The sequence below is a fragment of the Crocuta crocuta genome, unplaced genomic scaffold (genome assembly GCF_008692635.1).
Source record: "Crocuta crocuta isolate KB4526 unplaced genomic scaffold, BGI_CrCroc_1.0 scaffold288, whole genome shotgun sequence".
NCBI lineage: Eukaryota > Metazoa > Chordata > Mammalia > Carnivora > Hyaenidae > Crocuta > Crocuta crocuta.
In genome coordinates this window covers 2,363,084-2,428,949 of record NW_027532607.1, presented here as the reverse complement: position 1 = coordinate 2,428,949, position 65,866 = coordinate 2,363,084, and the positions used below count along the sequence as shown (strand labels likewise).

Sequence of the window (65,866 nt, the reverse complement as noted above, 5' to 3'; positions counted from 1 at the left end):
GTCTGTTTCAGATTCTGTATCTCCCTCTCTCTCACCCTCCCCTGCTCACACTGTCTCTCTTTCTCTCAGAAATTTAAAAAAAAATTTTTTTTAATTAAAAAAAAAAAAAAAAATGGGGCTACTACTGCTTACCCAAATGGACTCTGGAAGATCTTGCAAGAAAAAAGGGGACATCAATTTGCATAAAAAACCTCAAGCACTCTGACAGATTTTACTTTTTTTTCCTCTTAAACATATATTCTTAAATAATAGGGGTCTCAATTTTACTAACACAGTTTCCACATCAGGACCCTGAATTCCATTCCATTCAGCTATTCACTATGGAGCATAAGGAAGAGCCAGACATTACAGAAAATAAAACTATGTTTTGCTCAGGACTCTCTGGTTTCTGTGGACTGGGTAGCCTTGACTATGAGTGTGTAGTCCCTGGGATTTATGTGGAAGCTGTGCCTGTTTATGTCTGAGCAATGAGAGTCCATCGCATCCATCGATTTCTCAAAGGGGGTTCCAGAAAAGCTGAGCCCTATACTCCAGAGAAATGCTCCTGGAAAACTTACAATGTACAAATGTTTTTTAATGTGTAGAAAAGAACTCTTTTCCTACAACGAACTTTGGGTCAGAAATAAGAAGATTAACCTGTGCAACACCCAACTGCTAGTCAGTGGACCAGACGGAACCAAACTCCATTGAGATTTTTCCCTTGAACCATGCCTATCGCTGTCCACACAATTTCATTCTTCTTAAGTCATTCTTCATAAGTCTTCTTATGTGTATACTCTTAAGCAAGAGTATACACATAACGCTTTAAACACCACTAGCCACTGCTTTCAGTTGCTCTGATCACTATCACAGTGTTTAATACAATCAGTGGAAGAGATTAAGGGATAAAGGAAAGAAAATTCTGCCCACTGATGTATTCAACAACTTTCAAAAGTAAATTTATGCTGCAATGTCAGCTTGAAAAGCCTCCACCTACTGCCTGTGCTTCTATGAAAGCACATCGACAAACTGTCGACGTTCCGAAAGACTTACTACTACTCAAGGTTACACTTCTGTAGCAGCATGAAAGAAACCGAGAAAGATAAGGAAAGTGTCATCCTTCTCCCGTCGGAAAACAGTGACAGAATCATGGGCCAAAGTTTCCAAAAAGAGATCACTTTGAAGAGGACACATATGAGGCAGCAATAGCAGTGACACACTATGGCAGAAGTGACGGGCCGGGTGGTCCAGGAATGGTACCTGGGGGTGGAAGTAGGAGGCTGGGAAGCCTGCACAGTAAACAGCCCTAACAAATCTAATGTAGCCAAGAGTGTAAGGCCGCCAACTGAAGCGCCAGCAGTTTTCTTCCCAGCCACCTCTTCTCTCTCTTCCCTTGTCCGCCCCTCAAATGAAGCAATGCGGCGGGAAAGGAGAGAATTGGAGTGATAAATGGCGTGGCTTTTCGGTGTAAAGTCGAGTTTGAGTGCCGTTTCCCCCCCCCCCCAAATCAGCTGTCTGACTCGAGCAAGTCACAACACAGTGCCTCAGTTTCCCCATGAGTAAAATGGGGTAATTACGCTCCTAACTACACAGGAATGCTGCCAGGATTAAATGAGACAACGAGCGTGAAACCTTTTGCAAAGGACCAGACACAGAGGAACCGCTCCGGGACGCTAAGGGAAGTCCGCAGGAGGGTCCTGGGGTCGGGGGCTCCGGCCCGGAAAGGGTGCTCCCGGGGCCCGCTCCCCGCCAGCTGGGTTCCGAGCCCCTGCCCGGCCCACCTTGTTGTTGTACTCCTCCACGAAGCTGCCCAGCGCCAGTCGAAAACGCTTGTCGGGCCGCACACTCCAGTTCATGGCGTAGACGGTCCAAGGCGCTTCATACTTGTAGATCTCCTTCCGTTTGCCGTGCAGGGACATGGTGGCGGCGGCAGGGCCGCAGTGCGGGCCGGGACGACAGCGAGCTGCTGCGGGCCGGGAGCAAGTCAGACGGGGAGCCGGGCGGGAGACTGANACCCCCAGTTTCAAACCCGCTTGGGCTAAGACCACAGCCACCTTCCGTTTGAAGCCCCGCCCCGCCCTCTCGGAACGGAAGCCACGCGACGCCTGTAGCGGCGCCGGCCGTTGGCTGCCTGACACGTCCTTTCCAGTGGTTCCTCCTCTTTATTGGCTAGGCCACCCATAGCTTCTGAAACTCTTCACTATTGGTGAAGATGTTTGTCATTCCAAAGAATTGCCCCGCCCAATTTCAGGGGGGGCAGGCGCTTTCTCAGCTCTAAAGGTGATTGGTTGACAACAATGTCAGTCAGAGAGATAACGGCGCAGTGCGGGTGAATGGGGACTTGGGTGGCGTACAGGCCAGCAGCTTAGTTGCAGGCCTCCAAGTTGGAGGCCAAGTCTCTGAGAGTGAAACCTCCTTTGTGACCTGCTCTGACTTCCTCTCTGAAGCTGCTATTGCCGGCGGCTTCACGCTGTCCAGTAGAAAATGTAAATTCTGCCTTACCTGAGGGCCTGCGGCCTTAATTTCCTCCTAGTGCCCATAGCCTTGAACACTGGAGGGTTGTTCTCCATGTCCCCCAAGGGCCGGCCTTCCCGCGTTTTCCTGGCCATTCTAGAAATGCTCGGGATTTCAGAGTTGGTTTTCAGTAATCAGCCACCCGACTTGCTGGGCCCTAAGTTTTTGTTGGTTCTCATTCATTCCATCCTTTCCCGGCAGCGGCAGCGAGGCCCAAGGCAAAAACTAACCAAGCCCTAGACATATCTGTGTCCTTAGTTTGAAATGGAGAAGCGCCTGAATATAGGTCACATCTCTTTGTAATTTAGCTTTGCTTTCAACACAATGAAAGAAGAATTAATAGAATTGTTAGATGACATTAAATATTTTAAATATCGTGGATTGTTGGACAACTCAGATCAAAAGAATTGAGTGACTGCTTTATATAACAAACCCTTTAGTGTTCAATCTACTTCTTGGAACAAATTTTCTCTGCTTAAGTTTATGAAAAGGAAAGAAAAATAGGCATAAAAATGTTGCTGAACCAGGGCACTTGGGTAGCTCAGTCGGTTAAGCAACTGACTCTCCACTTGGGCTCAGGTCATGATCTCTCCTTTGGTTGAATGGAACCCTACCACCAGCTCTGGGCTGGGAGCGAGGAGCGTGCTTGGGATTCTCTCTCTTTTTCTGTCTTCCACCACAAAATTTATAAACATTAAAAAAGTGTTACTGAACCTTGTCTTATTCTAATAAAAAGTGATAGTCATCCACGCTCATGAGCTAATGAGAAGAAAATACCCTTTTATAGATGCATTCCCATTAAAATTTTGGTTTCTATAAAAATTTGAATTATAATTAGGTCGTTTTGAACAACTCTGTATTAAGCGTAATGCTTAAAGTTTTGGTAAGTTTACAAAAGGTAATTTTAAAATTTCGAGACTTTTGCATTTGTTGCAAACAGTTATGATCAGGTTATCAATAATAGGCCTTAAATCTGGAAATAAATTACATGTAGATAAACTGTGGGAATAGAATGGAATTATGAGAAGAGAAAAAGGAATAGTTAAGAGCTTATTCTTGTGTTTTTTTTTTTAATGTTTCTTTTATTTTGAAGGAGAGTGTGATTGGGGGAGGGGCAGAGGGAGAAGGGGACAGAGGATCCAAAGGGAACTCTGTGCTGACATCAGTGAGCCAAATGTGGGGCTCTAATTCACAAACTGTGAGCCCTATGTAGGAGCTTGAACTCACGAACCATGAGATCACGACCTGAGAGCTGAAGTCAAACACTCAATCAACTGAGCCACCCAGGCACTTGGTTCTTGTGTGTGTGTGTGTGTTTAATGTTTATTTATTTTTGAGAAAGAGAGACAATGACAGAGAGACAGAGAGACAGAGTGTGAGCAGGGGAGGGGCAGAGAGAGGGAGACACAGAATCTGAAGCAGGCTCCAGGCTCTGAGCTGTCAGTAGAGAACCTGATGCAGGGCTCGAACTCATGAACCGCGAGATCATGACCTGAGCCAAAGTCAGACACTCAACCAACCACACCACCCAGGCACCCCATTCATCATCAGTGAATGATGTTGGCTCTCAAATCATTATGCTATTTGTATCTAAATGGATTGGTATAAATGAAGCAATTTACACAGTATCAATAGTCACGATATACTGGAAATAACATGCTTGCAACTACTTAAACTTATCAATGAAATACTTCAAATGTTAACTTCAAATGTGGTGGTAGGGATTCATTTTCAAAATTCTTTCAAGGAGTACCAAAAAAGGACTGAAGACCAGTGACCGGGTACTTTTTGGACAACAGCCCATCTCAGTTGGCCCATCTTAACCCAGATGGTCTCAACCCAAATTGCTTCATTTGTTAGGCTAGATTCTTTTTTTTTTTTAAATAAAAGTATAATTTACACATAGAAGTGCACATATTTTCACAATCTGATATACACATAGGTAACCAGCTCCTGGATCAGGAAGCCGAACAGTACTGGCACCCCAGAAGTCCCCCTCATGCTTGGATAAACTTCTTAGCCTCTCTCTGCTTCTGATTCCTTATCTCTGAAATGGAGCTAATAATACCACCCTCATAGGGTTGTTAGAAGGCATCGATTCACTGACATCTGCAGAGTAGTCAGCAGGGACCTGGCACAGGGTGAGCATTATGGAAATGGTGTCATGATTCTTGATGATGACCGAGTCAGAGACTCTTTCCCTTTACTCCATCCTGGCAAAAAGCCCTATGTTCCTGGGGCTACTGAGCCCAGCAGAGAACTTTCCAGTCTCTAACACACAAATCTTTGTGAGAGGGATTTGGAGAAGACCACAGCTGTTGGAGTCACAGCACAGTCAAAGACCTGATGACCCCCAGGTAAGTAACACACCCAGCCTAACATGAAATGTGCAGACTTTATTAGCTGTGAGACATTCCACTGCCCGCTAGGGTTCCAAAGGTCATCATGGAACCACGAGGGGCAGAGTGGCTGGGAGGTGGAGCTCTGTGCTCTGATGTGTCCACTGCAGAGGACACTTTCATCTCTAGCCGGTTCACAGGAGGTCTCACTAACCGTGGGGCCTGGTCCGTGAAGCAGTGGATAGTTCTGAGCCATAAGGAGTGAGGTTCTCACACAGATCAGAAACTTCTCCTTTTTTCACTAACCTCTCTGTACTGTAAGGTACCTCCACCCCCAAGCCTCATTCTCCCGCCACCAGGCCTACTGTCTATATTTTTTATGTCTTTATTTTATTTTGAGAGACAGAGACAGAGTGAGCGGGGGAGGGGCAGAGAGAGAGGGAGACACAGAATCTGAAGCAGGCTCCAGGCTCTGAGTTGTCAGCACAGAGCCCGAAGTGGGGCTCAAACCCACAGACTGTGAGATCACGACCTGAGCTGAAGTCGGACGCTCAACCGACTGAGCCACCCAGGCTTCCCGGGCCTACTGTCTAAACAGATCCCTGGAGGAGTCTGGGAAAGTCCTGACCATCTTCACCCATGCCATCGTGGGTCACCTAGGTTGGCAGTTTGTAGCTATACTAGAAGAATAAATGCTTTCCAGAGGTCAGTTTGGCAGCTGTCTGCCTCCCCCAAACCCTTAACTCTCACCCACCTTCAGTTCTTGCATAGTGGCTCTAACTTGGGGTTCAGTGGCTCTAACTCCCCGCCAACCCAGGATCTGAGCCATGTCTCTGGAACTCCAGCTGCTTGGGGACGGGGCTGAGACGTTCAGGAAGGGAGGGAAAGCGGGGACCACAGATGAGTCCCTGTACCTCCAGGGGATGCAGAGGTGAGGCCAGGGGTGATAGAAGCCCCTCAGGCTGTTCCTGTTCCGGGGACAGTGTGAGAATTTTGTCTGTTGCCATGACCAAGGGAGTCACCCTGGAGGAGGAGTTCTTTCTCTTCAGTCTACACTTGTTCAAGTCACCACAGCCTGGGACCTGGAAGGGGCAGGAGAGGGGAAGGCCACCAACTTCAGGGATGGGAACTGGCAGAGGCTGTGTCCCGTTACCCTTGTCCCAGCTGTGGGGTCTATAATCACAATTTGGGCTTTGCCACCACCTGTCCAGGCTCCTTGTCCATGATTCAAAACAGAAAAGAGGACAGCAGAACCCGTGGCTCCTCTAAGACCACAGAGGCCGTGAGCCTGATGCCACAGTGGGACCAAGTTCAGGGTGGAAGAAGACATGCAGCTGCCCCCAGGAAAGGCCCTGGGGATCCCTTCATCCGCTCACCTGTGCAGGGGGCAGACCACCCTGGGGCAGCCTAGTTCCTGGGCTCTGAGTGGCTGAGGCCGCAGGAAACAAGGTCAGGTCATTGGAGGTAGGAGCTCCTAGAATGTAGCCAGTGTGGCCCTGGGGCAGGGGCTGCTGAAGGAGCTGTAGGATGCGGCTGAGATCTGAGGACATGCGGGACTCCAACCTGCCAGACAGAACCTCACAGTCAAGGTCAGGGTCAGGGTCAGGATCAAGACAAGGGAGAGCTGTTCAGGTCCTGAGGGCAGCTCTGGATTTTGTAACCTGCATGCCATTCCTGCTGGATGGAATGGCAGCCTGGGACCTACCTGAAGCTATTTCCCTGGTACACTCCACAGGCCCTGCTAAAATTTCCCTTCGTACGTCCCTGACTTCAATAATGACAGTGACCAGGCACTGTGCACACATCATTTTGTCCTCATAAGGAAGCTTTGATATGGGTATTCATTCTGATTATCCCCATTTCACAAAAAGGCAAACGGAGGCTCAGGGTGCTTAAGTAACTTGTCACAGTCTTGCTGGTGGAGTTTGGAGAACTCTTGCAGAGCCAGGTTTGGAGCCCAGGACTCTACTGTCCAAGCCCTCACTCTACCACCACAGCCCTGCCATCCTCAAGCCACATTCCCTTTCCAAGGGGTTATGGCATTTGTTTCTGCATCAGGTTATTCCCCTATTCCAAGAAGGCTTCCTTGACCTATTCTGCGGTTTGCCAGGACAAGCCATCCAAGGAACCGGGCTTAGTGACTAAGGGTTGGGGAAGCCTCCAGCTAAATAGGGTTGGCCATTCTAAAACCCACAGGGCACTCAGTGTGATGTCCCTGATCCACCAAGAGGGGGCACTCGTGCCTAGCCCACTGCTGGCTGTGCTCTCTGCAACCACCCCCATCCTGGTCTCAAAGGGCACTCACCTGCTCATCTGGGCCTGGAGCTGCTCTAGCCTGGAGCCTAGCTCCCGAGGCCAGCAGCCTGGATCCTCCTGAGGGTTTGGGGTGCTGTCCCTTGGCCTTGGGGGCACTTGATGCAGCAACTCAGGCCAGAGGCCAGATGCATCTGAGATGCTCAGAGAAGGGGCTGCAGCTGCAGGAGGGAAAAGGAAGCCTGAGCTTAGGCAGACCTGACCAGGAGCAGAGCCTATCCCCTTCCCCTACCTGCTCTGGAAACACAGGTTGGGAGAAGTGAATGTCTTTACCTGGGTGTCCCGCAGTACAAGGTCCTGTCCCCACAGAGGTCAGACTTCCAGGTCCCAGAAGGCTGTAGCCCCGGGAAGGGGGTGGGGGCCCCAGCTTGGGGAACAGGGGGTGCTGGCTAGGTGGGAACATTCCAGCCCTGGCCTCCCTGTCCAAGGAGCTGCAGTCCAGCGGGTCTCCTGGTGGGCTTTGATGTGAAACCCCATGGGGCTGGCCTGTATCCACCGCTGGGGAGAGCCCCCATTCAGGCTCTGAGGACCCAGGGGGAGGAAGGAGACAAAGGCCTCTCTTACTGAGCCTAGAGAGGAAGCCCCTCTCCTCTCATCAAGGGACTCGGGAGGCCTCTCCCAAGGTGAGGCAAATTGGGAAAGACATGAAAAGGGGAAAGGCTAGGCAGGGGCTTCAGGCTGGGGCAGGGTAGACACTGGTGGCAGCTGGCTTTGCTCACCTGACTGGTTGTCACTGAGGAAGAAGCCTTGGTGGTCCTGGCTGCCTGGAGCTGGTCGGGGTGGTGACTGGAGACCCCCGCCTGCCTTGTGGGGAACAAGAGCATCAAGTAACAGGTACCAAAGCTGGGACAAGTTCTCTTTTTTCTCCCCAGCACCCCCTCCTAGGGTCCTTGGGACAACTAGGTGAGAAAGTGGTGACAGGTGGCCAGGTTCCCCCTGATGTTCCAGGCAGCTTCCTACAGGCTCTCTCCTGCGTGGGTGGGCAGGAGATTAGCAGGGGCTTGGAGATGTGCAGGCTTCCCCTACAGAGTTCGGAAGAGGCTGCCTTGAGCAGCAAGATTTGGGGGGAGAGGGAGCTGTTCTTTCAGTCCTCCCTTTCCTGAACACTCTGGTGCTCCTCTCCTCAGCTTGGGCTACTGGGGAGTTTCCTCCGAGGAGACTGGGTCTGGAATCCCTAATCCATCCAGGAAGTACCCTCAGCAGCCCTCTTGGCAGACCATCTCCTGGCACCATGAGACTTAGGGGTGGGATACCCAGGGACTACCCAGGGACTACAGATGCCCCAGGCCACTGAGATCGCATCCCTCTTGCCCCGGTGTCCAGCCACTGGGCACTCGGACCACCTGATGGCTCCTAGTGACTAGGGCCCCAGGGCAGCATGCTTATAAGATGTCTCCTAGACAGATCAGGTTTCAAAAAGAGAGACTGAGGGAGGGGAGAATAGCAGAAGGGACAGGGTGGGGAGGGCTGCCCATGGCAAGAAACCCTGCCTGAGCCAGCAGAGCCCCTCCTCCTGAGGCTGAAGTAGGGGGCTCAGCTCCAGGGGCCCTCAGGCACTGTTGCATCTGCCAGGCACACATGCCCCCTCCTTCCCACCAGCTGACTCCAGACCCCTCCTTCATACAGTCACTTCCGGGCACTTGCAGTCTGTACTGGCTGTCCCACTCCTTTGGTAACCCTGAACTCCACAGAAGTTCGGTCTCCTCACACACCCTCGTGACTTCCTTGTTTATTTAATTATGAGGCTCTTTATTTTCCATGAGTTATTATAATTTCCTCCACTGAGTGATAAGCTTGGGAGGAGAGGCTGCTCTACTACTTGTTTACACCCCTGGGACCTAGAGAATGGCAGACACCCCCTCTTCCAGCTTGGTGTCATGGGGTGCCTGGGTTGTGGAGTCACACAAACTTGAGTCCACACTTTGGCTCTGCTATTGACTATGTGGCGGTATGGCTTTGGTTGGTTTATCATCCTCTCTGATCGTTAGTTTTCTCATCTGGAAAGTGGGGAAATAACACTATGTGCAAGGAGAAGACTAAATGAGATCATGTCCAAGAAGCCCAGTGAGTGCTTAGCATGGGGTTGGTGCTCGACAATTGGTAGCTCTCATCATACTTAGCATTATGTTGGCCATGGTAGGCACAGAAGAAATTATGGTGAAGGATGCAGGATGGGCTTGAACGGAAAGGAGGTGGTCAGATGGGTCCCCTCTGGCCAGGCAGGCCAAGTGCCCAGCAACCTCCACTACCCATTACCAGCTGGCCGAGGACAGCTACCCGCCCTGGCCCACCCAGCCCAGACTCACGTCCCGCAGGTTGAAGGTGACTTCCAGCTTACTCCAGAAGCTGTCTGCAAACGCAGGGTACATGTCCAGTACCTCCAGCAGGTCTGCCCGCTGGATCTTGTGCAGGTCACAGTAGGTCAGGGCCCGCACATCTGCACTGGACTTGCCCGGCCGGGCATGAAGGCTAATGGGCTCCCCAAAGATGTCGTTCTTTCCTGCCAGCCAGAGGGGCAGGGGTCTCTCCAGGGTCTGGCTCCAAGCTGTCTTCTGAAGAGCCTCCCCGAGGGCCCCTTGACCATGAACTCCCCCCACACCTCCCTCAACCTCAGGGTTCCTGCCAGGCTGAGCTTGGTGCTCAGGGATCAAGCTCTAGGGACAAGGTTGGATGTGTTGGCTGAGGGTCGGGATGCTCATTTGTTCTCTGAGCTCTGCAGAGGCCACACAACCTTCCAGCATGTGAGTCCCTTGCCCCAGTCTTCTGGCCTCTCAGGACCACCCTCTGTCAGAGTCCCCCTCCTATTTTCCATGTTTTTTGGGACTACCCCATCCAATCCCCTCCCCCAACTCCAGGAGACAGTGGACAAGAAGAGACACTAAAGGTCCCTGCTCAAACTTTTCCTCTCTCTTCAGCCTGATGGTGCTGCAAGAGGGCAGGGAACCCAACCAGGGGCACCCAGCTCCCCCAGGGCAAGGCCTGAGACTTCTGTCTCTTTGTGTTCCCACTCCCTACTGTGGGGCCAGGTAACCAGCATGGCCCTGGCAGAGCAAGCCCGAGGAAGCCCCTTCCCCTTTCTGGGCCCCAGTGTTCTTATCTCTAAAATGGGTATAACCATATCTGCTTTGCTTGCCCCACTGGACTGTGCAGAGGAACAGATGTGATGCTTGAGAAACTGCCTCAAATAGCAAGAGGCACCAGGCAGTTTGATGCAAGGCATTGGGACAGATGAATGTCCCAGGGTGGACATAAGCTGATGATACTTGGGGCATGTGGCAAAGGTATTGGGCCCTCCTGGTGTCAGGGCCACTGTGCTGGTCACAGTGAATGGCCATGAATGGATGCTGTCCCACCCACAAGGAGCCCTCAAATCCCTGCAAGGCAGGCACATAAGCAACCAATTAGTTTAGAGATGATCTATAGAACCTTAGGACAAGGGAGAACCAAGAACTAAGGGGCTGAGGGGGGGGGAGGGGCTACCAGGAGTGGTAGGGCAAGGAGGAGGGGCTTACAGAGGAAGCGAAGTGGGGGCTGAGTTGTGACAATGAGGTGGGCTGGGCCCCTAGCAGGAAGGCCATCAGAGCAGCAGAAACAGCTGTATGGTCAGTGCTGGTCGGCAGAGAGCCTAGGACCTGGGTACCAGGGACCATGATTGCTTTGACGTCCACACCTCTCCCTCCCCCCAAGGAAAGTCCAGCCCCTCAGCCTGGCAATACCAACCAGGAGCACTAATGGTTTCCATGGACAATGATGGATGGAAGCCAAGGCCTGTTGCCCATGAGAACAGGATCAAAGGTCATTCACAGAGGAGGGGGACTGAGGCCCAGAGAAGGAAGGGACTTACCAGAGTCACATATGAAATGCATAAGCTCAAAGTCTGGGCAACATTATAAAATGATGGTTATCCAGTAGATGAAGGATTATGATCTAATGTCCATTTCCACTCAGGCCAAAATGAGAGGATTTCAGGTCTCTAACTGAAACTTAAAATGGACTGGCTTCTTAATTATTAAATATAATGATTGTCTTTCCCATGTGGATGAAATTTCTAAGGTAGCCTGGGAGTGAGGGGAGGTCTCACAGAGGAGCCCATGTCTTGAGCCCAGCCTTGAAGGATGACTGGGGTCTGCCAGGCAGGTGTCCAGGCAGAGTGGCAGCACATGCAAAGGCAGAGAGGTGTGTCAGGGACAGCAGGTTAGAGAACTAGAAGCGGTTTGTATGGCTGGGGCAGGAGGTACCAGGGGGAGGCTTGGCAGGATTTGGGGTGGCCAGACTGGGAAGGACTGTGCATGCTATCATCAGGGATTTACATGTATCCTGGGGGTCCTGGGGAGCCATGGGAAGATTTTGAGCAGAAGAGGGGTATGCACGAATGTGAATTTCAGGTCACTGGCAGAAGATGGAAGGTGAGGTATGGGGGTAGACCAGATGTGGGGACACAGGAAAAGGAAGGACATGATGAGGGACATGGGACAAGGTCAAGGACAAGGAGACAGGTGTGGTGTGGGAGACTGGTGTGGGACAGAGAGGTATTAATGAGGGGAACAAACAGGATTCTGTGCCTTCCTGGATTGGGGGGGCAGGAAAGGAGAAGGGTACTCCCTTGGCTGACTCCCAGGTCTCTTGGCCCCAGCAATGGACAGTTCACAGTGATGGGGATTCTGAAGGAGCAGCTTCTGGGGAATGATGATGATTTCAGACATGTTGTTTGGTCTGCCTATGGAATTTAGGGTGGCTATGCCCAGGAAGGAATGGAATATTCTAGTCTCAGGAGAGATTGGGGCCAGAACAGAGCTCTGGGGGTCCTGTGGCACAGATGAGGCTGAGAGCATGGGAACAAGGAGGTAGCTCAGGCGAGGGTAGAGGGTGAGGAAAAGAAAGCAGAGCCCACACTTGGTGAACGGTAGTTGAAGGCAGGACAAAGGGAGAGGACTGAACAGAGGAACTGGAGAGGGGGGTGCTGTCCAGTGGAGTAGGAGGAGACCCCAGCCACGGAGACCAAAGGAGAGAGAGGCTGGCATCCTGATCAGGGTCTTGGGGTGGGCTAAGCTCAGCGAGAAGGCAAGGAAGATGAGAATCGTCTCAGAGAGGTAAAGTGACCTGCCCAAGGTCACATGGTTGGTAAGTGGCAGAGGCTATGTATGCCCCACATCTGCCCCCTGTCCAGTGCTCGTCTCATTCCTCCTAAGTGTCCAGCTGTCCATGTAGCTGCAGTGAATGAGACTGGGGTCCTCCTTCGGCTCAGAACAAACCTTTGCCTTCTCACACTGAGCTCCCCAAAAGTGGAAGAAGATAGGAACCTTCCTGGACTCTGGAGTCAGACACACAGCCCTAGAATCCCTGTTTGGCCACTTGCCAACATGACCTCTCTGAGCCTCTCCTCCCCTATCAGGAAAAATGGAAGCTATGGTAGAGGTTCGTTTTAAGGATTCGGTGATCTGGATGTAAAGCTCTCCACTGCGCATGCTTACGTGGCAGGGCAGTAAAAGGTGCCACCATCATCATTAGGAATGGAATAGTCCAGGCAGGACATCACTAGTTCACCACATCCACCCGTACTAGTCTGGCCCTCCTTGCCTGACCCACCTAGGATGGCCACGACCACGTCGTCCCGCAAGATCTCGATGGAGCCTCGGGAGATGAAGTAGAGCGTGGAGAGCACGTCGCCGAGGTGCACCAGTGTGTCCCCAGGAGGTGCGTGCGTAGTCTTGAACTTGACCGCCAGTGCGCGCAGGCAGCCCTTGCTGGCGCCACGGAAGGCTGGGCAGTGCTGCAGCAGCGCGCGATGCAGGTGCAGGCAGATGTCGGCCTGCAGGCACTCGGGGAAGCCCTTCAGCACCTGCGAGGGGGGCGGCCGCGTCCAGGGTAGTGCGGCTGGGCTTGGGGCTGGGGGAACAGGGTGGGGAGGGGTCTGGGGGGCGCCCTGTGCCCGCGGGACCTTGACCTCCCCTGGGACACTTAGCCAGAGCTGCTGGATCGCCTGCCCCACCCGAGGCAGGGCGGCGGGGGCTCACCGCGTTCATGTCAATGCCGTTGGTGTAGGACCAGGCATGCTGGAAGTACTCTTCCAGGCGCTGCCGCAGCGGGTTGGGGATCTGGTGGAAGCGGATGAACTCCTTGACACGCAGCATCTGCGTGTGGTAGCGCGCAGTGCCGGAGTACAGACGCTGGATGATGGCAGACACGTTGCCAAAGATGCTGGCGTACATGAGGGCTGGAGTGAGGCAGCAGGGGTGCAGGGAGTGAACTCCTCCACATCCCCACCCGGCCATCGCACCCCAGGGCCTGCTCCACACCTCCTTCTCCCTAGGAGCCCTCTGATCGGGGGTCCCTCTGTCTAAGGCCAAGTCAGAAGTGCCCAAAACAGCGCCAGGGCACACGAGGGACAAAGGCCCCCGGGCTTCCTGCCCTCTTCCCTCTGTGTCTCTTGGCATCTTGCTGGGCCCAGAGGCCAAACTCCTGAGAACTAGGGCAATGATTTTTTTTAGTACAGATTTGTTTTCTCCTTCAAGTTGTAGAAAAGCATGATAAAGAGAAAACTCTTGGTCTCTGTTTTCACCCATTTTTTTTTTCTCTCGTTGTTTTTGTTTCTCTGGGCTTTCACATCTCTAAATACTCTGAACATGACAACTTAATCTACGTGTAAACTTCCACACTGCCTCTTGTGTTCCTAGACCCGGTGTGTTAGGAAGCAGTGCAGGGCCTGGGAACATACACAGTCAGAGGAGCTGGCCCCCTGGGATGGAACTGGGTCTCTGTATAACCCCTGGCAAGTTAGGACTTTAGTCTCTGGGTCTGTAAATTGGGCTTGTGATATAGCTCCCCGTAGGATAGTGATGAAAACGAAATGTGCACCTTTGATAGGTACTTAGAAAAGTGCCTGGCAGGGGCCGCCGGCTTCACGGGTGTGTGACCTGCGCTAAGGACCCCTGCTTGGTTCCATGCTCTGCTGTCACCATTCTTGAAATCTTTAAGACTTTTAAAATAAATGGTCCCACATTTTCATTTTGTGCTGGGCCCTGCAAATCATGTAAGCTGGTCCTGGTCCCTGGCACACAGCAAGGGCTGTAAGGGTGTTAAGTTTCGTGTATAGTAGGCGTACATATGCAAAATTTCATTGTGCTGAGTGCTTCGTATTTGCCCATCGCACTCAATGTTACTGTGTTATGACTCATTACAAAACTAAAAACTGAATGCCATGGGTAAGGCCCAGGCATGAGGGGCCACTCACAGCCGATGAGCATGACGCAGATAGAGAAGACCTTCTCAGAGTTGGTGTTGGGGGAGACATTGCCGAAGCCCACGCTGGTAAGGCTGCTGAAGGTGAAGTAGAGGGCTGTGACATACTTGTCCTGCACTGAGGGGCCAGAGGCTGGGTCGCTGCCGTTGTAGCGCTTGCCAAGCTGCGCGCCCAGGCTGTCCAGCCAGCCAATCTTGGGCTCCAGGTAGGGCCGCTCCACGTTGCCGATAGCATACCAAATGCAGGCCAGCCAGTGTGCAATGAGCGCGAAGGTGCACATGAGCAGGAAAAGCACGGCTGCCCCGTACTCAGAGTAGCGGTCCAGCTTCCGCGCCACACGCACCAGCCGCAGCAGCCTCGCCGTTTTCAGCAGCCCAATCAGGGTTGTGGTCTGGGGGGTGGGGGGGCAGGAAGGGGGACATGGGGCCAAGGGTCAGCCGTTGAAAGGCTGCACTTAGGACCACATTTGTTTACTTGTGCATATGGTCACACAGTCATTCAGCAGACACTTATGGAGAACCTGCTCTGGGCTCTTGGTCAGTGAATCACAGTGCAGGACCTTAAGGAGCTCTCAGCCTAAAGCTCAAAGCAGGGTTATAGTTGCTAGGACAGAAGTCCAGGGTACTGCAGGGTAAAGGGAGGTCAATTCTGTACGTGCAGGGGAGGGGAGGCTTCATAGAGGAGGTGATAGCTGAGCTAAATCTTGAGTGATGAGGCTGAGTCTGCAGGCAGACAGGAGGGAGAGGGAAAGGCATTCTAGGCCTAGGGAACAGAATGAGCCAAGCAAGGCATGGAGGTGTGCAATGGTACAGCCCACGTGGAAAACCAAGTGCAGTGCTGCCGCCTGGAGTGCAGAGTGGGAGGTGGTGGAATGTTGAGGAATGAGCCCGAAAGGTTGGCAGGGGCAGCTCCCATGGGCCTCGAGGTCCAAAATGAACTTGGTTTTAGTCCAAGCCATTGGGGAGCCACTGAAGTTTCTAGAGACAGTGTCAGATGAGTGATCTGAAACTGGTCGTGGCTTCTACGTGGAGGGGTGAGGCTGGCAGGTGCAGGGCTAGGGCAGAAGTGGGTAAGAAGGTCACTCAGTGTTCAGGCAGGGGGAGTGGGAGTGGAGAGGAGGGGACTAGATCGGCTGGGAGAGGGAGCAGGGAGCAGAGAGTCGTGATGGACCCCCTACCCCGGAGGGACAGGCTGTTGGAGGGGGTGACTGGAAGGAGAGGGTAGAACTGATTGGAATGGAAAGCTTATCCTAAGGAGGTGGGGCAAAAGGTGTAAGCTGTGAGAAGAGCCTGCATATGTCTTCATGTCAGCTATGGGAAGCCAGTGGGCATAGTGGAGGGTCAGGGGGTGCAAGGGGGAGTCAGGCTGCCTTGTGGGAACAGCCCAGAGATTCCCTTTACAACTCCAGGGTAGGTAGAAGCCAGCACGAGGGGCTGGGAGGTGGCTGACCATCCCAGAAGGGGCAGAATTTTGGAACATAGGGAGGGCATCCAGGCCTAGGGCACAGCCTTGGCTGGTCATTCTCCAGGGCGGGGAGATGACACATGTCCTAGGGCCCTGTCCCACCTCCACCTGCTTTGGCAAAGGTACGTCATGCCAGGGCTGTGGGGCTGGGGCACAGGAGACGGCCATAGCCGCTGGCCTGAATGGGGTTTGCTCACCTCATCAGAGCCGGTGTGGAAGATAAGAAGATCAAATGGGATGGCAGCCACCATGTCAATGAGGAACCAGCCCTTGAAGTAGTGGATGGCAATGCGGCGAGGGTGGCTGACCACCTCGTCATTGGTGTTGACATAGGTGGTGCGGAAGTTGATGACAATGTCCACAACGAACATGATGTCTACAATGAGGTCCACCACGGTGAGTGGACTGCAGGTGTAGCCGCAGTCCATGCGTTGAGATTCATCCTGGTCACTGAGCAGGAAAGCGGCCGAGTAGGGTGTGAAGATGGCCGTGTAGATGACCAGCAGCAGGATGAGCCAGTCCCACACGGCCTTGAAGGGGCTATAGTGCAGGAGGGTCCCACGGTGGATGCGTGGTGCCTGCAGCTTGTACTCTGGCAGCACGTCCGCACCCAGGGACAGAACCTGGGGGTGGGGGTCATAGGGTGGTCAGCAGAGCATCCACTGCTAGTGAGAAAGGTCTGGGAGGGATGAAGACTTAGGGGTGAGGCCTGGGAAGGGAGCTGTGGGAGAGAGTAGGTGATGAGGGCTGCGGAGGGCAGAGGGGATGAAGCAAAGATGGGGCAGAGCACGTATGAGGCAAATTCATAAAGGGACAGGTGTATTGGGAGGAAGTGCAAAGAGGAGATGGGCTATAAGAGGAGGGGTGCGGCTCTGTTGCATAGTGACCTCAGGCTCGAAGCTCACCAATTCCCTTATAAACAGGCCGTCCTCGAGTGTAGACAAGGCTGGAGGAGGGGTGAAGGGAGGGCAGGGGAGATTCAGGCAGGGGAGAGTCATTTGTGGGCATATTCCAGAGAAGAACCCTGGGGGTCCAATCCTTTTTGGTGGGTGTTGGAGGTTCCCAGTGGTCAAGACTCCTGATGGGAATAAGTCACTCCCAGAATGGCCTCTTCATTCCTGAAGACCCTGTGGAGCCTAGACCAGCGAGGGCTCTCCTTAGGGCTCGCTTGCAAAGCCTTCCATGGAAAGAGTCAAATTTGGGGGCATGTAGCTAGTCTGAGCCTTTGACAGGTCCTGGGCACCAGGAAGACCTGACTATTTTGCTCATGTCCAAGGAGGGTTTGTACATGTGAGAGAGAGAGACAGAGAGAGAGAGAGAATCCGAAGCGGACTCCATGCCCAAAGCTGGGCTTGACCCCACAACCCCGGTATCAAAACCTGAGCAGAAATCAAGAGTTGGACACTCAAGTGACAGAGCCCCCCCAGGCTCCCCCAAGAGGTTTTGATGATTACTTTCAGCTGAGCCCCCTCTGCTGTGCCCCTCCCACCCCTGCCTCAGAGACTACAGCCAATATAGGTCACCAGGCCCAGCCCAACAGGCCCAGGCTCTACCCAGCCTACCCATCACAAGAAGCATCTGGGCCATCAGGACGGGCATATGTTTTGAAGCCAGACCTCCCAGGTTGATCTCAGGTCTGACACTGCTCTAAGTCTCGGGGCAAATTTTATGACCTCTATGAGGCTTAGTTCCCTCATTAGCAGAATGGATAACAAAGGACAGCCAACTTCATAGCACTGTGATTAAGTGAGATGAAACATCTCCACGGCACATGCTGATCTATGAGGGTTCCTCTTCCCTGCTCATCCTATGTCAGGCACTGCCCCAACAAGGACGGAACCTGAAGGGTGTCCCACTGACCTCCCCCCCCCACCCCCACCACTGGATAGGCACTGGCAGATGGCTCTGAAGTTTAAGGTTGGACCTTGCAAATCAGACAAAGTAACAGATGATGTCACAATAAGGAAGATCTGTCAGAGGGCTGGTTAAACCCTGTGGGTCCCGGATTGGCCATCTAAATCCCTAGAAGGGGTCACAGGGTCCCCACCCTACAGTGACCCCCTGCTCGGCCTTCAGGCCTGAGCTCCTATTCTGCCTCTCAGGAAGCCTCCTCTCACCCTCTTTCTTGATTTTTCCCATTGTCCCCGGTAAACACCCCTGAACACACAGCTATTCTCCCCTGAACAATAGGCCATCTTATGTGCCCAGCACGTAGTCCACATGGAAGCTCAACTAAAGGGAGTGACCTCAGCCAACTGAGCTGAATGAGCACTGAGAGCTTGGGTCGTTGTAGCCACTCCTCTCCTTCCCTGGCTGCTCAAGAGCACTCCAAGATGGAACAGCAAAGCATAGGGCTTGTCCCAAGGCAGCAGGGATTCAGAGGGTTGGGGTGGGTGATAAGAGGATACCCACTTCCTGAGTGAGGTCCCCAGGCAGTGGCATCATCCCCCACCACACAGACTCCATACTTTCTTGCTGCTGAAGCCAGCATGAGGACACTTCCCAGTGTCGCCCAGAGCTGCGGGCTCCTCGGGATGTAAGAACTCAGATGTGAGGTCCCAGCCCTCTGAGCCCTGGTTGAGGCCAGAGTGACTCTCCTGCTCTGGGCCCCTGCCAGCTCCCTCCCCTGAGCTCTGTCAGGCACCTCTCCCACCTTAGGGCCCATATGAGGGGCGGGCATGAGTAAAGCCAAGGCTAGCTGGGGGAGGGGCAGGAAAGGAGCGGCAGGTTGGGTGAGGCAGGGACCACAGGCCCCAGCCAGGTCTGTCAGTCTTCATGGGCGACTCTCCAGTCTAACAGCCCCCACCACCCCTGTGCCAACCTGAGGGCCCTGAGGTGAGTGGCCAGGTGGAGTTCCCATCGTTGGGCCAGTGGGCCACCTGCCTGACCCCTGCGGGCCCAGCCCTGCAGCCTGCGATACTCCCTTGCCTAGGATTCTGGAATGTGGGGAAAGGATGGGTCACAGAAAGTTTCCATCCTACCTGCTCCATCACAGGCTGTGCTTCAGACAAAAGGGGGCAGAGAGGAAAAAAGAATTTCTTCCATCCCTCATGAAGGCAAAGCCTCACAGAAAGTTGGGTGTAGGCCCTCCCTGCCCCCTTGACCTATACTTCCTTGCTCAGCCCTGGCCTAGCCCCCCTTGATGCCTCCTGGGAACTGCACTACTCAATGTCTAAAGAATGTTAAATGGTCTCTGAGGAGAGACCATGTAGTCCAATTCTCTGCACATAAGAGCTCCGGGGCCCAGAAAAGGCATAAGGTCCCTTGTCCAAGGTCACACAGCAAGTCAGTGGCAGGACTCTGGTCATCTGAACCTCAGGCAGGGCTCTTGCATTTCCTTCTAGAATGGTTAGGTGGGGATTGGGGCCTCAGGCCCCTTGTGAAGGGACGTGGGGGTCAGCTGAAACAGAGAACCCAGAGAGGTTTGCCTTGGGCTGGCCAAGAAAGGGCTGAAGGGGAGGGAGGCATTCAGGGCCTGATCTCTAGGAATCTGCTCAAAGAGAGCTAGGGGCGCCTGGGTGGCTTAGTTGGTTAAGCGTCCAACTTTCGCTTAGGTCATGATCTCGCGGTTCGTGGGTTCAAGCCCCGCGTCGGGCTCTGTGCTGACTGCCAGCTCAGAGCCTGGAGCCTGTTTCAGAGTCTGTGTCTCCCTCTCTCTCTGACTCTCCCCTGCTCACGCTGTCTCTCTCTCTCCTAGAAATAAATAAAAATATTTTTTTAAAAAAAGAGAGCTAAAGATGCCAGGGCCAGCTCCCCTCTGCCTGGATTGTACGCAGCTCCTGTTGTGTGTTGGGAGGTGGGGAACAGGGGCAGGAATAGGGCTGGGCCTCCCTCCATCCTTCCTCCTCTTCCCCTCTCAGAAGCCCTAACACTTCTTCTCTCTGCTTCTCCTTCTTTGTGACAGGCAGAGCCTTCCCCCAACCCAGGCTCCCCCAGACCTACGATGCATGCGGCACTATTCACAGCCCCTGCTGACTCTGACCTACCCCTGCTCCACCAGCAGGGTGGTGGCCTCAGGACAGGCCTTTAGGTCTGAGGAATCAGGTCCCGGCAGGACAGGAGGCCTGGGGGTCAGGCCAGACCCCTGGGGGCTGGCCAAGCTGACTGCCTCTGACACCCCCAGCCCCAGAGGAGCCCAGACCTCAAGCCTGAGAAGGGACCTTCAAGGCCAGCACAGGTCCGCCCACCCTGCCCCGTGGCCCGCACCTGGGTGACCTTCTCAGTGACGTTCTGGGTCCGTTCCACCACCTTGTGTGGTGCGATGATCTCAATCTCTGTGGTGGAGCCTGAGCGGTGCTTCTCCAGGTTGAACTCCACGAAGTTGAGCGTGAACTGTGGGATCTGGCTGATGGTCCTGTACTTGACCCTGCCCGTGCCAGGACCCTGTGCACCTGTCCTGCCATGAGAGCCCTCTGAAACCAGGCCCAGGGTCAGAGCAGCCTGAGCCAGAGGACCAGCTGCCCCACCGGGCACCCCCATTCACCCCTTCCGCCACCACCTGCACCCCACCTTACCAGAGCCCAGGAAGCTTTGGGACAGCAGGCACTGGGACAGGCTGCGGCGCTCACTCTTGGCCAGGAGCTGGGCCAGGTCCTCGAAGTTAAGGATGAACATGATAACGGCTCCATCTTCGTTCTTCACGGGTACCACGTCCACCAGGCAGCGGAAGCTGGAGGCTGCAAACACCATTGGGAGGGGTCACAGAAAGGATCCTCTCCAACAGTGACCCAGCCAGGGGATGCCAGGGAGGGGGCTGGGTTGAGGTCAAGTTAAGGGCAGCCATGAGGTGAGGAGGCCTGGACTATTGGGCAGAGGGTTGGTGATGCTGCCTAGCAGGTGTCCTACCCACAGGCCAGAGGTGGGGAGAGCAGCTTAGCTGCTCATTAGGAGATAATGTAGCATCAGGCCCAAGTCCACACTCAGCCCTCAGCTCAGGGCTTAACCCTGAGGTTTGCTTCTGCTGTAATTAAAGCTGAGCAGATGGGGTGGATTAAGTGGGGAGGTGAGGTCGGGCATTCTACCCCCATGTAGCTCTGGCTGACCCTGGGTTCAGCTCCTGTATTCCCATCCCACAAAGATGCCCCCCACCCCCGATGCTGGAAGGAACTCGTCGAGAACACACTAAGTGCGTGTCCTGAGCTCGTTGGCACTTTAGGCCTCAAAATCCATGGTGGTGCCTAGTGGATTCTCGGGGGGGGCAGATATAGACCCCCATTCTGCAGAGTCTGGGGTTCTGAGAAACTGACTGGCTAGTGCTGGGAGGGGACATGGAGTGGGGCTCCAAGCACACAACAGCTTGGGCAAGGGAAGGGACTGGTCCAGGATGAGGACACTGGAGTGAAGGCCAGGCTGCTGCTCCAGGACTCAAAGGCACTCAGGGTCCCAAGGCAGAGGCTCTGGGACTGGAGAGCAGGCAGAGCAGTGGCCTGGGGTCTAGAGAGGGAGAGAGATGGCAGGGTGGGTGCAGGCCAGGCCCTACTCTCCACCCTCTTGGGCAGCTTAGACCTAGCCGTTGATCCACCCTTAGCTTCAGGGTCTCCCATCCACACAGGTGGGTAGAACAAATCAAAGCTAAGACAGCCACATACCCCCAGAGCCCAGCCTATGGGCTGAGTGGGAGGGTGGGTGCCCCATAAGACCCCTCCGAGGTCCCAATAGCTCAAACTATTGGTGGGTATCAGGCCCAAAGGGCAGGATGCTAAGGGGCAGGGGCCTCAAGTAAATACGCAAATCAGAAAGCAGAGCTGCCCTCCCTTGAGGGCAGGTTTGCATCCGTCTCATTTGTGAGGGGCCAGCACCTGTCCCAGGTGTCGTTTGTTAATTGAGTGAATAAAAGAATATGTAAATGTGAGTGGGCGGGAGGCCAGTTGGCAGGAGCATTGCTACTTTGGGGTCCCTTAGAATCGCTCTTTCCCCAAAGTGCCTCCTCACACTATTAGAGCTGTGTGCAGCTGAGCCTCCCTCATCCTCCCTCCCACCTTCCTCTCTGGGAGCAGGAATCTCCTGGATCAGATTCCCGGACTCCGAGGCACCAGGCAGCCATCTGCCAGCTGCTGCACTGGGCCCCGGGGGAGACATCCATACCGAGGAGAGGCCACCCACCTGGCTCTGTGACCACTCCTGGGCTCACAGTGCTCTAGGCTCTGCCGCCCAGACCAGAACCTGGCACTCCTGTCTGCCCGGGACATGGAGAGGCTTGGATACAGGGACCTAGCCAGGATTCTCTTTGGCTGGTGGTTTGAGACACTCCCCCCAAGGCCAGATTGTCTCTTCACTCTCTGGCACTACAGAGATTCTGCCTAGCAGAGGGCAGGGAGAAGGTAGCACTGGGCAAAGGAATAGGGCCTCCAGGCTTTCTCTGTGCTGCTGGGGACTGTCAAGGCCGGGTCTTCAAGTGGCTGGACCCACCCACTGATGCTATCTTTGGAAAACTGAGGCTGGGAACAGACCAAAGACCCATCAGAGCAGTGAGCGCTAGAGGGGAGCTGTGCATGGCACCCCATGCCCGACCTTTAATCTTGCTGCCTGAAGGGAGGGCAGAGACAGGAGGCTGTGAGGATTTGGCGAGCTCAGAACATTCTTTCCCCCATCCCTGGGCTGTCCTTGCTCACAAGTAACTGAGTTTGGGCAACCAGCAGTGGGTGAGTATGTCACACTAGTTGTGCCCAGGAGTGGCAGTGTCCCTGTGCTCTGGCCCCATTGCTGGAGGCTAAGCCACATCTCTGCCTTGTTCTCCCTTCCAAGGGCTCCTCCCAGAGCCCACCTCTTCTCTGACCAAGGGCAGCAGATTTGTCTGGCACCTGCTTCACAGTCCTTCTCTCTGCTCTTCTCTGCTTCTTGGATTGCTCTTCCTTCAGTTTCTCGTTGTTCCAACCCCCTCCCCCTCCCAGCTCTTGTCCCTGCTCTGCATAGCCTCCTTGTTGTCTATCACTCCTATCTCTTTATGCCCACCCCATGCAGGGTTGCAGTGAGCCTTTACAGGAGGAGATGGTGCTACAGAATGCTGGCCACTAAGAGGGTGGCCGAGGAGGACGGCCTCCTGCTTGGTGCCTCTGGCATTCATGGGTAAGTATGTGGAAAACACTTGGGGCCTCTGACCTTAGCCCTTGCCCTCTCTTCCTCATCCAGAGCTGAGGATTGAAGGACCCCAGGCATCCTCTAGTGTGGCTTGGAGATTAAGAAATTCTTTGGTTTGGGGTCATCAGAGAAGAGGGCCCGACAAGGCAGGCAGGGCTGGGCTCCTCTGGCAGGTGCGCAGGGGGGTCAGAGGTAGAGGTGGGAGAGATGTGAGTGCTCTATCCCTCCCTCCAGACTCTCATTAGTTCCAGTCTCGTGACCATCCCCATTCCTCCTTATCTGTTAGGCTCTAACTTTTCCTAGTAAAGGCAGATGGAGGAAGATCCAGGTTCTCAGGGGGTCTCTGAGCCCTATCTCATGCGGTAATTTTTGCCAGGTGCCCTGGCTTTTTTGAGTCCAATTTCGTGCAGCTGTATAATGTGGAGACAAATGGACACAGACCTTTCATTTTGACTTGGAGAACTGTCAGTGGATTACCCTTTTAGAGGAAAAGAGGATTATAAATAAACCAGCTAGAGTTCTGTTCAGGACCCTTTTCCACCTCCCTGGAGTCAGGGGGAGAGAGTGAGAAGAGATAGTGACTTGAGGAGGGAAGAAATCACCATTAGGATGCCAGTCAGCAGGACTAAAAGATGTATGTGAATATGATAAAAAAGAATCATGTGGTCAGAGTGAACCGTAAGGTGAACATAAGTTATCTGGGTACCACATCCTTTCCTTAGGGTAATGCAGGCCAAGAAGCTCTCTTTTCTGGGTTTCAGGCCAATCTCAGGCAAGTCCAGGTAGTCAAAGGCTTGGGGACAGAGAAGAGCTTAGGGTTGGGTGGGATAGACTGGGATTTGGGGGCATCAGGTATGTGGTAATTTTCCATTTTCACTGAGGGCTAGCTTCTAAGACTAGGTCCTGAGGTCTCTTCTGATAGTGGGAGGACCTCAGCAGTGTTCTGAAGATCTGAGTCCTGATCTCAGAGGGCTGATGCCTGGTCTTGATCTTTGCCCCCTGCCCAGAAACATTCAGGGTGCTGAAGAGACCCTAAGAGACCTGATCTGACGTCCCTAGGAATCTGAGAACAGCCTGTACCACTCTGGGACCCAGTTAGAGCTCTGGGATCAAAGACAAGGACCTACTGTCCTGCCGCCCCCACCCCCCACCCCATTTCCTGCTGTCCCATCCTGTTCCCTGGGGACCCTTCTCACTCCCCTGACTGTCACCTCCTCCCTGAAATGATGTGAGGAGGTGAGGTCACAGCTTTTAAAAATATTCTGACTTCATTAACCCTGTGAGTGCTGCCAAACTAAGCCAGATTCTTCCTAGTCACCCTTGCATCTGTTTGGTTGGTAGCAACAATAGACAGCCAGGGGGACAGTCAGAACCTGCCCATGAAGCACCCAGGAAACCCTTAAACATAAACATGCACGCACACACACACACACACACGCACGCACACACACACACCCACTCATGTTCACACTTACATTCATGCTCCATACACACCCCAGGCCCTTGGAACCCAGGTTCTCAGTACCCTTCAGTCCCAATCCAAAGGAACCTGCCCTTTATCTGTACTCAGATGGCTCTCATGCCTGCCTTCTCCAGATGTCCTACAGTTGGGGTAGAGGCAGTTGGGGTTCTCTCTCCCCTCTTGGTATTAGTTAGAACAGATATCTCGAATAAAAAAGTGCAGAGACTTGGGTTCTGGCCCCAGGTTGGGCCCTAGCAGTAGGATCTTGGGCAATTCCCTCCTTTTTCTTGGGCCTTGGTTTCTTCATCCATGAAATGAAGGGATTTATCTAAGCCAGTGGTTCCTAAATTTGGCAGAAGATCAGAACTGCCAGGGAGATTTTCCCGAATGCACCTGCGTTGGCCTCAACTCACACCTCTGAGTCAGCCTCTCTCTAGGGAAGGTGTGTTTTGGAAAACACACCCCAGGTAATTCTGATTCAGAGTCAGGTGGAGGGGGCCATTAATACAAGTGATTTTCAAGGGAATTTCAGGATCCTAGTTCCCACTCATCTCTCCCTTCCTTCCTACCTGCTGTCTCTGAGGTCCTAGGGGGAAGGTCTTAAAGGCCTGCAGAGCTTTGTCCTCAGCCCCTGCCCCATGGTTCTGTTCTGTATGCAATACACATGGGCTGGAAGTAACATCCCAAACTGGATGAGCCTCCGGGTCAGGGCAAGCTGCAGGACCTAACTCTCTAGGGATCTGGGGCTGAGTGAGCCAGGTCCACTCCTGTTTCCCAGCCAGCAGCTCCCAAGCCTTGACTGCCCACAGAGGCCTTGAGGGGGTGACTCCTCCCCTAATCCCCAGAACAGACGGAGATGAGGAAAGGTTAATTTTTGTTCCAGCTGCCTGACAGCTGGGGCTGACAGTGACAGAGTGGGCGGCCAGGAGACTGGGGACATGGGGGAGGGATGGTGGAACGGGAGGCCCTGCCTGGGGTGAGGACCAGTCAGTGAGTCAGCCTGGTCTCCAGCTTCCGAAAAGGACCTCAGAAAGCGTTGAAATCAATGCCCATCACTTCCCCCCTGCAGATGAGGAAACTGAGGAACAGAGAGGAGACAGGATTCGTCTGGACCCTTTGGTCCCTGGGTCAGCGCCCTCCCAGTTGGCCACTCTGGCTGGACAAGAGAAGGATAGAGTCTGCCTTGCAGACCCTGTGGCCCAAGGGAGCCTCACCATCCTTGCGGTAGTAGAGGATGTCCACCTTGCACTCCTCGGTCCCCAGCAGGGCCTGCGCTAGACGGGACATGGCACTGCGCGGGGTATTGGGGCCTGTGAGGAAGTCGCAGGTGCACGGTCGCTGCATCACCTCCACTCGGGAGTAGCCGAAGAGTTCACAGAAGCCGTCATTGCAGTAAATGATGGCACAGTTCTCCATCTGAGCATTGGCGATCAGGAACTTCCGACCTGGGGTGGGGTGTGGGAAGCCCATGGCAAACAAGATTGGGCAGCAGGGAGGGAAAGAGCATAAGGATTCTCAGCAGCAGTGAGAGGGTGTCTAGATGGGGGAGCAGAGGAATGATCAGAACGAGGGAGAGGAGAAGTGAGGTCTGGTGGGGGTGGGAAGATCTAGGTGGCCAGAGTCATGGGGGGGAAGGTCATGGGACTCCTGAAAGTAATGAGGGGGGTGGTTAGGATAGGGGATCAGAACAGTGACCAGAAGAGTTGGGAGGAGGAGTCAGGCCTGGGGATGATGGGGAAGACCAGGGCAGTAATGGGGTCAGTGAAGGTGGAAAGAGGCCCAAGGCTTCCGGGAGTCAGCACAGGGAGTCAGGAAGGAGCAGCAGGGATGTGACCAGATGGGGCCAGGTCTGAGGAGAGCTCTTAGAAAGACTAGGGTGACTACTGCCAGGAGGCAAAAAGGAGGTAGTCAAAGAAACTTCTGGAGGAAGTGTGCGGGGGGTGTTCAGAGGAGGAAGCGGAGGGGATAGAAGGGAAAGCCAGCACTTGGGGTACCAAGAAATCAACTCAGGGCAGGAGAGTGGGACTGCAGTCTGCCCCTCCTGCTTCGAGAGAGAGAGTGGCATTGAAGCAAGTGGAGATCGCTGGAACGGAAAGTCTGGGGACATTAAAGCATTCAGCATCAGTACCACCTCTCCCCCCTCACTCCATTCAAAGTAAGCAAAGGGGTCCCGCCACTCCTGCCACCGAGCCAAGACTTCGGATCGTTCCCCCCACCTCAACGCACAGACTCACTCTGGCCCTCGAACTTGCGGATGATCGTGTCCAGGTACGTGTTTTGGGGCGCGACGTGGCCCCTGCGGACAGGCATCTTTCGGCCGCGGCCTCTCCTCGGCTCCCTGCGCCGCTGTCTGTCCTCGGGCTCAGCGGCGTCCGGCTCCGGGTGGGCGCCTCCTCCGGGGAGGGCCGCGGGGCTCCGTGCCCCGCCTGCCCGCCTGCGTCTACGCTCCGCTTCCCTGCACCGCCCTCCCAGGCCAGCCGCGGCCGCACCTCGCTCCCTCTGCTCCCGCCCCGGAGCTGTCCGCACCGCGGTGCTGAAAGAAGCCGCGCGCGGCGGCGGGGCGGGGTTCGCGGGGCGGGGGCAACCTCTCCCGGACCCAACGGGGCAGGGGCGGGGCCCTGACTCCTAGTGGGTGGAGCTGGGCAGAAGTGCCGCGCCAGGAATGGGGTCAGAGCTCCTCTCAGGAACTTCTTTCTGGTCTTGTCCCACTGGCCAATGGCCTCAACCCCCCTCGGACCCTCTCCCAATACCAATACCGAAGGGTAGTCAGGACGTTGCTGGGCCAAGTCTTTCAAGTGGGAGGTGGGGAGAGGGGGAGCAGAAGGAGTTGTCATAGCCCTCTTAACACGACCTTGCCAAATGCCCAATCCCAGTGTCCATGCGGAACTCCTAAGTGGCAAGCTTAACACGGCCCTGGCCCTGGGAGAATGAGGTAAGAGTGCATATGAAGGTGTACAAAAAATACACAATAAGCTAACTTCTTCAGAGGTCTGAGAGCTCTTAGCATACAGGCACTGCTTGGGAGGAGAATAGATTTAAAACCACCTATTAGCAAGTGACCACTGTTAAAAGTGTCTGAGTACTGATTGAAAATGAATACACTAGAAGAGCAGATAGGGATGGGGTGAGGTTTATTGAAAGAGGTTTCTTGGAGAGGAGAGAGAGAAAGGGATCACTGTCCACTGAGCATCTCGGTGGTCTTGGAACTTTGCAGAGGGTCCAATTACCAGCATTGGAAGGCAAGCATTCAAATGGGGCATACACCTTAGGCAAAGGCCAATGGCGGAATCAGTGTAAAGGGACTGAGCTGGGGCATAGGAGAGATGAAGTTTGGACAAAAAGGGAATTGATAAAGACCCTCTGATGCCATTTTGAACATCTAGATTTAACTGATGAACAACCAAGTTCTTGAGCAGTTAGACATGAAGGAAATATTCCAGTGAAAGAAATTTTACAATGGCGGGTGGGGAAGAGAGGATGGGCAAGGAAGCTCAGTGAGGTTTTTGCTGGAGTCCAGATGAGAGGCTTGGAGTCCTGGGCTGGGTGTGCCTTTGCCACGCAGAGCCACAGTGCCTGATGGGGGCCTGGTTGGCCACTGTGGCTGGGGAGTTGGGAGGGCTGCAAGCGTAGCCTCCTAGTGGGGCAGAGTTGTCCTGGCTGCCCCTTGTGTGTGTGTGTGGGGCGCAGGCTGGCTGTGGAGGAAAGGTGAGGCTGTTTCTCATGAGCTCAGAGCAGGATGCTGAGCTCTGAGGAAGGACTGAGGCAGTAGGATACTCATTCATTCACTTTCTCATTTAAACAGTTTCCAAGTCTCCACTATGTTCCATAGCCTGTGCCATCTAAACATGTTATGCAGGGGCCCACTCCTGATGGGTGTCTTGTCCTTACAGAGCTAACAGCTAATAATGGGACCAAATAAGGACATCACAGCACAGCAAAGTAAGAGCAGTGACAGAGGCATCAAACAAGAGTGCTGTGGAGCCTGGATCTATAGCAGTTCTGGGCTCAGCCAGAACTCAAGAAGACTTCTTGAAACCTGGGCAAAGATTGGGTCCGTGGAAATCTCAGCCCAGCCTCTCTTTCCTCCCGAACCTTGACTTCTGGGCTCAGATCCTTAATCTAGGGAGAGCCAGTCTTGTCTCTTGGCCACCCTCTCACCAACTTAACTGTAGCCCTAGGGTCTCCTCTCTGTGGTTACTGGCTATGATGCTACCTTCCTCAAGGCTCCCCTAATCGCTGACAGGCACTGATGTTTAGCCTTTCCACGAACCCCTTGGGGCTCAGTTCAAATGCAGTTGTACTGTGTTATATTGGATGTAGCATATATTGGATGTGGCATCCCTGTGGTGGGTAGACTGAGGGTGGAAAGAAGGACTAGAAGAGAAAGGAGCAGTGGCCTCTGTCTCTCTTCTCAAGCTTGTCCCAAACTTGTCCCTAGAGTATGCATTTCCCAAATGTCTTCCTATAGCCCTCTCCATCCCATTTTCCCCTCCCCCACTGAGCCTGGAAAGGTGCTATTTGCCCTGTGCTCCGTCCCCCGGGCAACAGGCCAGGCAGCAGGTGTGTGTGTTGAACAAGGCCATCTCCGGAGCGGAGTGGCTGGAGATGAGCTTTGTTTAAATATTAAAGAAGTCAATCATTAATCAACCCTGGCTTGGTGCCCAGCTACCCACTGTCTCCATTTGGGAGGGCCTGGACTGGGGCAGGGAGGGCCGTGGGGCAGTTTGCATCTCAGGCAGCTGACAAGCAGCTTTTGGGGCTGGATTATGCAGCCCAACACAGGGTAGGCCAGAGGATCAGCAGAAAGATATGCTGGATATAGTGTACAGAGCACAGTGCTCATGGACCAGGCACCAGTGATTTGTACAGAATGTCCAGTTTTACTTGAATACATTTTATAAGGGGACGGAAGCAGTGTCCTGTTTCTAGCCAGAGAGGACATTCCTTGGGCACTGCAGTCCTGGCCCAGCCCCACAGTTGGGCTCCTGAAGAAAATAAGGCTGTGCAAAGAACACAGTTTGGGGTGGTAGCTGAATTGGAGGGACACAGTCACTGGGTCACGAAAACCATGGTTCCTGAGCCCCTAGGGGAAGGAGGCTGGTTTGGAACCCAGGGCATACATGGAATCACACAGAGTCACTAGCCTGTACACATGGCTTCACATACATGGGTTCCATACACACAATTACAAACCTCCATGTACCCAGGTCTGCCACAGTTGCACCCAATTGCAGTTGGACACTATGCATGCAAGCTGTCCCCTCCCTAGTCCCCCAGTGCTCTCTGCCTTGGCCACCCTCCTCTTGCCCTCCAGCCTCACCAGTCATACTGGTGTCTAGTCCCAGCTCCACCATTCAGCTCTCATCCACGGAGGCTTCTTGTTGTGCTGTGTGAAAATTTGAATTATCAGGCTGACTGAGCACAGCATCAGGAAGAGGCAGAGGCCCAGCAGGATCCACTGTCTTTTGGCAACTAGGCGGGGCTCCATGGCTATGCCCAGGAAGTAGGACTTGGGCTGTGCACTGGAGTCTGGCAAACTGGTGTTCTGTGCCTTGGTGTTCTGGGACAGTGACCTTTTTTCCAGGGGGTACAGCCTGCAGGCCAGAAGTAGGGCCACCAGGAACATGACAAAGCTGAGGGCCAGCAGCACCCACTGCCCAAATTTGGCCTGGTCAGCATCCAGCTCCAGACTCAGAAATGTCACCTTGTCTGTGTCTTTTTCTGTGGAAGACATGGGAATCTCGTAGAGCAGGTAGAATGGGGGAGGGAGCCCTGGGGTGCCCTATGGAAATCAGAGCATCTGACTGCCACTGGCCTCCTTCCTCAGCCTCAGGCATCTACCTTCCAAGCCATAGGTAAGGGCATTGCCCTAGAAGGAGGGTAAGAAGGAGTAGTAGAAGGGAGAGAAGGAGAAGATGGGTACAGATAGGGCTATGTCCCCATGGTGCCCAGTGGTGGCTCTGTGCAAGGGTTGGGAGGAAAGAAGTCCACCCTGTGCTCAGATGCCTACCTGGCAGTCTAGCTGAACAGTGTGCAGAGAAGCAACTGAACCAGTGACTGGGGCATGGGGCTGTGGTCTTTGTCAAAGCTGCATCAGGTGCAGACAGGATCATGCAGCAACAATGCTGTACTTGTTCAAGCCAGGTCATAGATAGGCTAGGGGTTAAGCCTAGATTGGGGTAGGGACCGGCCCAGGGCAGGCTAGGGTAGTGCTGGGGATGGACCAGAGGTGGCACCAGGGTCAGATTATCAAACCTTCAAAGGTACAGCTGAAGTCTGGCCAGCCCAGGATCTCCCCCTGCCGCACATTCTTGGTGACCAGCCAGTTCAAGAGGGGCTTGAAGTAGGTCATGAGGGCCTTTGCAGACACTTCGGTCTGCCCGGTTATCTTCTGCAGGACTTCTGGCCAGGGCTTGCTTGAGCCCAGCCTTAGGGCATCCCTGGGAGAGTAGATACAGCTGTGAGGCTGTGTAGGGGCATCAGTTGGTGCTGCTGGGACCCCTCAGTGTGCCCAACTCTGGCCATAGGGCTTTGCTAGCCAGACTTCCCATAGAGCTCAGCTCAGTGGATAAAATCACAAGCTCTGAAATAAGAACAACCTGGGTTTGAATCCTGTGGGACTTTGGACAAGTAACATAACCTTTCTGAGTCTCAGTTTCCATATTCATAAAATGGAGATAATAACAATATATACCTCCTAGGGTTGGTATGATGATTAAATAAACACAATGCTGGAAGCATAGTAGACAAGCAATACATGGTAGCTGCTTATTATTATTATTATTATTATTATAGTTAATTATTACTACCACTACTGTGATAATTTTTATTCTCCTGGACTCAAATAGGCATAAAGTCTTGAGGCACTGTTTCCCATGAGGTGCTCAGTGTCAGTAGGGAGAGGCAGCTCTTCAGCCCTTTCTGATTTCACAAGGAGTGTTTGGGAGGATTAGGGAGATCAAGAGTGTGGGATGTGCTCTGTGTCCTGCCTGCAGCACTGCACAAATGTCATCTGTGTCTCAAAGCACACACAGTGCTTGGTGTCAGGGGGAGCAGCCTTCGGTTTGGCCTTCATACTCATGGAGGGGGGGTGTGGTACAGGGTGTGTGAAGTCAGAGCTCTGGACTTCTCCACCCCAGGGCCCCTGTGGAGGCAGTGGTAGTTATATATTGAACCTTTTTAACCTGTGTCCCCAGCTGGCCATGAGAAAAGTGAGGTCTAGAAGCCCGTAAGTCAGGCTGTGGAGTCTAGACTAACAAGGATCAGGTTCAAGACTCAGCAGTGCTACTTATAGGCTGCATGACCTTAGGCAATTAACTCAACCACTCTTAGCCTCTGTTTCTTCATCAGTAAAATATCTGCCCTTCACTGTGGTAAGGATTAAGTCACATAAAGGCAGCGGAAGAGAGCTTTGTAGCATGCAAAGACTTATACACATCACTTCATAAACAACTGAGAAAGAATGCAGGGAAACTAAAGTTTAGTAGATCCTTGACAGAAACCTGTGTGTGTGTGGCTTTTTTTGGGGGGGGGGGGTGTATTTTAAAATCCTAGAGAAATGCAGGAGGAAAGTCATCAAGATTAAAAGAAAAACAAAACAAAACAAAACAAAATCCCACAACTAACTTTAGGTAAGAAGATTTTTATCAGATGCTGGGTCCTGGGAAAAAAGAAGGGACTTGATGGGGGGGAAGTTTGGACCATTGAAAATCTACCTATTTAGAAATAGTCCTTCAGGCTCTGTGGGGCAAGAGATTGGACCAAAGCCCAGCTCACGGCCAATGTGGCCAGCACATGAGACTTGCAAAAGTAGCAGTTGGGCACTTCCTGATGCCCTCAACTGATGTCACAGCAATGAGTCCCACGGACAAGGTCAGGCCTATCACGGTTGGCCAGATCAACCAAGAGCTTTGGGAACTTGGACCAAGTCCACTACAACTCTCCATTCCCAGCAGAACCAACCCAGAGCAATCACATATAGGAAGATGAGTCAAGTTCTAAGATATATTAGGTAAAAGAGCAGCCAAGAATCTTGTCCTCCCCCTTCTCTGCAAACACTCACCCCACACACACAACCTATATTCCACTCTGCTGCTCTCTCAAATCCCCAGAGTTCATGACATCCCCCTTTCTCAGAGCCCTCTCCTCTACCGTCTCCCCAGAAGATAGCACTCAAAGTTCTAAACCTGGAACTTAGGGTCTTCCCAGGCCAGGGGATGTCTGGATAGTGATGTGTGAGGACAGGTGAGCAATGATGATTGGCAGGGCTCTACATGCTTTGGTGCCAAGTCAGATCCTGGGAGCTTTGTGTGCCCTGAGTGGGGAGGAGGTGATGGGGAGAATGATATCAAATTTCCCACCAATTAAATGGAATGAAGGCTCAGAGTTAAAAGTGAGTTGATGTATGGAAAACAATGTCTGCTATTTCTTGCACTCCTCCTTTTGGGGACAGAGGTCCATCCTTGGTCCTCGAGCATGACCTCCTCACCCTTTTTGCATGTTTGCATGTTCACCAAAGCCCTCTCCTACTGCACAATCTCCTTTCCTGTGTTATGGTTATTGGTTTATCCTGTGGCCCATTGCCTAGGCTGGTTGGCATAGGCATAAGTAAATGCTTGATGAGTGACTAAATGGTGGGCAGCTAGAGACATGAATGCAGAGAGCAGAGAGGGCTCTTATGTTCCACACATTCAGAAAAGCTCAAACATGGGCAGTCGGCTACAATAAACCCCTGTAGTGTGAAAAGATGGAAAAGCAAACAGACTAGGTTGATAATCGGCATGGAAGGTGCAGCCCTCCCTGGGAGCCAAGCCAGGGGATCAGTACTGCAACTCCATCTGGCCTAGTGGTTACTGACAAACTGCTCGGTGGAATCACAAATATGCTCATTAAATTTGCAAAGGAGACTAAATTATGTGGCTATGTTAATCCTCTGGGAGACAGGAATAAAATTCGAGATGACCTGGATCAATTGGAGAAATGGACCCACTAAAATGGGTAGAAAATTGGTGGGAAAAAGACCATATCAGTGGGTGGGTTCTGCATCTAAGTGGTGGAAGCACCGATCTTGGAACCAGGAGACCTGAGTCTAACCTCACCAGACCTGTATCTCTTGATTGGTAGAAGCAGCAGTGTGAATGATAACATGCTCTAGAGTCAGTTCAGCACTCAAAGCAGGATTTTGCCACTTGCTAGATGAGTGACATGCAATAACAATCTCTCTTAGCTTGAATTTCATTATTTGTGTAATATGACTAATCATGTCCACTTTGCAAGTTATGAGCCGCTGATGTGAAACCTTGTAAGAGCACTCCTCAGAGAGCCCAGCCTGCACTAGTCAATACTTCCCACCATCAGGTCAGCGTCCCACCCCTCCAGGTTTGCTTCAGGACCAAAACCAACTCCACAGAGGCGGGAATGGAAAACATGGGCTGGAAACCAATGCAGGAAAAAAGATTGGGGCTAGGGAGTCAAAGTGGACCACAGGCTGGCCAGAGCATCACAAAGGTTGGTGTGAAAGCAACCTGGATCAGTCTGGGAGTCAGATCCAGGCACCTCCAAGAAGAAGTGGGAAAAGCAGAGTGCACCCAGAGTGCATCAAATGCTGCTGAAGATCCGCGAGCACCTTGTGTAGAAGGATAAGGGCATTCGGATGGAGGACTGAAGGTTGAGGCATGACTGGTTTCCTATCTGAGACAGTTTGATTTATTGGCGTGTGTGAGTGTGTGAGTGTGCATGTGTGCATGTGTGCGCAGGTGCACATGTGGGTGAGGGAGTGTGTGCGAGCGTGTGTGTTTGTGTGTGTGTGTGAGCAGGAGGGGCTAAATAGTCTCTCTGACCAGGAGGGGCTGCACACAAGGAAATGGGCTTCGATTTCTATAGGAGAGACTGGAGTCTGACATGAGGAAGAACTTCCATTGAACTAGAAGGTCAGTGAGGCTCTGCTCAGGGTGCCCAGGGTGGTCTGTTGAGGAGAGGGGCCCATGGGCAGGCTTCCAGCGAGGGGCAGGGGAGCTGAGAACAAATCAGGGGGCTTTGTGAGGGAGGCGAGCACTCACTCCAGGAGCTTCCCAGCTATCTTGGAGTTATAGATGTCACACCGGTGCAGCGGGCCCACGTGGCCCGAGGCCTTGCACAGAGCCTCACGGAACTGGAACTGGAGCATTAGGCTGATGAAGTACCCGGGGAGAAGGATGGGAGGGCAGGCTGGGGAGCTGGTGTCAGAAATGGGAAGCCCAGCGCCGTTTGGAGCCTGGCAGCTCTAATGCACAGTGGTCCAAGAGCCTGATCAGGGCCCAGCCTTGCTGGGTGGAAGCTCCTTTGCCAAGGTCTCGCCTTGGACTGGCCCTGGAATATACCCTTCTTAGCCTTCTGAACCAACCCTTGCCTCCTTTCCTGCCCTCCTCTTGGGGACAGCGGAGATGCTTTGGAATATTCCCATCAGCTCTACCCTCACACGGGATCTGCTCTGAAAGCCCAAAGGAGTGCAGGGCGTGGCCCCCAAGAGGCTGCGCAACCCAATGGAGGAGGTGGGCAGGGGGCCAGGGGAACTTTTGGTTCTAGGGCCTTGCTGGAAATCTTCAGCCTAGGTCCCATGTCCCCAGCTCCCAAGTCCTGTAGCTGGTTCTCCTGGCAGGGCCCAGACCATTACCGTATGTAGGGCACACTGGCAGAGATGTGGAACTTGGCGCCAGGATCAAAGTCATCCTCTGTCCGAGGAATGGGGGGGCACAGGCCCTGGTACTTCAACCTGTTGGGGAGAACAGGGAGCTGGTACCACCCAGTTGGGTTCTCAGAGCCTTTTCCTTTGGAAGCACGTGCACAGCTATCAAAACTGGTGGGCACAGGACACTTACTGCGTTTTTATAGATTATATAAATCAGGTGAAAACACAAGGGATTGGGAATCAGAATCAAATAATAACAATAGTTAACACTGACTTCCTCTGCACTAGGAACCATGCTAAGATCTTCACAGAGACTCACTCAACACTGTCCTGGTTATGAAGACACAGGAGGGAACGGGCTACTCAAGGTCTTGCTTGAATCCTAATGATGGGGGATGGTTATAGAACAACAAAGTCATTTCGTCTGGTAAGAAGTGCCAAGAAGAAAACAGAATAGCATCTCTGCAATGTAGTTCTGCTATTATTCACATTTTACATGAGGGGACCAAAGTTTAGAGGTCAGGGAACTGGTGAGAGGTCACAGAACTAGTCACTGGCAGATTCCACTAACTTTCAAATTCAGATCTGGCCTTGCCCCTCTGAGCTGAGCGACTGTGGGAAAGTTACTGATTGTCACTGAATCTTGTTGGCTGTAAGATGGGCATAAAATGATCCATCTGTGGGATGAGACAAAGCCTATGAAAAGTTCTCATTGTTTCATCGGTGGCTCAGTGGTTGCCCATGAGCCATCCTCTGGGGGTGACAGAGTCGGGAGGTTCCTTTCCCAGTCGACAGAGGCTTCCTTTTCCAGGGCTAGGAAGTTGTCACCTCTCTCCCTTTACCCTTGGTTTCCATCATAGGTACTTGTAGGTACAGTTGACCCAGGGAGGAAAAGGGCCCCTGCAGGCACCTCAGATGGCTCATGGGGGTTGCCCTTGGAGAAGTACAAGGTCAAGACTCTGCCAACTCCACGAGTGTGGCCTGGGCCTGAATTTGGGATGGAGGTGTGAGGGTGAGTAGATAAAGAGAGGGGCACCCAACTTTGCGACCCCTGGGTTGCTGTGTGACCATGGGCTGGTCACACATTCTTCTTCAGCGAATGACCATGGGAATGTTGTACAAGTTCAAAGAAACACGAGGGGCCTGGTATAGAGCTGGCAGCCCCCTTTCTGGTCACCCCAAACTATGCTGTGGCCAGCAGACTCAAGCAGGTCAGTCTGAGGCCTGGTGGAGATGGAGAAGCCCGGCCATGGGTGTTCATTATCCAATCAGACAGCCAGTAGTTGGTGATAGGATGTGACATGGATGCCCCTCCCTCAAGAGTGGTGCTGCCTGACTGCTGTTGGGCTCTTTTGGCACCCCATTCCGGCCTTGGACATGCCGATGCTAAACCAGAGACAGTTGTGAGAGTGTCTTAGAGCAACAGGAAAGGGGGCAGTGGGCTTGCCTCTCTCCCATAGGGGTTCTTTCCACGGAGGGGAAAGAGCTTAGGCCATCAAACACTCTTCTGCCAGCCCTACTGGTGGGAATAGGAAGGGAGAGGAGGAGGAGGTGGGCCTGCCTGGTGGTCAATGTTTTGCTCTTGGAGGAGCCCAGGCGCACCCTTGTGTGATCTTCCCAGCTACCCGGGAGCAGGCAGGGTCACTGCCAGGGTCCCTAGAGACCCAGTGCTGGTGCCGGATTCAACGTGAGGTCTCATAAGTGCAGGTGCTGGCCCTATCCACTTCAGTAAGGGTGCTTTTATTAGGTGATAGCAAACAGCCAATACCACCCCAGGGTCTCCCCAGGGCCTCCCAGTCACCAGTGTGGCACACCTAGTTCTGCCCTCCGAGAAGAGGCAGCAGCACCTGCTGGCAATGGGCAGTGCCCTTAAGGCTGACTGGAAAGCCCCGCCCACAGCAAGGATGGGAGGGGGCCGAGAGCCTAGGGCAGCTGTCCTCCCCACCTGAGGTTCCACCACTCCTGGTTGTAGACATTCTTCTGGATGGTGCCATCAAAGACTTTCCAGCGAAACAGGTCCATCAGGTAGGCGAAGGGGATGAGGGCGACCTTTTCCAGGGCGATGCCCATCAGGAAATTGACCTCCTCCTCTGGGGAAGGTGAAGCCGTCAGTTGGTGGCTCCTGGTTCTCCCTCCTTTCAGCCTTGCCCAGAGAGGCCTGGCTGCATCCTCAGGCTCAGCTGCCCCACTATGGTCCTCTTGGCTCCCATCACCTGAGTCCTGGTGCTGGTGGCTGAGCAGGCCTCTGCTGAGCAGGTGCTTGTGGGAGGAGGCCGAGAGGGTGACCATCGACCCCACGGCCTCTTCAAAGGCTGGGTTGGCGCCTGTGCGGAAGATCACAGAGAGGTTCTTGTACTGTAAGAAGTACTAGATATGGCCCATCTGGTGGAAGATGGAGAGCAGGTCTTCTATGGTCACTTGGTGCACTTCTTTATCCTTGGGTGAAAGGGCAGGGGTCAAGGAGCATGGGGAGGCCCTTGGAGAAGGGGAGATTCCTCCATTCAGACTCCATTAAGGGATTGGGGCAGATGGGCTGGAGACCAGCAGGGTCTTGGGTACTGTCCTTTCTCACTCCAGGTCCCTCTAACTCATGTTGCCAGGTCACATCCCCCTCCACTGCTTGGCTCCAGTCCTGCCTACTCCTTTGCACGCCTCCTAAGACAGGCAGACAGGTGGAGAGTGGAAGCAGTGGAGGAAGAGTGAGAGAGGGGCAGGAGGGCGGTGCTGGTGTCCCACGAGACCTGAAGTCCTTGCCGTTGTAGAAGTCCCAGGCAGAGACGTGGCACTCCACCTCACGCCCATCGGTTGGCCTTTCCATCATTGAGGTTCTCCAGAAGTTGGGAGGGGTGGAGAGCATCCCCAGGGAGATGAAGAATTTTTCCGCCTCTTCGAACATTTTCAAGGGCTTCCAGTGCTGTGGGGAAGAGGGGTTTGTGGGGCCTTGCCTGGTGGTGTAGAGCTGGCAAGGGCAGATGGACGCCAAGCACTGACCTGGCTTTTCATGATCTTTGTGATGTCCTCAGGGGGCTTCTTTGGGAAAGGCAGGACCAGGTCTAAGATGTTGACCCAGGACTGAGCCCACATGTTCCCTGGAAGAAGAAGAGGGGCTCAGAGGAGGCAGGACATCATCCCTCCCTTTATCGAGTGCCATCTTGGAGGCCTACTCTGCCCACCCCACTTTACTACCAGCCAAGGCTTTACCCAAGAGGTGGGCAGGGATGGGCCCCCGTGGGTCAATAAGCTCCGGCCCATAGTAGCGGTGCAGGGCCCGGCGCACGTAGGCATGCAGGTTCAGGTAGAGTGGCTGCATCTCCCAGTAAAGCTGCTCCAGGTCATGTTCCAGGGTGTCAGACTCATACTTGGACCGCCACAAGGCCCGCATGTCTTTGTAACCTAGGACAGGAGAGGACGCTCAGAGGCACTCACCACCCACCCTTCATTCAGCCCTGGCCTGGCAGGCAGAAGACCCAGACACTTTCTGGGGAAGCCACTTGGCCTCACTGGTCCTCAGGGTCTTCATCTGCCTAATGGGAAATGTGCCTCCCAAGGTCATTGTTCTGATTGAATAAGATCAGGGGTGGAAAAGCATTTAACACAATACACACTCCATATTCCTCACCATGCCTGGTTGGATAGGGCCTGGATAAGGCCCTGGTCTTCACACCCACCTTGAGCCCCACCTGTCCAAACCCTTAGGTCACCCTGGCTCCTTCCAGATCCTCTGAAACACTGGTTTGTCCCACTGTTGTGCCTGGGAGTCTCTTTCACCTCTTGCTTGCCTTCTTTCAGGCCTTGGGGAAGTGTCTCCAAGCCTCCTCTTCTCTCTGAGCACACGTCCCAAGATGTGCATTTGCACAAATCTTGTCTGTCTCCCAGACCATAAGCCCTACCTAGGATGGCAGGCTCCTTCTCTGTCTTTTCACCTACACATCCTTAGAGCTTCTCCAGGACCTGTCATACGGTAGGTGCTCAAGCAATGTTTGTGGACCAATGGTGAATGAGCCACCTTTGCTTCCCCCAGCTGCGAGGCTCAGGGTCCCCATCTCCAGGTCCTACTATTGCCTTTACCCTCTACAGACTCTGCTTTGCTCTTCCCAGGCACTGCCCTGGGACCTGTGCATTGTGCCATCTGCACGGGCTGGGCTGGCCATGTGAGGGGTTGGGGGCCTCACCATTGAGGTTTGCAGCCTTGTTGCTGAGCTGCACATAGCGCTCGAAGATGTTGCGGAGCTGACGACCCACAGCATCCCGCCAGCCCTGCCAGGCCCACAGCAGCTCCTTCTGGTCCCGGGAGGTGGCCATGACTTCTTGGAGGTCTATGCCCAGAAAAGGAGCCAAGGTGGGATGCCCAGCCCCCAACTCCTGCCTGCCCTCTGCCCTCACCTGCCTTAGGCAGACCCTCCTCTCCCCAACAAGTGAGTACACCTGGGGCAGGGAGGACAATGGGGAGTCAGGGTATGCTTGTGGAAGTGTCTGATGCTAGACTCTGGGGTTGGATGGGGGCAGGGCTTGGGTGCTCACCAGGCTCCAGGGCTAGGCAGGGTCCCTCATTCAGGCACACCTGGGCCATGCTGTATGTCGTCTCCATGTAGGCCAGAAGCTTGTTGTACTGGGGGTTGCAGGTGTCACCTAGGGACGGCCTGTGCCCTTGGGCCCACCCCCAGTGCTAGCCCCTCCAGCTGGGAGGGCCTGGCCTGTCTGAGGCATCTTCCCTCCAGCCTCTGCTTCCCTCCTCCCCCAGAGGAAGCTCTGGTTCTTCCTGACAACCTCCCTCCTGCCCAGATGCTCTGGCTTCCCACCCGGCCAGCCCACCCACCCCTGGGGTGGGGAGCATAAGCCTGGAGACGTGGGGGCTCCATCCATCACCTCCCGGAGCTCGTCCTGGGGCAGGGCCGCCTTGTCTATGTTCTGCAGCTTACTCAGCATACGCTTCACGGCTGGATCCTGGAACCTGGAGATCTTAAACAGGCGAGCCCGGGTGCCAAAGTACAGCATGTGCTTGGACCTCTCTGAGTCTTTGTGCAGCTGGAATGAGGGTCACCATATTTGTCTTGGGAAAGTTGGTGGAGGGAGCAAGAGTCACAGCCCCCCAACCTCCTCCTGCAACCCACTTTAATCACTGAATCACTGAAGAGCTGTTAAGAGGGAGAAAGGAAGGAGCCTGGGTCCTTAAAAGCAAGGAGGTGGTATTTACAAGGGGGAAAGAAACAAGAGATTCTTGCCCAGAGAGCTTTTTTGGGCCACCAATTGGCCCAGTGCTTGCAGCCTGCTTTGACATATACTTTAGGAATTCCCTCTTTCCGCTAGCTCTGGACAGGGGACAGAAGGTGTGGTTTCCCCTCCCCCTCCCCCCGAGATCCCTGAGAAGAGCAAGGGAAGGAGGAGCTGGGGTTGAGGCGATACCACACCATCTCCTCCTGATTTTTCTTGGTGATGTTGGTGACATAGTTCCAGGTGGCCTCCATGAACTGGTTCCACACAGCCTGGGCGGTATGCTCATAAAACTGTAGGAACGCCTTTGCCATGGTCTCATTGTAGAACTTGTCTGCGGAGAAGGAGGTGGGCATCATATTGTCCTGGGAAGGGCCTGCCTTGACTGGTCCCCTTGTCTGTTCCCATGCTTCTTCAGGTCCTAGCCTCACCTAAGTTCTGATCACCCTCGGTCCTGAGCCATGGCAAGAGCTGTCCATAACAGAGGAGCACAAATAGGGGAGGTCCATGGCAAGTCCATCTTGTGCCCATGATCAAGAGAACAGCAGAGCTGGATGAGGTTATGGGCCAATCATGTTCCAGCTCCATATTGTGACATCAGGGGCTGAAGGGTCAGCCGTGGAATGTTAGAACTAGAAAGCCCCCACCCACCTTCTGATCCAATTGTTTCCATTTTACAGGTGAGGAGACTAAGGTCAAGCCATGTGACATCGTGGTTCACACAGCTAGTTAGTGGCAGAGTAAAAAAGAGAGCAAGGGCACCAGAGCTTGTTCTAGTCTACTTGGTCACTTTTCCTTGGCATTAGAACCACCCTCTGACCTTGGCCAGGGATTGATGAGACCCTTTCCCTCCCAAGACTGGCATCACCTCTGAGAAGGTGGGTGGGATGGTGGATGGATGGATGAGTGGATGGACAGATGTATGAAAGTGACATCTCTGGGCCTCTGGACTCTTGAAACACAGTTGTCTCTCCTTGTTCTTCTGACTTGACTTCCTATGTTCTCATTTTTGGTCTTTCTCTCTCTCTCTTTTTTGTCTTTATATTATTTTATATATTTGAGAGAAATAGAGACATAATGAGCAGGGGAGGGGCAAAGAGAGGGAGAGAGAGACAATCCCAAGGAGGCTCTGCAATGTCAGTGCAGAGCCTGATGTGGGGCTCAAACTCACAAACCCTGAGATCATGACCTGAGCCAAAACCAAGAGTCGGATGCTTAACCAAGCCCCCCTGGCCTTTTTCTCTCTGATGGGATGTGTAATCATTTCTAGGGGTGTGTAGAACCCTTCCTCCATTCCCCTTGTCCTTATATCTGTTTTCCCAGGGATAGCTTGATGCTATGAGTTTGTAGTCAGGAGGAAGCACAGAAGGCAGAGGGCTGTGAGGGCTGTGGGAATGTGTGGCTGGTAGCTTCCACTCAGGGTTCATGTCCCTGAGTACCTGAGCCTGGTTGAAGCATCAGCTAGCAGGACCCCAGTTCTCTGCTAGCCTTTGGTGACTCCCCAGTAGCCTGACACATATAGTCTGGGGGCAGCCGGCCCACCTGCCTCACTTTGGGACTTCTTCCTCAGACTCCTGTTCCTCCACACTCGCGCTGCCTCCACCCTACAGTCCTTTCACTCACTCTGCTCAGCCCAGGTGCACCCACAGCCTCACAGACACTTCATCTCTTCACATGAGCTGACACCATTACCAGAGACACTGGCCAAACAATCCTCCAAAGATGATGTTATGATCAAAATTATTTAAAACACAAAGAAAGAAAAAGATCAATGACACTTTTGGGTAAGCTGGCCAAGTGAGTTCTCCTGCTTCAAGCATATGGACATGCTTGATAAAATACAGTATTTTGTTGTTAACTGTAGTGATCAAGCTGTACATCACATCCCCAGGTCTTTTTTCTCTTTTTTTGAGAGAAGGAGAGAGAGAGCATGAACAATCAGGGAAGGGAAGACCTGGGCTTTTTTCCTGAGAGAGAGAGAGAGAAAGAGAGAGCAAGCACATGTGTGCAAGTGGGAAAAGGATAGAGGGAGAGGCAGAGAGGGAATCTTAAGCAACTTCCATGTCCAGGGTGGAACCAACTCTGAGCTCAATCTCACGACTGACAGACGGATTGTGAGATCATGACCTGAGCTGAAATCAGGGGTTGGATGCTTAACCGACTGAGCCACCCAGGCATAAACCAGAAGTTCATGACTTTTGCCCACCTTCACCCATTTACCCCACCCTCCTACCCCCTACTTCTGGCAACCATCAATCTGTTCCCTGTATCTATGAGCTCAGTTTGTGTGTGTGTGTGTGTGTGTGTGTGTGTGTGTGTGTGTATACCACGTTTTCATTATCCATTCACCTGTCATTGGACACATAGGTTCTTTCCATGTCTTGGCTATTGTAAATTATGTTGCAATGAACATGAAGGTGCAGATAGCTTTTTAAGACAGCGATTTCATTTTCTTTGTATAAATACCCAGAAGTGAAATTGCCGATCATATCGTAGTTCTATTTTTAGCGTTTTTTTCAAAAAAATTTAATGTTTATTTATTTTTGGAGAGAGAGAGAGACAGAGCATGGGTGGGGGAAGGGCAGAGAGAGAGAGAGAGACATGGAATCTGAAGCAGGCTCCAGGCTCAGAGCTGTTAGCACAGAGCCTGACGCAGGACTTGAACTCACGATCTGTAAGATCATGATCTGAGTGAAGTCAAACACCCAACTGACTGAGCCACCCAGGTGCCCTTATTTTTAACTTTTTGAGGAAGCTCCATACTGTTTTCTACAGTGGCTGTCGATTTACATTTCCACCAACAGTGCACAAGTTTTCCCTTTTCTCCACATCCTTGCCAACACTTGGTATTTCTTGTCTTTTTGATAACAGCCATTCTACTAGGCATGAGGTGATATCTAATTGTGGTTTTTATTTGCATTTCCCTGATGATTAGAGATGTTGAGCACCATTTCATGTGACTGTTGGTCATCTGTATGTCTTCTTTGGAAAAATGTCTATCCAGTTCCTCTGCTCATTTTTTAGTTGGATTGTTTGAGTGGTATGAGCTCTTTATATATTTTGGATATTAATTTATCAAATATATAATTTACAATATTTTCTCTCATTCTGTAGGTTGCTTTTTCATTTTGTTGATGATTGCCTTTGCTGTGTAAGAACTTTTTAGTTTGATGTAGTTCCCACCTGTTGGTTTTTACTTTTGTTGCCTTTGTTTTTGATGTCAAATCAAATAAAAATCATTGCCAAGACCAATGTTTAGGAGCTCACAATCTACGTTTTCTTCTAGGAGTTCTATGCTTTCTGGCCTATATTCAAGCCTTTAATGCATTTTCAATTGATTGTTTTGTATGATGTAAGGCAGGGGTCCAGTTTCATTCTTTTGCATGTACCTGCCCAGCTTCCCCAGCACCATTTATTGAAGAAACTATCCTTTCCCCCTTATATATATTCTTGGTTTGTCTTAAATATACTGACCATATATGGGTAGGCTTATTTTTGTGCTCTCTATTCTGTTCCATTGATTTATGTGGCCATTTTTATGCTGATACCATACTGTTTTGATTACTATGGTTTTGTAAGATAGTTTGAAAACTGGAAGTGTGATGTCTCTAGCTTTATTCTTCTTTCTCAAGATTGCTTTGGCTATTTGGGTTTAAAAAATTATGCTTTTTAAAATGTAAAATACAGCTGAGGAGAGGGAGGAAGGCAAACCATGAGAGACTCTTGAATACTGAGAACAAACTGAGGGCTGATGAGGGTGGGGGAGACAGGAAGGGGGGTGAAGGGCATGGAGGAAGGCACTTGTTGGGATGAGCACTAGGTGTTACATGGAAACCAACTTGACAATAAACTATGAAAGAAAAAAAATAAAATGTAAAATACAGAGCTGAGATGGAGCACAAGAAAGGGAACTCTTCAGATGCTGAGGAGACAAAGAGGGCTCATGCAGCAGTGAGTGGGGGCCATGTGGAAAATCAGAGTGCATCCATGCCCAGAGGGCTGCAGCATTACTGCCTGCATGGAGACAGCTGATCACAGTGGAAGAAATGACTTCAACAAGCTGGGAGCTGACAGATGGCTTCCTTTCTGAGGAGGCACTGCAAGAAGTGTCCATGAAACTGACTCTCTGGAGACATCTTCACAACACATGTACATGGTGTGTGCATGGGACCCTGCAGAAGAATGTTTCCACTGAAAATGGCTCATAGGTCAAGATTACCAAGTGCAAAAGAGAGTGCAGTGCCATGAAGATCAGTAATGATCACCAGTCCTTTCTGAGCACTTTCCAGGTGCTAGGGACCCACTGAGGGCTTTTGGTATATGAATCATCACAAAAAAATGCATGAGGTAAGTACTGTGATCAATACATCCACATTATAGATTAGGAAACAGAGGCACAGAGAGGTTGAGGAACTTGCTCAGAGTCACATTGCTAGCAAATAATGGAGGTGGGACTCACACCCCCATGCTCTGGCTCTAGAGCCTGTGCTAAATGACAGACACACCTGAGGAAGGACAGGTTGCACTGCAATCTAAAAAGGGCACTTGTGGGGATGAGCACTGGGTGTTATGTGGAAACTAATTTGACAATAAACTATTTGTAAAAAAAAAAAAATAAAGTAAGCTAGAGAAAAAAATAAAAAATAAAAAAAAATAAAAAGGACTTAAAATATAGATCTTTACATCATATGGAAAGATTGAATCAAACTGGATTAAAGACCTAAACATAAGAGCTAAGATCAGAAAACTCTGAAGAAATCATATGGGAAAAGCCTCACAACATTGGATTTGGCAATGGTATCTTGGATATGACACCAAAAGCACAGGCAATAACAACAACAACAAATCGAGACAAATTGGACTTCGTCAAAGTTAAAAACTTGCACATCAAAGAGCACTAACAACAGAGTAAAAAGACAATCCACAGAGTGGGAGAAAAGATTTGTAAATCATATCTGGTAAGGGATTAATATCTAGAATACATAAAAACTCTCAAACTCAACAATGAAAAAATAACCCAAATCAGTGGTAGGCAAAGGGTCTGAATAGATATCTCTCAAAAAATTATATATAAATGGGTAATAAGCACTTGAAAAGATGCTCCATTATCATTAATTATTAGGGAAATGAAGATCAAAACCATGGGATACCATTAGGGTGGCTATTACCAAACATCAACTGTTGGCCAACGTGGGGAGAAACTGGAATCATGTATAGTGCTGCTGGGAATATGAAATGGTGCAGCCATTGTGAAAAAGAGTATGATGGCTCCTCAAAAATTATAGGATTCCCATATAATCCAGCAATTCCAATTTAAGGTACATATTCAAAAGAATTTAATGCAGGGACTTGGAGAGATACAGTGGTCCTGATTGCAAAGACAATATGAATGTACTCAATGCCCCTGGGCTGCATGCTCAAAAATGGTTAAAATGGTACATTGTATGGTAGGTACATTATACCACAACTTAAAAAAATACTGATCTTAGAGTGATAAAAGAAAGAATAGAATCTGTGAAGAACAGGCTTTTGTGAAAACACAGGGGATTTGAAAGAGAGATGGGGTAATGAGAAACAGTTATTAAATTGGAACAACAAAATTCTCTATGGCCAGGTTAAGCAGCAAGCTGGAATGCAGGACTGGGGGATCTTCTGGAACACAGGACAGAGGAAGAGATGAGAAATATGAGCAAGGATTAGGAGACAGAGAACAAAATAGCCCCAAATAGCATCTGGGAGGAGTTCCCGGAGAGGTGACGAGAGAAGGTGGAGGGTGACATTCAAAGAGATGATGCCCATTTTTCCAGAAATGAGGAAAGCTGAGTTCCCCAGGCAAGCAAGCTCATTTCACTCTGGGGAAGTTGGTGCAGAAACCATGAGAAAGTTCCTGGAAGGCACAGGAGCATTCAACTGTCACCGGCAAGCTCCTCTGGCCCTTTTCCTCTGTCTAGTGAGGGGCTGATCTCTGCTTGACTTTCCTGTTCTCACAGTCTGTGGCTCAGGAGGGTGATGCATTCCTCATAAAAAGAGGAAACTATATACTAGGAGTTCTATATTATCTCACTTAATCTTTGCAGAAACCTTGAGAGGGTTTATAAGAACTGTTCTATAGGTATCGAAATGGAGTCTCAGAAAATTGAATTCTCCAGGCCACTAAGGTACTACGTGCGGAGGCAGGATTTGACTCGGGGGGCCTAATCAAAAGCCACTGGATTCACTCACGTTAGAGCCAGGATGGGCTGGAATGGGTTGGGCAATTGGAAGAAGAGGATGTTTGAAAGATTGGAGAAACTGTCCAGCAACCATGCCTACCTTGGGCCTTCGTAGGTAGGCATTCACTTCACTGAGGAGTGATCGGCCGTCAGACATCAGCAGGTGCAGCACAGGAAAGGGCTTAGACTTCAGGGTCACTGGTAGAAAATACCAGAATGGCCTCTCTTTCTGCTGTCACCCCTCCTCTTCCTCTACCTTCTTCTAGTTAGGCCCAGCTGTACCCTCCCCTCACCCGAGGGGACAGTAACAGGAGCCCAAGCAATTTTAATATTTCAAAAGCATAGGGGATAAGGCTGGTCAGCCTGACCCCCATGTTAAGTCTCGCTGCCCTCAGTCAGACCTTTGGATGTTGACTGCTTGGTGCTCTCATGCTCTTCCACAAGCCATGACAGTCAGCATGAACCCCTGTGTTCACAAAGATAGGAAACCGGGTATTGTGACAATGACCTTTGTCTGGCAGACAAAGCTTTGGGAACATCAGGCTGGAGATGGAGGGTAATTAAAAAGTCTTTGGTGGTAGAAGCCTTAGAACTATTTAGAGGATATGTTTATAAATTCCATTGTCCTAAGTAATCATAAACTTCTACCCTCTTGCATATCCAAAATACCTCAACTCCACATCCTGCTCCATGGAACAGGCCCAGACAACCTAGTCTATGTGCAACATGCACACTGATACATGCACACCCAGACCCAGACCCAGACCCAGACATACATGGCAGCTGGAGATTGGGAGGGTGGAAAAAGCTGGACCAATAGATATTGCGGATGGGGCATGGCTGGCGTCAAGGCATCAGCAAAGCCGGGAATAGGCTCTGGGTGAAGGATCCTCACAGAAGAGCCAGGCTGGCAGGGGAAGCCTCTGGCCTCGGGAAACTGATCAACTTCCATTTGGCCCGGTTCTAGATTTGCCATTTGACTATCTGAAAACCATTGTGTTAACTGGAAAAAGGATACACAGGTGTAGATACAATGTGATCTCATTTAAAATATGTACCAAAGGGGCGCCTGATTGGCTCAGTCGGTTAAGCGTCAGACTTCAGCTCAGGTCATGATCTCACGGTTTGTAAGTTCAAGCCCCACATCGGGCTTTCTGTTGCCAGCACAAAGCCTGCTTCAGAGCCTCTGTTCCCCTTTCTCTCTGCTCCTCCCCTACTTGTGCTTTCTCTTTCTCTCAAAAATAAACATTAAAATTTTTTTTTCTAATTAAAAATATGTACCGAGAAAAAAAGTGGAAAGATATACAGTAAAACTTTGGATTGCAAGTAACTTGTTCTGCGAGTGTTCTGCAAGACAAGCAAACATTTCTAATAAATTTTAACTTGATAAATGAGAGATGTCTTGCAATATGAGTAGTACATGATGCTGAATGTCACATGATCACAACTGAGCCAAAGGTTTTTGAACTTCACTTTGATATATGAGTGCTTTGGATTACAAGCATGTTTCTGGAAAGAATTATGCTCGCAAACCAAGGTTTTACTGTATACCAAAATACTGGCGGTGCTTTTCTCTTGGTGTTGATATAAAGAAAACTTCATAGTTTTCTATATTTTCCAAATTTTCTATAATAAACATGTAGATAAAAGTTATAAAAATGTCCCTCTAAATGCTACTCCCTCAAGGCCACATTGGTTTTTTGAGTGAACGCTCAGGATGAGAGCATGAGCTTGTGGGGGGGTGGGCAGGGGTGGCCTCTGGAAGTCAATCCTTGAGTGAGCGCTAGCTCCTGCCAATCTGCAGCATTTAGGGCCCCTCTCCATCTGGGGTGAAGGGGGTCTGGCCTTGGACCCCATGGGCAATACTCAAGTAGCTTAGTCCAGTCATACAAGTAGACATGGAGCTGGTGCAGGCAGGAGCCTGAGGTCAGTTCTACACCCTCACTGAGTCAGACACTTGCAAGGCAGTCTCCCCCAGGGAACCAGAGGAGAGCCAGAAGCCTTCCATTTAAAGGACCTGCCATTTATGGGAAAGCTGGGGCAGGGCTTCCAAAGCACGTGGAAATGGAAGGCCAGAAGCCCAGAATGTCTGCTCCCTCCCTCTTTGCTTCCCAGAGTCCTGTTGGGTTGGTGCCGAGGCTGGGAAGGGGCTGCTGGCCATGGCAGGACATTGGCTGACTGCCGGGGCTAGAGGTGGGTGCTGGGGCCAGAGCTCCAGGGCATTTTCCCAGGCTCTTCTTGGAGGAGGATGAAGATGCCCAGTGAAGTGACCCACTTGACTGCCAGGAGGTGGGAGAGCATCCCAGTCCCTGTCCCTGGCTTCCACATGAGGGACACAGACTCAGATGGGGAGGCAGGTCCTTTAATCGTATTTGCAGAGAGACTAGGAGGGGGCTCCATGTTAGGCGGCCTGCTGCCCAAGGACTAGGGGGCAGGGGCCGTGGGGGGTTGCTGTCTGGAGGGCGGATGGTCAGCACAGGACTCGAGACATGGGGTGTGTGGGGGGTAACAGGGTGGGAGGAGGGGGGCTGGCTGGGGTGAGCCGTGAGAAGAGCGGTGGGTCCTCTGCCCACGCTCCCACGCCCCCAATCTGGTCTCTTAGTGGCGGAAGCTCCCTGGCAGGCCCAGCCCAGCCTGGTCATCTCAGGAGTGTCTCAGCTCCACCTCGGAGCCAAACTGGGGCCCGCGGTGGGACCGGTGGAGTCTGTGCTGGCGGATGCTGAAGAGCCGCAGGGTGAGGCCTATGGTGGCCACCAGCAGGACGATGCCCAGGAAAAGCAGTACCCACTGGCCCACACGGGCCTGCTGCTCCTCCAGGTCCAGGCCCAGGAAGTTGACACGGCCATTACCCGGGATGGGGCCTTCCGAGTTAGCTGGGCAGGGGAAGCAAGGAGAGCAGACGATGGGCAGGCTGTGGGTAGGCAGCCCACAGGTCAGCGGGCAGGGCCGGGACTCGGTTAGTCTGGCTTCCCTGTTCTTGCTCTGAGGTTGGACTGCAGTCTGCCTGAACTGGGGAGGGGGCTTGCCTGGGGCTGAGGGGGATGGGGTGTGGTACCAGAGTTTGGCGTCCAGTTGTACTGAGGCCAGCCCAGCTTCTCCCCGTGCCGCCCATTCTCAGTGAGGAGCCAGTCCAGCAGCGGCTTGAAGTAGTTCATCATGGCGGACGCAGACATGTTGGTCTGGCCTGTGATCAGCTTCATGGCTTCTGGCCATGGCTTACTGAAGCCTAGTTTCATAGCATCCCTGGTGGAGCGCCAGAGAAGGGACACGGAGTCAGAAGGACAGGTGGGGAGGCTCGCTGCTCCTGCCACAGCCTGATTCCAACCCTCCATATCCCTCTCTTCTGGCCTAAACCTCCTTTGGGATTGGGAGGTCTTGAGCAGGTCCCAGGGGTGGGGGATGGGAGTGGGGGAGGGATGGCAGGGGTCCAGAGGGCTCTAGTTCCCCACTGGGGTGGCACATTAAGGTCTGGCACAGGCTCCACCTGGGATCCCCGGCCCAGGCATCAAAATGGCAGATTTTCCCAGAAGAGCCCCACTGGAGTCAGAGTGTGGGAAACGATCAAAACAAAGCCAGAAAAGACTCACGCCAGGCGCTTCCCTGCCTCCTTAGACTGGTAGATGTCACATGTGTGCAAGGGCCCCTTGTGGCCAGCTGCCTGACACAGAGCCTCGTGGAACTGGAACTGAATGACAAAGCCGACGAAGTACCTGGAGTGGAGGGAAGCATGGCATGGGGTGGGGTGGTTGAGGACCTGTGCCACCTAGCTCCAGTTGCCCATCACCTTCCACTGCAGCCCGGGTGTCGCTGGGAGCTCACCCTCTGGTCTTCAGGGCCATCAAGGCCCCCCGTTTCTATGCCTCCCACCTGTGAGGCTCCCTCCATGTCTCGGGAGGACTTGTTCTGAGGAGCTCTGGGGATCACTCATGGGTGAGAAGGGTCAGGGCAGATCCCTTCAAAGATCTGGCCAGTTGCTTGTAAGGCAGTGAGGTCTCCATCCCTGGGGTGGATGTAAGTAGAGGCCAGGTATTGCCTCAAGGGTCTCATGCCTCTGGCAGTGTGGTTTGGGCAGGGGAGTCAGCCCAAATGATTCCCAAACAGCAGGGGTTCCCTGGTACAAATCTGCAGGTCAAGGCCAGAGCCACCTCTCCGCACTTGGTTCAGAATGTCCCAAACCAGCAGTGCTGGCCTCCCACTTTGAATGTTGGGCACAGGCCATCTGCCACTGACTTTCCTGGCATTTCTTAAAAGCGCTTTGCCAAGGTTGCTGGTCAGAATTTGGACTGTGTCTCCTTTGCCCAACCCTGCCCTGGAGAATTATCTACACTAAGCTCAGAAGCTAACCATCACTTGGGCCTGGATTCCACGTGAAAGCGAATGCCAGCTTGGAAGCCAGGAAACCAATGGAGAAGGCAGGTGGTAGCCCTCCTCACAGGTCATCCTGGTGTGCTGTCTAGGTTGGACCTGTTCCGAGGGGCCTTTGGATCCCCTTTGGTCCCCTGCCCACAGCTGCTCTCTGAAACATCTGAGCAGGCTTTCTCTCCCTTCCTAGACAGTGGAAACATAACTCACCCACCCCACACTTCTTTATTACGTCCTGACTATATGCTGACATCATGCCAGGTGCTAGGGTGGGAAGGTGGGCACAGTGAGGACGAGCCCTCCCTCTCTGGGCTTCAGGGACCACAGGTGGCACACAGTGGCCACAGCCTTACTAGGACAGCCCTCACTGCCCTCTGCCTTGCCTCACAAGTGGCCTGGGCTATCTGCAGCTCAGGGACACCTAGACCCTCCCCTCAGGTGTCCTCAGACCCTTCTCTCCCAGGAGGGCCCCAGATCCTACAATTACACTTCCTAGCCCTTAGTAAGAGCTCTCCTGCAGCAGGCAGAAGGGAAGGGCTGGACACCTCCACACTCTGGCTACGTGACTCACAGCACTGGTGTGTTTACACATCCCAGTTAAGAGTATAACTTCAGGGGCGTCTGGGTGGCTCAGTCAGTTAAGCGTCCAACTCCTGGTTTTGGCTAAGGTCATGATCCCACGGCTTTGTAAGTTCAAGCCCCACATCAGGCACTGTGGAGCTTGCTTGGGATTCTCTCTCTCCCTGCCCCTCCCCCCACTCGTGTAGTCTCTGTCTTTTCAAAATAAATAAATAAATAGAAACTTTAAAGAAAGAATGTAATTTCATACGGTGGGTTATGGTCACCATTTCCTGACCATGCTCTGTATTAGTATGCTAAGACGTTAAGTTCTGCTATACAATCTTGTGAAATGGGATTTCACAGGTGAAGAAACTGATGCTCACAGACAATGAAAAATTTGCTTAAGGAAACAAAGAAGTGGAGACAAGACTTGAATCCAGTTCTCCCTGACCCCAAGCCTGTGACTCCATACTCCTAACAACACAGCCTTCCAATCCAATTAGGTCTCTAACTCTAGTTTTAGTGTGTAGAAGGTCTTCCAGGTACAATTCAAATTATATCATAGGCAGTACGTTGAATATATAGTAAAGGAATCACAATCTTGTTTAAAAACAAAACAAAACAAAGAAAACAGTGCTTAACTCATGATCTAGCCATGGGTCATGGGTCATGGTTAATAATGTTAACTATCCAACCAAGGTCTTGTAACAATTAGCCAATTATAGTAGAGTTTCTGTTTTCAACTGCCTCAAGCGTAGAGGCTCTCATCACATCAAAAGTGTGAAACAATGAGCCTTGATGGCAGGTGAGTGGCCTAGGAGCAGTGTGCCATGCAGCCAGGTCCCCCAGACAGGTAGCTCCCCACAGGACAGCAATGGCACTTTGAATATTCAATGGCCTCTTCCCTTCTCCTTTACCTGATATAAGGCACACTTGAAGGAACGTGGAACTTGGCCCCTGGGTCAAAGTCACCTTGAGACCGGGCCACTGGGGGGCAGAGGCCCTGGTACTTCAGCCTGTCAAGGGAAAGATACATTGGAGGGAGGATTTGGGGAGAATCAAGTCAGGAAGAGTTGGTGTTTTTGAGATAAAGGGTGGATCTTGCCCCAGGGGTTACACTGGACAGTCCAGATTCTGGTGTGCCTCTGTGCACAATCACCTCCTGTGCACCTCATCACTTAAACACACACTCACACACACAGACACCATGGAGACCCCCCCTCTGAGCCCACATCCCCACAGGGTCATTCTAGAACCTGAGGTTCCACCACTCTTGGTTGTAGTTCTCCTTGGTGATGCTTCCATCAAATACCCTCCAGCGCCACTGGTCGACGAGATAGCTGAAGGGGACAAAGGCGATCTTGTCGAGTGCCATCTTCATCAGAAAATTGATGTCTTGTTCTGCCAAGGGAAGGGAGCCTGGTCACCAGATCTCTGCCTGCCTCCCGCCACATGATGGGTGTGCAGTGGGTGGAGAGGGGACAGTGGGCTCTGTGCCTCTCTGGGTCTAACGACCTGCCTCTTGGGCTGGTATAGGAGTTCCATCTTCTTTGCTCACCCTCCTTATTCCCCCCTGTTCTGTCCCAACCTCTGCCTGTGAGCCATCAAGTCCCCTCTCCCAGCCTCCCAAGCTCACTGCCCCTTCTTAGTCCCTCTGCCCACCAGGACTTCCCATTCCTCTCTCACCATAGCCGCCACCCTCGCTACTCAGCAGGTTGATACTGTGGAGGTGCTTGGGGGTAGACACCGAGAGGGCCAGCACATCTCCAATGGCCTCGTGAAAGCCAGGGTTGGCACCCTCCCGGAAGGTCACAGGCAAGTCCTTGTACTGCATGAAATACTGTATGTGGCCCATTTCATGATGGGCCACCACCAGGTCCTCCATGTTCACAGTGGTGCACTGCTTGATCCTGGAACACGGAGGGGGTGGGGCAAATGGACCTGCTGTCCTTACCACATACAAAGCAGACCCGCATCAATACTATATGCAGGGAACACAGCATTATGGGAAGGAAAACCAAAGGATGCATGGAGTAAGCCCAACAAAGGGAATCTCAGGGTCAGAAGCTTCTACAGTATGGTCATTTAGGCCATTCCTCTCCTTCCAACTTCCCTGAATCACTCCAGCCCTTACTGCCATGTTGCTTTCTGACTGCAAAGTACTTGCTTGAGAGGGATAACTGAGGCATCACACTCAGTTATGATTAGTGCAGACCTTTCTAGAATGTAGGTCCTGGGGTTTTTCATGCACACATTTTGTCTTTTCTAAGACTTAGGCTTCCTGAAGGGAACAACAGTTATTCTGAGCTTTTCTGCATCCCATGTGCCCGATACCAGCAAACACATTCACCCAGGACTTATGTGGTTAGGACTGAAATGACATCTGTAGAGTTGTCCATACCAGAGGTCCCACTTCCCCCTTGATCCTTCCTCATTCTCTTTTGTGAGCTGATGCAATTTTCCCTTGGATCTAACCAAAGCCCTTCAGTGCAGTTGACCCCATTTTTCTGCCATTGTATTGGGATGGCAAGAGTTTCCTGGCATCCTGGTTACGCCAGGGTGGTGTTGGGGTCTTCCCACCTTCTCCTATGACTCCCCTTACAAGGAAAACTCCAAAACAGGCTCCCATCCCCCTGATTCTGTACATCCAGCCTTACAGCTGCAGTCCTCATGCGTTTGAAGGAAGGGCCCAAGGATAGGCAATCCCGTGAACTCTTAACTGGTTTGTTCTAGTGTCTCTGTATCCACTCTTACTAGAAGACACTTCATCAATAGTGACAGATAATCTTAGCCACTTCTCCCAAGAGGTGGAGTCTTTTTTTTTTCTTCTTTACATGTATATTGACTTTGTGACTTGCTTTAGCTAGGAAAATGTGGCAGAAGTGACACTGTGCCAGTTTTGGATTCAGCCTTTAAGAAACCTGGCTGTTCTTGCTTTCTTTCTGGGGGATGCTGACTGCCAGGTAAGAAATCTGACTGCCTGACTGTCATACTGGGAGGAAGCCCATGCTAGCCTGGAGAAAGATGTTCCCATCAACCCCCAGCTGCTCCAGTCATCCCCGTCTGAGGACTCAACATGTGAGTACAGAAGCCAATTGAAGCTTCCTGTCCCAGCATGTGCCACATGGAGAAAAACCGAGGAACCCAACAAGAGCCAGAACCAAGACCCCAGACACATGGCCTCACTGAGCTACCCTACCATCTCCAGCCATCAGAGCTACCCCAGCTGAGGTCTCCATCATTGCACAGCAGGGACAAAGCCATTTCCACTGCATATTGCCTACACTCCTGACTGATAAAGCCACAAATATAAACAAATGGTTGTTCTATGCCACTAAGTTTTGGGGTGGTTTGTGCATCTGTCTTTGCAGCAATAGACAACTTTCTTCCAATGAAGACAGCTTCTGAGCCTCTCCCAATGGTGAAGATGGATCTGTGCAAAGCCTCCCATGTTCTCATGTACCTGTCTGTGTCAAGACACATGCACCCAGGGAGATGGCCAGCTGTATGCAGAGGCCACCCCAGAATGAGGGAAGCCTGAGCAGCTCTCACAGTGCTCACCCAGGACTGGGACCTTGGGCACTAACCATGCTAACAAAGCTGGTCAGTGCTTGAGAAGACCCTCACCTGGTAGACAAGGCTCCCCTGCCCGAAGCCAATGGCCAACCTGAGGCCAAGCCCAATGCTCTTGACCCTCCATGCTAAGCTCTGGCCCCTGTACTTGTTTCTGCTCACTCTGGCTGCAGGGACAATAGTGGAAGCTGTACCTGGCTCATCTCCTAGCCCACTGAGCTCAGGATAAGGTCCCCTGGCTGCAACCTGGACACACCTGAAGTCTTTGCCATTGTAGAAGTCCCAGGCAGAGGCGTGGCACACTACTTCCCGCCCATCAGTCGGCTTCTCCAGCATTGACTTGTTCCAGAACTCAAAGGGCACGGGCAGCAGCCCCAGGGAGGTAAAGAAATTGTCCGCTTCCTCAAACATCTTTCTGGGTGTCCAGCCCTACAAGCAGAGGGAGCTCTGCCAAACCTGGGGACTGTGGGGACAGACTGTATACTGTCAGGGTGGGGGTTAGGAGAGGGCCCAGCCAGAGGGAATTCCTGAAGCAGAGGCCTTCTCCCACCAAGGCAGAGGTTCCCCCCTACCCTGTGCCTTGGGGCTTCCCTGAAGGAGGAGAAATGTGATGAGGGGCCCATGTGCACCTGCTTTATCATGGCCTCCGTGGCATCTATCTTGGGGGCTGAAGGGAAAGGCACCACCAAGTCATAGATGTTGGACCAGGTCTGAGCCCACATGTTCCCTGGAGGCAGGTAGGGGAAGAGAAGGCAGAGAGAGGAGAGAGAGATGTTATTTCTTAGACTCAGTACCATCACCCATGGAAAAGGAACCAGATCCCAGACCTTATGATCGTAAGTATATCTCAAGCACCTGCTGTTTGCAAACTGTGCTGGGCATTTGACATACATTGTTTTTAGCCTGCACATCCAGCTCACAAGGTCATGACCTGTTTTGAGTGCCAGGGGCTGAGTTTTAAGCCCCGGCTCTGCCCCCAATCTGGGGGCCACTTGGGCATAATGCTTCCTTTTTCTGGGGTCTGTGTTTTTCAGTCATCAAGCTGATGTCCACTCTGACATTCTGGATCAAGGATGGCTGGTCTCTTGGGCTCCAAGGACCCTAGAGACTGAGCAGGAACTAGACCCAAAGCTGGATGAGGTTCTGGGGTCTCCCTCATGGTTGGCAAACAGTCTGTGGCCCTGTCTGGCCTCTCTGCTCACAGAAACGAACCCCCCAGGGATGTGTTCTCTGTGCCCCGACAGGGACAGGAACCTGGGAGCCTCCACTTTGCTCCAGTCCCTGCCAGTCCTCATCATCTTCCACTGCCTACTTCATTCATTCAGAGCATTTGAGTTTACAACCCCTGAAAAAAACAAGGGTCCAAAAGTTGGGATGAATCTACACTCTCAATACTCTCTGTTCTCCCAACTCCCCTTCGCCTGAGTGCTGTGTTTGCCCTTCTAACTCCCTACCACTACATTTTCCATCTGTCAGAACTGCCCATCTTTAAATTTTTTAAAAAATTTTTTAATTTTTGAGGGAGAGAGCAAGAGCACACATTCGAGCAGGGAAGGGCAGAGAGGGGGGCCCAGGATCTGAAGCAGGATCTGCACTGACAGCAGCGAGCCCAATGTGGAACTCAAAACTTATTGAGTGAGATTATGACCTGAGCTGAAGTTGGGTGCTTAGCCAACTGAGCCACCCAGATGCCCCAGAATCTCTCATATTTCAAGACTCTGCTCATGTGCCACGTCCTGCGTGTGTGCGTGTGTGTGTGTGTGTGTGTGTGTGCGTGCTTGTGTTTACTTCTCATCCCCAGCCCCTTCCCCACCACCCCTGCCCTAGCATCATGGTCATATGGTCTCCCTTGATGATATTATGAATTCTCCCGCTGCTCCACCCATGGTGACTTGCACCACGTGGTTCTGTAGCAAATGTGCCAAATGCAAGCAAGGGTCTCCCTGCACCCAGCTGCCACACCCCCCCTACCCAGCCCTAGCAACATTCTCTCCAGACTCACATTCTCTCTCCACCTGATGCTCCATTCTAACATCCCACCCAGCCTGCCCTCTGCCATGTGGACAGCACTGGCCCCGCCCTCCCTCATCCGTGTCTGTCCCCCACCCCCACCCCAGGCCCAGTACTTGTGCTCACCCAGCAGGTGAGCTGGAATGGGGCCCTCCAGGTTGATGTGCTGGGGCCCGTAGTGGCGGTGCAGGGCCCGGCGCACGTAGGCATGCAGGTTCAGGTACAGCGGCTGCAGCTCCTGGTAAAGCTGCTCCAGGTCTTGCTCCAAGGATGGCATTTCGTACATGGCTCTCCAGGAGTCACCTGCATCTTCGTAGCCTGCAGAGGGGCCACAGTCCGGCTCTCTCAACACCTGACCATTCCCTGAGCACCCTCCGCCCCACCTCCTCTAGGGGCCTCCTTCTCGCCGAGTTTAGGGGCTCAGAGGAGCCTTCTGAGGGCCCCAGAGAGCCAGTGATCTTGGCCAGAGAGACTCACCATTGAGCTTTGCGGCCTTGTTGGCAAGTTCCACATATTTGGGGAAAAAGGGGAGGATTGCTCTCCCCACCTTGTCTCGCCAGCTCTTCCAGGCCCATAACAGATCTTCATGTTTCCGGGATGTGGCCATCAGATTCGTCAGATCTGGGGGGAGGGGATGTGTGGCTTGAGCCTCCAGCCCTGGGCTCACCTCCCACCTCCTGTATGGTGAACTTAGTCATGAGAGTTTGGAACTGGGACAAAACTGGTGAGTTTATGTCAAAAGGCCTGTACAGGCAGTGAGTTTAGTAAAAACTTTAGAAAGGGTGGTGCCCTTTCCACAAAGGCTTACAGGGTGGGTGGCCCTGGGGCTGCTTGCAGCGTGCACACCACCTCAGGGCTGCAGCAGCCTTGGGAGGGGTGCTCTGGTTTGCACATCAGTGTCCTGGTGACATGGCAGGCCCTCCCAGCCAGGGAGTCGCCCAGCCAGGCACACACCCAGACTTCAGGGCTGCTGCTCCCCCCTGATTCCTGCAACCTCTCTGTGGGAGGGACAAATGGCTTGGTGACACAAAACCTGAGATCCTATCTAGTCTCCCACTGACCCCAAAACTGCCTTGCAAGTCACGGAACCCCCTTTTCCCTAGCTTTAAACGTTTTTTAAACTTATTTTTGAGAGACAGAGAGACAGAGCGTGAGTGGGGGGGGGGGGGGGGCGGTAGAGAGAGAGGGAGACACAGAATCTGAAGCAGGCTCCAGGCTCTGAGCTGGAACCCATGGGGCTTCAGCCCACGAACCGCGAGATCATGACCTGAGCCAAAGCTGGATGCTAAACCAACTGAGTCACCAGGTGGCCCTCCCTATCTTTAAAATGGGGATAATCCAGCACTCACGGGGTGTAAAAAACAAACAGGAGTACGAGGCCATGAGCAGGGAGTGAGCCTGGTTGGTCTTTGAGTCCTCACAGGGCCCGGGGGACCTTTTGCTAACTGTTAGTGAACCGGACTGAATAAAAGGATAGCTGTGAAGGCAGAGTACAGAAAGCCATCCCAGCATCATCAGGGAGCCTGAAGTCCTGGGTCTGTGTCCTGTCACAGCCATGGGACTGTGCGTGTAGCCTCCTCAACATAGGTGATGCGGAGCTGATGTGCACTTCTTAGAGCTGAGGTGAGCACGGCCTGAGCTTGTGTGTCAGTTGGGTAGGCTCACACAGACCAGTGGTGCCTTCCCTTTCTGCCCACCTGGACTGAGGACAACATTCAGGGCCCCCCACACCTCACTATCTGACTCCTACTCTCTCCCTCTTCCAGAACATGGCTTGTGATATCTACTTCTCACAGAGAATGAAGTACATTCAAATTAGTTCTGTTTAGGAGAAAAAATGTATTTTGAGAACTTCACCTCTGCCGTCTGCTGATGTGAGCGTTGTGTTTTGTGGGTGCTTCTTAGTTTTACTAATGGCAGTGCTTTCATGGCCCGGGCCTGGGTTAAGAGGCTAATTGATGGGGGGAGGGAGGCTAAAGGCTGAGCTCCCTTTAATGCTCTTCATAAACACACACACACACACACACACACACACACACATACACGCAGGCACACATATGTCTCCGCCATGCGTTGCGTGCTTACCCATATATACAAACCATAGACCAAACCCTGTCTCAGGAAAATCGTCTCTCTCTCCTGTTTATTTTCCATTTCCCCTTCTATTTGTCATTGTTCTAATGTGGGTGTTGGGCGGAGGGCCAGGAAGAGATGGTTTCTGGGTAATAATTCCTCAGCAAGAATGTTTATGCCTCTGGCTCCCCAACCCTTGGGAGGGTGGGTCAGGAGGGAGGAGAGTACCTTCCAGTTAGGTACTTGGGTGCCCAGGGTGAGGTTTCCAAAAAGGGAAAGGTGAGAAGGACCAGCCAGTGTGGAGAGAGAAAGGGGACGGGCGAGAGCTGGTGTACTCCTTCTGGCGGCAAGTGGGTTCTCTGAGCTGTGGCTTCAGTTTAGGGGAGGAGGTGGAGGGAGGGGGGCCAGGGAAGGTGGGGAAGACATGGACAGGGTGGAGGAAGGAAGGTGCTTAGAGTTACTGTCTGTAGTTGGGCGTCTAAGCACTGGTCAGACAAATCTGAGGTACCTCCTACTCTGAAGAGGAGAGCGCACAGAGGAATCTAGAGGGTTCCTAGAAGGAGCAGATGGGCAGGTCCAAGGGAGGGCCTTGCCCCTTCTAAGTGGTGGCAGAGAAGCGCCCCCTGGGGGAAAACAGAGGAGTGAATCTCCTGGGTGCACTGACCCCCGTTCCACGGTCCAGCAACCCCAACACGGTCAACCTCAACCTCCCCCACCCTCCCTCTCACTCCCCACATGCCCTCACCAGGCTCCAGCTGCAGACAAGTGCCATTGTCATGGCACACAGAGGCCACGCTGTAAGTGGTTTCCATGTCCAGCAGGATCTGGTTGTACTGCAGGAGAAGAAGAGAGGCTGCACCCCTTTGCTACCTGTTCTGCCCCAGGCACCATCATGGGCAGGGGGTGCTATGGAGCTGGGGGAGCATATAGGTGTACGTCAACATGGCAGATGTCATGACACACAGCGGAAGAGGGAGGAAGCAGCCTGAAGGCCAGACCCCGAGGTAGGACCTGGTCCTGACCTTGGATCTTTCCCTCCTGCTCCCCACAAGCCACATACCTCCTCCAGCTCCTTGGGAGGCAGTGCTGCCCGCTCTAGGTCCTGAATCTTCTTCATCATCCGCTTAATGCTGTCATTCTGAAAGCTGGTCACATCAAACTGCCTGGCCCAGGTGCCGAACTTCAAGGTGTGGTTTGCCATCTGTATGTTCTTCTGCAGCTGAAGGCAAAGTGGGGGTGGACCGTGGCATGAGGCCCAGGAGCTTTGGAGAGGCCTCTGAGGAGGGGCTGTCACAGGGGGAATGGAAGGGACTGAGGGGTGCAGTGGAGGGGGGGAGTTTTATCAAGCCTTTGCCTTTGCAGCAAAGACCCTCTTCAACCTGGACTGTCTACAAGGTCCTGGATGCAGTCTGTGCCCTTCAACAGATAGCCATAGTCACGTAAGACTACGGGGGAGAGAAGGGAAGCCCATCCTGTGTTTTGTTAGCAGACAGACAGGTTGCATTAGTTCTGTGGCCTCTCTGAGCTTCAGGGTCCCATGTGTAAAATGGGAATAAGATCACTGGTTTTTGCAGGGCTACTGAGGAGTAAATGAGGCAGTAGATGGGAAGTGCCAAGGAACTGTGGCCAGCACACACAATGGTCTTCAAGAAATGCTAGTTCTTGGGGCGCCTGGGTGGCTCAGTCAGTTAAGCATCTGACTCCAGCTCAGGTCATGATCTTGCAGTTGTTCGAGCCCCGAGTCAGGCTGTGTGCTGACAGCTCAAAAATAAGAAAACATTTTAAAAAAAGAAGAAAAGAAACACTAGTTCCCCGGGGGCTCACCTTGGTATAATCTGTCCTCACCACACAGGTGGAGTGGGGCACAGGGAAGCTAGTCCTTGCTGCGGTGGCAAACAGGGACTTTCAATCTACAAATCCACCCTTACCATTGCTTATTTATGTACAAATCATTAAAAAAAATTTTTTTTAAAAATATTTTTATTTATTTCTATGAGAGAGAGAGACAGCGTGAGCAGGGGAGGGTCAGAGAGAGAGGGAGTCACAGACTGAAACAGGCTCCAGGCTCTGAGCTGGCAGTCAGCACAGAGCCCGACGCGGGGCCCGAACCCACGAACTGCGAGATCATGACCTAAGTGAAAGTCGGACGCTTAACCGACTAAGCCACCCAGGCGCCCCTTAAAAAAATTTTTTAATGTTTATTTATTTTTGATAGAGAAAGAGAAAGAGAGTGTGAGTGGGGGAGGGGCAGAGAGAGAGGGAGACACAGAACCCAAAGCAGGCTCCAGCCTCTCAGCTGTCAGCACAGAGCCCGACGAGGCGCTCGAACTCTCGGCCTGTGAGATCGTGACCTGACCACTGACCCGAAGCTGACCACTTAATGGACTGAGTCACCCAGGCGCCCCTATGTACAAATCATTCTCTTGCTAACAACGGACTGCTTATTAATGAGAGACAACTCCTTTAGGAATTGAGTACTTGCCCACCCAAATCTGAAGCTGAGTATTATTTTAAATATTCCCTCTGGAATTTTCATACATCCTGACAGCCTCCCAACCCCCCAACACACATACTGAGTCAGGGGGAGGGGGCAGCCTGCTCTGTCTTGGGTTTTGAGGAGTGGTCCCTGGTGGGGAGGAGCAGGCGCATGTGCTGTGTGTGTGTGTGTGTGTGTGTGTGTATGGGGGGCACGGAAAGGGCCCCTACCAGGATCTTGCTGGCCTCGGTGGTGATGTTGGTGTTATAGTTCCAGTTAGCCTCAGCATACTCATTCAGTATCACCTGGGATCTCCGGTCATACTCCTCCACAAACTTTCTGGCCTCAACCTCATCGGTCACCAGGCCTGTGGGACAGAGTAGAGGCAAACAGACAGNCGGGTGGGCCCAAGCCTGCCACTGCCCCTGCCTCTCCCTCCTCACCTGCCCCCTCAGACCCCGCCCCGCCCCCCAGCCGGTCCCACTTGGGCTCTGGGTTGTCTGGCTGCTGGTTGTTGTCTGGCGAGTTGTTGTCTGGCTGCTGGTTGTTGCCTGGCTGGTTGTTCCCTGGTTGGTTGTCACCTGGTGGGTGGCCTCTTGGCTGGGGACCAGCGTGGGGTGCCCACAGCAGAGCAGGAGAAGGAAGAGGCTGGGCAGTCCTGGAGCAGCCCAACCTTGGCCCATGGCCGCGGGAGAGCACAGCCCTGTAGCCACAGCCTCCTGGCCAATAAGAATGGAGCCTGCAATGTGACCTCACAGAGCAGGGTGCCTGCCAGCCTGCCCCTGGGGGGGCCTCAGATCTGGGCACACCCTCCCTAGAATGCTGGAAAGGAGACATGCCCGTTCCTACCCCATGGTGCTGTCATGAGCGAAGGGCACTACATGGCCCTTCAGGGCAGGGCGCTGAGGCAGAGCTGGGAGCAGCTCACCAGGAACCGGAAACCATGGGCCTGGGTCCAGAGTTCAGAATCGGGGAGTTGCTTTAGCAGCCCACCCCATCCCCCATCAGGGCTTTACCAATGTCCTGTGGGTAATTGTTGGGCACCGGTGGCCGCCACTGGTATTCTGGCCACCCCAGCACCTCGCCGTTGCGCTGATTCTGCTCCTGCAGCCACTGGCTGACCGGCTGGAAGTAGTTGAGCAGTGGCTGAGCGTCCAGGGTGTCTGAGCCAATCGCCTCCTTTAGCACCTCCTGCCAGGGCCGTGAGGAGCCTGACCGCAGCGCCTCCCTGTCAGGCAGAGTGGGCACTGTGGGCACAGGGGGCACAGGCCAGCATCTAGTACTGGTCCTTGGCCCCCCTCTGTCCCCCACTGGCCTGCAAGAACAGCAACATTAAGACGCTGGGGACCAGGAGCTCTGGGAAGGGGACAGGGACATTGTCTTGTCTCTTGCCAGCCAGAAGGCCCATAGTAAATACTTGCGAGGAAGGAGCGGGTGGGAGGGAAGAAAGGCTCCCTCCACCAGCAGGGCCCTGTGATTTTCCCATGAGCAGCCAGTTGCCTTTTAGACACGTCTTCCTCCCCCTTCTCCCCTCACCTCCCCCTTGCCCTTTGTCCCCCCCACATACCGGAGCTTGGCCCCCGCCTGGGTGGACTGGTAGATGTCACACTTGTGCAGTGGGCCCTGATGGCCTGCCTCCTTGCACAGGGCTTGATGGAACTGGAACTGCAGCACAAAACTCACAAAGTACCTGCAGGTACAGGCTGGGCGTTAGGGGGGATGGTGGGGAACCCTCGCTCGGGCACCATCCAGCTCCCTACAGGGTAGAGGCCAGACCGGGGGATGCCTTGGGGGAGAAGGGAAAAACAAGCCTGGCTCCAGGGAGAGGCCCACTTTAAATTCCAGGCCCACGGATATGGGAGGGGGGCAGAAGAGCATGGGGACAAGCCCTAAGAACTAGGTGGGGGGGGGGGCAGTAATACCTGATGTACGGTGTTACATTTGGGACATGAAACTTAGCTCCGGCATCAAAGTGTGTTTCATTTCGGGCAATTGGAGCACAGATCCCCTGATATTTGGTTCTAGAAGAGGATGGTTAAATTGTCTTAGCATGTAAGGCTTGCATGAGGGCTGATTTAGCCTTTGCAGAAAACGCTCTAAAGCAGGCATTCCCACCGTTCCCACTGGGGCCATCCCTTCCCCTCCTGGTGAATTGGGGAAGACTTCCTGGAGGAGGGAGTTTTAGGCAGGAAAGAATGTGTAGGTGGGGAAAGGGTGGAGAGGGGGACCGGAGGCAGGAGGCTCCTGGTTGTCCAGGAGAGTGGGGAGGGGCGCTTGGGGTTAGGCCCTTGGTGATCCCTCTTTGCTCACCGGAGATACCACCAGTCAAAGTTGTAGCGGGAAGGGGGGGTTCGCCCACTAAAGACCCCCCAACGCCACTGGTCCACCAAGTAGCCAAAGGGCAGGAAGGCAATTTTTTCCAGTGCCATCTTTAACAAGTAATTGATGTCACTTTCTGTCGGAAGATGAGATGAGAAGAGAGGTCAGAGGGAGAAGGGGGTCCAGCTAGGGCAGGGTGGGCCTGGGCAGGAGCCAGCAGGAGGAGGGGCTGGCAGATGCAGAGAAAGGAAGGGTGGCCTTCACAGCCATGGAGCCTTGCTTGGAAGAGGGCCCTCGGGCAGTGTACAGTTGGGACTCGGGGCGGGCTGTGAGGCTCCGGGTGGATCCCCAAACCTGTCTGACCTGGGGCGGAGCGGGAGAAACAGGAAGGGCAGGTGGGAACATGGGCAAGCTGAGTCCTGCCGTGGGATGGAGTGGGGTCTGGGTAGGGCCGGGCTGGGTCCTCTCCACCCCCCATACCCATGTCATTGCTGACATTGTCCAGCAGGCCAATTTTGTGCAGATGTGCAGGAGTGGAGACGGAGAGCGCCAGCACATCCCCGATGGCCTCGTGGAAGCCAGGGTTGGCTCCTTGGCGCAGGGATACAGGCTGGTCCTTGTACTGCAGATAGTACTGCACGTGGCCCATCTCGTGGTGCACCGTGGACAGCTGGTCCATAGTGACCCGTGTGCACTGCTTGATCCTGGGGCAGGGAGATGGCGAGGGTGAGGGTGAAGGACAGGACAGGGCGGGGGCTAGAACATGGGGATGCTGGCACCTGAGGGAAAGGAATCAGGAGGGCACTGTCCTGGGCCTTGAAGGAGCTGGTGGAAACATACACATCCTCTGCCCTGCCCCAGCCCGCATTCAGGTCTTTGTCCTCTGTTCCAATGTACAGAGTTGCTACCTGGCAAAGCTACTAGGGGAAGGTGACCTAGAGGGTCTCATATGCCCAATGGCCTTGGAATTGACCCAGTCTACCAGACAGTGTTGGGGCTGGGGTAGAGGTGGGCCTGGGAACTGGCTTTTCTTTGCCCAGGCTGCCCACCCTTCCTAGAGCTCCAGAAATCCCCCTTTTCCCTCCCATGTCTAGACCTGAAGTCTTTCCTGTTGTAGAAGTCCCAGGCAGAGGCATGGCACACCACCTGACGCCCATCAGTTGGTTTCTCCAGCATGGACCTTGTCCAAAACTCAGGAGGCATGGGCAAGAGCCCCAGGGAGGTGAAGAATTCCTCTGCCACTCGGAACATGTGCGTAATGTTCCAGCCCTGGTTTGGGAGGGGTGGTGGTGCAGATACAGGTCAGGGACCAGGAGTGGGAGCTCACTGTGGCTGCCTTGGGGGCAGGTCTAGGGATCTCCCACCCAGGTCAGCTCCTTGCTCATGAAGGGCATCTCTGCTCTGTGGCCTCTCTTCCCAGAGGCATGGCCCCTACTAACCATAGTGGATAAACAGAAGTAGATGGCCGCTCTCACCCCACCTCTGGGATCCTGGAGGGAGGGGTTGGCCCCTCGCCCAGGACACAAACCCCAGATCACTGCTTGTACACACACTCAAGGCTGCTGCTCTGTGGAAAGGGTGGGACTGAGGTCCCTTCTGTACCCATCTCCCTCACATGACTTCCTCCTGCCCCCTCCCCACCTCTGACTACTTTTTGCTGTCCCCACCCTGGCCTAACTCCAAACTTACCTTCTTCACCATAGTGCTGGTCACATCGAGACTGGGCTTGTTAGGGAAAGGCACCACCAGATCATAGAGGTTGTCCCAGCTCTGGGCCCACATGTCCCCTAGACAGAGGAAGGGAGCCAGACAGCTTAGCTCCCTGCCTGCATCCCCATGTCTGTCGCTGGGCAGCACTCTGGGACCCTGGCACCTGGGCCCTACTTGGCTGGCTGAACTAGGCATCTCCCACACCAGTCCCTCTCAGGCTCCTGAATGCTCCAGAATCCCTGGGGTTGGCGGGGTGAGCCCACGTGATGCTGCTGGGGTCCTTCCTGGTGGTGCCGGGGTCCCTG

General features: G+C 52.8%; 4 protein-coding genes and 1 long non-coding RNA gene across 10 annotated transcripts in view; 1 reads left to right on the top strand and 4 right to left on the bottom strand.

Moving 5' to 3' along the window:
- DCAF7 (DDB1 and CUL4 associated factor 7) overlaps window positions 1-1,985 on the bottom strand; it is a 31,633-nt gene extending 29,648 nt beyond the window's left edge. For both annotated transcript variants that reach the window (XR_013339126.1, XM_077780299.1), the window contains exon 1: window positions 1,761-1,985. Coding sequence is in view for 1 of the 2 variants with exons in the window: in XM_077780299.1 (XP_077636425.1) it covers window positions 1,761-1,898 (138 nt within the window). In the remaining variant the exon portion in view is untranslated. The remainder of the gene's footprint in view (window positions 1-1,760) is intronic.
- Window positions 1,986-5,172: 3,187 nt separating this feature from the next.
- KCNH6 (potassium voltage-gated channel subfamily H member 6) lies at window positions 5,173-26,698 on the bottom strand. 3 transcript variants are annotated; one of them, XM_077780377.1, is made up of 15 exons: window positions 26,623-26,698; window positions 25,603-25,833; window positions 20,364-20,525; window positions 20,056-20,261; window positions 16,047-16,472; window positions 14,377-14,776; window positions 13,160-13,359; window positions 12,732-12,984; window positions 9,452-9,645; window positions 7,865-7,949; window positions 7,618-7,631; window positions 7,419-7,512; window positions 7,138-7,306; window positions 6,209-6,395; window positions 5,173-5,914 (listed from the first exon to the last, which is right to left on the bottom strand). In XM_077780377.1, exons 1-15 carry the CDS (start codon window positions 26,696-26,698, stop codon window positions 5,630-5,632), a joined length of 2,982 nt encoding a protein of 993 aa, XP_077636503.1. In that variant the 3' UTR covers window positions 5,173-5,629. The 3 variants fall into 3 exon arrangements, with proteins under 3 accessions (XP_077636503.1, XP_077636505.1, XP_077636504.1); XM_077780379.1 differs by lacking the exons at window positions 7,419-7,512; window positions 7,618-7,631 and having other exon boundaries at window positions 14,377-14,462; window positions 14,622-14,776; XM_077780378.1 differs by lacking the exons at window positions 7,419-7,512; window positions 7,618-7,631.
- Window positions 26,699-27,502: 804 nt separating this feature from the next.
- Window positions 27,503-40,796, bottom strand: LOC144245041 (angiotensin-converting enzyme-like protein Ace3). Its single transcript, XM_077780448.1, is given in 15 exon segments — window positions 27,503-30,109; window positions 30,644-30,828; window positions 34,447-34,570; window positions 35,041-35,138; window positions 37,000-37,144; window positions 37,268-37,474; window positions 37,477-37,490; window positions 37,796-37,968; window positions 38,046-38,143; window positions 38,256-38,447; window positions 39,227-39,370; window positions 39,576-39,663; window positions 39,921-40,079; window positions 40,463-40,599; window positions 40,697-40,796. Coding segments are annotated over 15 exon segments (2,250 nt in total). The 3' UTR covers window positions 27,503-29,723.
- Window positions 40,797-48,823: 8,027 nt separating this feature from the next.
- Window positions 48,824-65,866, bottom strand: part of ACE (angiotensin I converting enzyme) — a 20,500-nt gene continuing 3,457 nt past the window's right edge. The window contains exons 6-25 of one of the 2 annotated variants that reach the window (XM_077780446.1): window positions 65,541-65,638; window positions 64,948-65,120; window positions 64,332-64,555; window positions 63,843-63,987; window positions 63,455-63,553; window positions 63,100-63,222; window positions 62,549-62,760; window positions 61,763-61,899; window positions 60,117-60,275; window positions 59,802-59,889; window positions 57,461-57,604; window positions 57,110-57,301; window positions 55,603-55,700; window positions 55,230-55,402; window positions 53,087-53,310; window positions 52,657-52,801; window positions 52,318-52,416; window positions 50,065-50,187; window positions 49,533-49,720; window positions 48,824-49,350 (exon numbers count right to left, since the gene is read on the bottom strand). In XM_077780446.1, the coding sequence (XP_077636572.1) occupies window positions 49,121-49,350; window positions 49,533-49,720; window positions 50,065-50,187; window positions 52,318-52,416; window positions 52,657-52,801; window positions 53,087-53,310; window positions 55,230-55,402; window positions 55,603-55,700; window positions 57,110-57,301; window positions 57,461-57,604; window positions 59,802-59,889; window positions 60,117-60,275; window positions 61,763-61,899; window positions 62,549-62,760; window positions 63,100-63,222; window positions 63,455-63,553; window positions 63,843-63,987; window positions 64,332-64,555; window positions 64,948-65,120; window positions 65,541-65,638 (3,074 nt within the window). In that variant the 3' untranslated portion in view covers window positions 48,824-49,120. Of the gene's footprint in view, window positions 49,351-49,532; window positions 49,721-50,064; window positions 50,188-52,317; window positions 52,417-52,656; window positions 52,802-53,086; window positions 53,311-55,229; window positions 55,403-55,602; window positions 55,701-57,109; window positions 57,302-57,460; window positions 57,605-59,801; window positions 59,890-60,116; window positions 60,276-61,762; window positions 61,900-62,016; window positions 62,268-62,548; window positions 62,761-63,099; window positions 63,223-63,454; window positions 63,554-63,842; window positions 63,988-64,331; window positions 64,556-64,947; window positions 65,121-65,540; window positions 65,639-65,866 lie in introns of those variants that run through there. The other variant, XM_077780447.1, reaches the window with a different exon arrangement.
- Window positions 62,960-65,866, top strand: part of LOC144245043 (uncharacterized) — an 8,165-nt gene continuing 5,258 nt past the window's right edge. For both annotated transcript variants that reach the window (XR_013339140.1, XR_013339141.1), the window contains exons 1-2: window positions 62,960-63,228; window positions 64,946-65,102. This is a non-coding gene — a long non-coding RNA (uncharacterized LOC144245043). The remainder of the gene's footprint in view (window positions 63,229-64,945; window positions 65,103-65,866) is intronic.

What these genes read in the sequence shown, in the direction of transcription:
- KCNH6 (XM_077780377.1), bottom strand. Translation starts at nt 26,698, where the DNA reads ATGCCTGTCCGCAGGGGCCACGTCGCGCCCCAAAACACGTACCTGGAC. An exon ending in CGTGGTCGTGGCCATCCTAG is followed by an intron (nt 9,646 to 12,731) that starts GTGGGTCAGGCA and finishes TCTGGCTGGCAG; the next exon opens with GAAAGAACGACATCTTTGGG. An exon ending in TCACCTTCAACCTGCGGGAC is followed by an intron (nt 7,950 to 9,451) that starts GTGAGTCTGGGC and finishes GTTCCCCACAAG; the next exon opens with GCAGGCGGGGGTCTCCAGTC.